This window comes from Coptis chinensis, chromosome 5 (assembly GCF_015680905.1).
Source record: "Coptis chinensis isolate HL-2020 chromosome 5, ASM1568090v1, whole genome shotgun sequence".
Classification (NCBI taxonomy): domain Eukaryota; kingdom Viridiplantae; phylum Streptophyta; class Magnoliopsida; order Ranunculales; family Ranunculaceae; genus Coptis; species Coptis chinensis.
The window spans coordinates 87,096,201-87,166,421 of NC_141460.1; the positions used below are offsets into that span (position 1 = coordinate 87,096,201).

Below are 70,221 nucleotides of genomic sequence, written 5' to 3' on the forward strand. Positions count from 1 at the left end.
GCTGGTTACGCACTTAGGCCTAGTTACTATTCTTACCCAGCCAGGACTGGATGACACAGGCCCAATTACAATTTTGCAACCCTCCAAGCCAATGTTCTAAAAGACGCTAGGTGATAGTTGGGCGGTGGGTGAGCTCCTAGTGCCTAGGTGTAGCGCCCTGAAACTGATCTCTTACCCAAGATCGGTATTTCACCCCTACGTTAATCAACGTCATTATTTCTAACAAATAGATGCATTCTAATGTGGATTTATTAATTATTAAAGACAATAAAAAGTAATAAATTCTTACAAAACAACTTAAAATGAATCAATTTAAGATTAAAATAAATAGCTAAGAGATCCGTTGCATCAATCTCACCCCTACGTTAATCAACGTCATTATTTCTAACAAATAGATGCATTCTAATGTGGATTTATTAATTATTAAAGACAATAAAGAAGTAATAAATTCTTACAAAACAACTTAAAATGAATCAATTTAAGATTAAAATAAATAGCTAAGAGATCCGATTAAAATCAATCAGATCATTCGCATCAATGAAAGTGCGTCATTATTTCTAATGCATTCGTTAAATTTTTCTTAAATTGCACATATGTCTTATGGGAGCACTTGTGCATCGCTGTGAACATACTCCAACGCTCAACGTTAGATACGTGGTCAATATAATAATCAACTTGAAATGAAATTGAATACAAAAGACAAGGTTGACACGTACCTTTAGCTGTTTAATAAAACTTACCGTTTGCTTATTAAATCCTCGTAAGTGCATCAATTAACATAATCTCAAGAAAAGCGTTAGCATTCCATATAAATCAATATTTCCATGCATAACACGTACAATTATATATTTTTGTTTCCAATATTTAAACAGTGATAAAAGAATATTATTAAAACATTTGGTTCCCTTCCACAAAGGGGTAGGGTTTTTCCTATGGAAATGCCTGAGCCGGATGGCTGCCTACGTACCCATTTAGAGATCAAGCCAATCGTAGTTCTCCTGTTGGGGTGTACGGATCTATGGGAATGGATTAAGCCATTCTGATAAGAATGGCGACATAGTTTCTCTACCCTTTGTTCTATTCATGTTTCTTTGTTAACAACTATTCACGGTTCCACCATAATTAATCACTAATTGAACCCGTTATAACTATTTATAGTTCCACCGTCATTATGTATTAACGAACATGGCAATAACATTTTCTTATAAAATCTTTACAAGTGTACCACTTAATCGGGTTTACTACTAACTCATAATCAACACGATACGTTATTAATATATAATTAATTAACACTATCATAACTAACCACGGTACATATAATGAATAACGTTTAACTAAGGGGTTATTTGTTTTTTCTTTTTTTAGCATTCAGAGGCGTTGAAACATTAGTTTTCAGCGTTCAACGACTTCGAGAGTTGTTTGTTTTTAGCAGTCTTCAGCATTTAGCGGAAAACTTGTCTTTAGTGTTCCGTGGTCACAGCCCTCCTTAACGCTGAATCAGTGTCATTGTTAACGGATGTGACGAATGTGTCTTTCATCGGCCCAAAATTGAACTACTCATTTGCAAAACATAACAAAGAGAGAGGGAGATAGAGAGAGCAATAAAAAGAGAGAAATCAAACAGAGGGATGTGTTATCTGATGGGGAAGACGCATTGATAGAGATTGGGATGAAGAAGATAAGAGGAGAGAGAGATTGGGTTGGGCTGGTGAAGAAGACGATGGGAGGAGAGAAAAAGAGATTAGCTTTTATTTTGTTTTTTTAGTTAAATACTGAAGTGTAGACAATCCCATACATTTGCTAGGATATTTTTTCCAATTACGTCCAAAGTCCCATTTATTTTCTTGTAGAGACAATAATTACCATTCAAATAAAGAATCATAATAATACTAAAATTGAATATTCAAACCTGAAAAATATGCCGAAAATTAAATAGATTATGTATTTATTTTTATTTTTTTTGGTAAAGAATAGATTATGCACTTAATTTGTAAATATCATAGTGGGTTGACTTCTATCCACATAAACTTTACATTTTCTATTACAAACAAATGCAAATTTTCCAATTTTTTTTGTTTTTTTATACAATTAAATTTATGTTCAACATAGATAACAATGTAATAAGGGTGAAATTGTCCAAATTATTTTTATTCAGCATTCAGAGCCAAGCATAGTTCGGGATTTCGGAATTCTTTCCGACAAATCCAAAAACCGAAATTCATTAAATTTTGACCCTTATTACATTCGAAATTTTGGATATTTCGACTCTATATTTTAGAATTCCGATTTTTTTAAAAAAATATTGGACAGAATTTCGAAGTTTCGTTCGGAATCACGAACACTAGAGCCAAGTCATTCTGACAGAAAACAAACATGTTTTTTCAGAGTTTAACAATCAGCATTTAGCATTCAGAGGATGGGCCATTTAGCATTCAACATTCAACATTCAGAGGCTCAAAAAAACAAACGAACCCTCAATTTAATTGTACATAATGAATCACATTAAATCAAGATAAAATTTGTAATTAAAGGTATACATGCAATTTAATGTATACAATATACAATATTAAAGATTTATTAAGAACTTCCAATTTTATATTCCTAGCTAGCTTCCTAGCTTACTATATTTGTTGTATTAAAGGATCCACACCTTATCTTTTTATGTGTTCATTAACTGCCAACCATACACAGGATCCAGACAGAAAGGTGGTAATTCCCTCCAAAATTCGAGTTACTCCATACTGCCAAAAGAATATATTTCTCCCAAATAGGTGGCGTTCCCTTCTCACCTCCTCTCCCCTATTTTTTCCTCCCCCTAGTAGATCGAATATCCCATGTCTAGCACATGTTTTTCCCCAAGTTGCTGCCCCTGTCCCAAACTTAAGCCTAAGATATAGTTCCTTTGGAATCCTGCAATTTTTCTTCAATCTCATTAAAAGATTTTTTATAGTTTCCACAAAAAGAATTCTTCTGACAAGCATCCGCAATCTCTATTTGCATAGAACCCATGAAAATTATCCAGTTCCCTCAGTTCCGAATCCAAAATTCCATATAAGAAGTCAAACTCCAAGCCCTTATCAGCAGATTCCTCTAAGATGACATTGTTCTCAGTGGCCAATAACGATACATACTTATTTTCTCTAGAAAACACTTGCATCAAAAGATTCTCCAAGTTCAACACGCTACATCAAGCTCTACACGAGTCAAGATTTCTCCAGCATTTCCTGGCTCTCCATTAGACGAGAGGGAAACTATTTCATTTAAGCATATATTATCTCACAAAGCATCTGGTTCACCAATTTCAATATCATCATTTGCAGCTAACAACATTTCCATAGCCATGATCCACTTGCCTTGTATGTAAAACTACAGGAAAGAAATCACTTGTAACATTATTTGGTAAAAAAATCACAAGACCCGAGTTGAAATTTCGCAATAAAATCTCTTTAACAACTTCATAATCATCCAAAACTCCAAAAATTATGATTACCCATTTCATATAAAATATTAAAAACGCAAGAACTTGTACTAGTGCAATCATTACATAAAGTAAATTTTACTGTTTTTCTCAGTAATTGGTACCTATGAGAGAGAGACACAAAGAGATGAACATACATGAGAGAAGGAGAGAGACCGTTGGAGCAGGCGACTCTATTGCTGTTCTTCACAAATGGAGAGAGTGAGATTTTCTCGGACTTTTCTTTTTTCTTTTTTTGATTTGCGGCAACTGCATGGCAAATTTGTGTGTTAATTTGTTGTGGCAAAATTTACGTACCTCTCCCAAGAGTAAAATTTGCCATCAAAATCATGGCAAATCCCAACTTATGGCAAATCTAACAAATATTTGTTATGGATAAAAAAACATATCAAATACTGGCAAACAAATGGATAGTATAATTTATTTGCATTTGCCATGGCAAATAGTACTATCAAACACAGCCTATGAGTGTTGCTAATTGAGACACTCATGGTACACATGCATTTCAAGTTTGAGCAATTAAATGGCAGAACAATTACTAGCCAAGGTGGTCCCTAGGCCCATGCTATGTTTAGCACTCTAGCCAACACCGCAAAGCATCCAAAAGCCCAGATCAAAATTACCAATTATAACCCATATGCAAATAATTGTTAAAGCCCATAGCATGTCCAAACAATATTAGAACAAGCCCAAACTACAATAGGCGCAATAAAATAAAACAGCCCAATTAATTAATATAATAGAACAGCCTAATTACGTAAACAAATGGCCCAATAATATTTATAATAAAACCCAAAACAATATAGCATGCAATATAATCCATTAGGCCCAATATAAAATAATCATCAATGCCAAAGCCCATATTAACTAATCATATTATCTAATCATCGGCCAATAATAACTCCGTATCAATAATTTTGTAGAAATCTTTAGCGGATCATTCATATCAAATTCAATTACACTTAGTGTTTTACTCACATCAAATCAAATGATAGTCAACACTTAGTGTTTTGATCATATTTGGTCGAAACAACATTTACATTCGAAATGAAAATGGTCCCAACATTTACATTCGAAATGAAAATGGTAAAATTTTGGCGGCAAGTCACAGGAAGACCATCAAGCATTCTATATATTTAATAGAATTGCAGGTAGTGGAGCATGGAATGAATATGGCAATGAGGCATGGAATCAAGAGGATCAAGGCACAAACAAACTCCATGAGTGTAATCACTTTCTTAACAAAGAGGAGTCACCATCCTTGGCATGCAAAGAAGATGATCAGAAGCATTGAATGCACGAAGGATTATTTTGAACAATTTAGTATAATTCATGTTTTCAGATAATCTAACAAACTAGCTAATGCTTTAGCTAGCAATATTCCTATAGCTATCCATGTAGGTTTAGTACCAAGCTCTTTTTCAGAAGATGTAAAGAAAATCATATAAGATGATGTAAGGGCAAGGGCAGACCCAGGAGAGGCCTGCACTAGGCTTCAGCCTGGGGTCCGTTTCATTAAAAAAAAAAATAGTATGCTGATTGCTCTAAACTTAAAAGCCCATTAGCCCCAAAAAAAAAAAAAAAAAAAGCGACTCTACAACTACAACTACTTAACTACTTAACTCCATTTCTTTCTCTCATCGAAAGCACCGACTCTACGACTACAAAGTACGAACCCCCGCTCTCTCTCTTTTTCTTTAGTCTCTTGAATCGTGATTCTTCTATTATGCTATTCAGATATATGATTCTCAGATATTGATTATAAGGCTCACTGGACATTGGCTCAAGCTTTTACACATTGACTCGTTCAAACTTCGCAGGTATGTTTCACTTATTATTATTATTATTACAATATATATGGTTGGAATTTTGAATGTTGTTGTTACTCTTACAGTTATCTTTCTGGTCGAAAGATTATTGGAGCAACGAGTAACTAACCTTTCTGAGTCTGCTCTTGGAATATTCGTGGTGATTTTGCTGTCGAGATTGGCTCATTGGCCGATAATTAGATTTGTTGTTCATTTGTTACATTGGTTTAGCCATGAAAGGGCGTCTTGTACGACTTGTACTTACTCTTCCCATATCTACAACAACTACAGAAAAGGCATTCTCAGCTATGAAACTTATCAAAATACAGCTTCGAAACAAGATGAGTTTCTTGCAGATTCAATGGTCATCTACATTGAAATAGATTTTGCTAATGATATTGATCTGGATTTGGTAATAGATGATTTTGACGCCCACAAGACCCGCAAAATACCGTTTAAGTAGTTTTGTTTTTTAAATAGATTTCCAGTCGAGCTTGATTAGATATTTTGATGAATTAATATATATATTTGGCTACTTGTGAATTCTGGTGTTTAATTTGTTTATTTGGAATGTGTCTATTATATTTTTTTTGTTTAAGACTTTGGGTTATCGTTATTTAGCCCGAAGAGAGTTGAAATGCTGGGTTCGCCCTTGTGCAAGGGGTAAACAATATGTGAGAGAGTAAGGATGTAACAAATTTTATTTTAATTCTAATAATAAGGGGTAGGGGATCTCTTTAAAAACCTCACTCACCGACAAAAAAAAAACACATGACATTTACAAAATTTCCTATAGTATGATGAACCGACACATAAAATGACTAGTTTACCCTTCGTAAAATTCCGGGTCATTACACTAGGCCTTCTAGGCAGCGCTTAGACACCTAGGCACTAGGCATTATATATATATATATATATATATATGTTCGTGCACACACCATACTACAATAAATAAATAAATCAAACATTTACCATAATTTAAAAATAAACACAAACGAAAGTATTTATTACAAAAGGGCGTAACAGTTGAAGAATGTCACAAGTGATTTGCTCGTGTTAAATAGAGAGACTAAAGAACGACTTCATATAAAAACACATTATCTATTTTATATATAGTGGCATAGAATTTACATTGGTATCTAATTTTTTAAAGTAATTTAAATCCTAAGTCTTCATGGGTTTTTTATATTTGACATTTAATTGTTTTTTGAAAAATATAATATATATATATTTTTTTTGAGCCGATTAGACCCGCCTAAAAGTTGATTAGTATGCCTAGCCCCCTATTATTTTTTTGAACCGACTTAGGCGAGTCGGTTGGACACTGCCTGACACCAAGAGACTGTCTAGATTGATATTTAGAACATTGTTCCAAACACACTAATTAAAGTCTAAAACCTTTCACTTATCTGTTGTGGCCTCTATAAAAATTGAGAACGCACTCGGCACTCCTCCAATTTATCCTCCATGAAAACAGGAAAAATATATTTATTTGATGGAGATAATTGCAGAAAATTGAGTAACAACCTTTAGTATATAAAGCAATACACTCCATATATTTCCATATATCACAAATTAGTAACTACATCCAATCTCCAAAAACAACTATAACAATAGTAAACATGATTCAAGACGATGATAAATATTTAACCTTAAAAAGAGTATGTATCCTAACTCTCAGTTGCACACTTGCACCTTAACCAGTCTAGTTCATGTGTTTTAAATTTGCTTTGAACTCAATTGGACCACAAAAAAGTTTCAGCTCCATTGGACACTGAAACCGACCACTGACAAGACTCTCTTAACATAAAATCCTCACCATCCATTCCCCATCTTACCAATCCCAATAAACAATCAACGGCTCAAATCTTCTCATAACACTCAAAACTCAACTCAACAGTCTCTTCCTATAAATACCATTTCTCACTTTTCTCACACAAACAAAAAAAATTTCCAAACCCTCATTTTTTTTCCTCTCAAAACTCTCAGATCACGATCGCCGGAATCTCATTACAATCGTAACGGAATACCTATTCCGGCTAGGTAATAAAAGGCTCAAACTTGAAACCTGTTTATTTGGATTTTCTAGGGTTTACTGTTTTTGGTTTAAAGATGAAACCTTGTGATGAACTTGAAGATGATATTCCATTGAGAAGTTTTGTTAATAAGAATAAAGGTAGTAGAAAAAGGAAGGTTCTTGATAATAAGTTGAAAGGTAGTAGTAAGAATGTTATGTTTAGTTGGATTAAAGAAGATGAGGAAGTGGAGAAAGAGAGGAAGAAGAAGAGAAGTAGGTTGGATGTTTTTGAGTATAATGAGGATGATTTAGTTGATTATAAAAAGTATAAGAAGGATGTTGGGAATAGTGTCGAGGTTTATGAGAGGAAACGTAGTAAAACTGGGAAGAAGAGTAATGGAGCTGATAGTTGTAAGAAAGAAGGTGATATGAAGGAGAAGTCTAAAGTGAAAGGTGAAAATGGGGATACGTTGATTATGGTTGATAAGGAAAAGAAGGTGGATGTGTCTGAGAAAAGTTATGATCATGGTGAAGCTGATGGGAATGGAAGTTTAACAGCTGCTGGGAGTTCTATTGGGAAAAGGAAACTTCGTTCTGCTGATAAATTCAAAAACGGATGTTAAAAGTCCAGGCTCCATTAAAATGACTGAGAAGACTGCCACGCCGAAAAGTTTGTCATCTAAAAAGGAGAAAATTGTGGACACTCGTAATTCTGGGAAGAAGAATAAAAAGAAGAAAGGAAAGGCAACTTCTACGTCTGAATCTTGCTTGCCACCTAAAAGTCCGAAAAAGAAACCTAACCAGGAAAAGGAATTAATACGGGATCAAATCAGAAAAATGGTTGAGGATGCAGGCTGGAAAATTGAGTATAGGCCTAGATTGTACAAAGATTATAGTGATGCTGTGTACATTGATTTTGCAGGAACTGTGTACTGGTCCATTATTAGAGCTTATAATGGGATTAAATCTCAATGGAACAATGGGGATACTGATCAGAAGCATTTTAGGGATGGTTTTTCATTCAAACCAATTCCAGTAGAGATCCTTGAAAAATTAACTAGACTGACTCGCAAGAGGAAGGAGAGAGATAATAAGATGGGGCACAAAGCTGAAAAGAGAACCAAGAAAGCAAAAGGGAACAGTGGAAATGTTTCAGCTGAGAATAAGCATGACAAGAAGAGTAAGGGTAGCAGTAAGGATAGAGATAAACTAAATCATCTCATCAGGCATGAGGGAAAGTCACAAAGGGTGAGACTGGAAAAGAAGGGTCTCAATCTGAAACGAAAAGTCAGCGTTAGAAGACAAACATCCACTTGTAAAGTAGACAAAGTTGGGAACGACATGCCAAAGTCCCCGGTGGTTTCCCATACTCATTTGCTACAAGGAGGAAAAAGCAAAACTCAAAGAGGGTTTACTTTATTGGTCCGGACCTCTGACCAAGACATGAACTCGGAAGGTGATCCTTTCTTTTTGTACCCTGGAAAACGAACTGTCCTTTCTTGGCTAATAGATACAGAAACTGTGCCACTCAGCGGAAAAGTAAAGTACATGAACAAGAGAAGAACACGAGCAATGTTGGACGGGAAGATTACAAGGGATGGAATCAGTTGTGGTTGCTGTAGCAAAATTGTTACGATCTCAGAGTTTGAGACTCATGCAGGAAGCAAACTTCACCAGCCCTGTCAAAACATCTTTCTTGAGAATGGAATTCCCCTTTTTCAGTGCCTAATAGATGCATGGAATAAACAAGAAGAGTCTGAACGCAGTGGATTTTATAGCATTGACATCAGTTCTGACGATCCCAATGATGATACTTGTGGCATTTGTGGAGATGGGGGAGACTTGATCTGTTGTGATGGCTGTCCTTCAACGTTTCATCAAACCTGCTTAGGTATTCAGGTATAGATGAATATGCAAACATTAAAACCTGTTTTCCCTTTTTGCTTCCCCCTTTCTGTTGTAGTGTTGGAGTTTGTGAAACATCAAAGTTAGAAATGTAGGGAATCTTGTAGAGAGAAATTGTAATGCTTATAGGGTGCATGCACGTCAATAGTATAGATTATTAAATTGACCTGCAAATTGTACATGTCACATGAGTAAACATTGTGGTCAAGACAAGCTTATCGACATACCTGAGATGCGAAGCAAGGTGAGCCAGGGTTGCCTTATTAAGACAGCTTAAGCAAGTTGCTTTTACAGCTTTACAAACTCTTGGAACATTTGTGATTGTTCCTTGACCCGTGGACAAGTTGCACTCACTATGGCATTTGGTGTTTTGTGCAGTGGACATACGATTACTACTTCCTCACTTTCATGTTGATATATATTAGTTTTCACCAATATGACGTCGTGATGTTAATTTTGAGAACCTTACACCTTACTCATGAGTTCTTTCGCGCAAGTTGCAACTCCCCTGCCCAGTGCGACAATCTCATAGCACTTCCAAACATAAGATGACCCATAGAAAACTGCTAATTAAAACTAATTAACTAATTATTATTACATTATTCATCCCATTATCTAATTAATACTAGAAGCATGCTAATAGCTAATAGACATGATTGCTACCTGCTCACTTTCGGGTTTATATATTCTAATTTTGTAATATATTGTAGTAAGTAGTTATGATAAAAAAAAAAAAAAGAATTGAATTGTACAGCATAGAATTATTGGTGCTTTTAAAATGTGTTTTCCCCATTTACTTGTTTAGCATGCAGTTTTTTCTCCCTTAAATTTCCGGCATGCCTGTTGTTTCAGGTGCTTCCTAGAGGTGATTGGCACTGTTTGAAATGCTGTTGCAAATTCTGTAAAGGAATTGGTTGCAGTAGTAGTCAAAGGGTTGAGACAGCCATCTTGAGATTACTCACGTGCAGTCTGTGCGAGGAAAAATGTAATTACACCCTCTCTCTCACACGCACACACATTATCCTACATTGTCTACTGTTGCTTTGCTAATATCTTTTGGTCAGAATGAGAAGATCTTGCCTTGAAGACTCTGTCCTCTGTCTCTGCAGATCATGGTTCATGTCTAAAGGAAAGCAGCACTATAAATGTTAAAACTGATCGTTCATTCACTTCTTTTTGTGGGAAGAAGTGCAGGGAGGTATTTATTCTTAATCTCAGTAACACACTTATCACATTGAGTCCGGGTAATCATCAATTGTTCTCAAAGCGCTAGTGTGTTGCGTGTCAGTTTCGGTAGTTATGATTAGTCTGTACTTTTTGGAACTTAACCATTAGTTATAAATGTATAGTCTTCATATGCCCTAACTTCAGAAGTGCATGGAGGTATTGCACCTTATTCTGAATATCTCATGGATTGATGATCATATGCCCCATTAACTAGCATATTTGTATCATTTACTGTGTAGTCTATTACTCTCTTTTCAAAATCAGAAAATTGGCTAGAATGGCAAACGAAGCCTGTGTGTATGTTTAAGGGCAGGCAGCTTTAGTGAATGTTTATGGGATGTTAGTTTTTTATGGAAGCCATGTGGAACACAAAATCTGATTCAAGCCTTATTACTTTGCCATTTTCCAGCTCTTTGCTCAAATACAGAAACTTCTCGGGAAAAAACATGTACTAGAAGGAGGTTTTTCATGGACTTTGCTTCACCGTTCTGATTTAAAATCAGATACATCCGTTTCTGGACTTTCTCAAAAGGCGGAATGCAATTCCAAGCTAGCTCTTGCGCTGTCTGTTATGGATGAATGTTTTTTGCCAATCACTGACCAAAGGAGCGGGGTCAATTTGCTTCACAATGTTGTTTATAACCGTGGGTAAGTGCTCATTGAATATGGTCCTGAGACAATATCAAATAATTGAATGCATCATATAACAATCTTCATGAATACAACTGGGTACCGGGAGTCCCAATCACCAGTTTGTAACAGTGGTTTTCTGGGACTGCATTTATTCATATGCTACTAGGAAGATTCTGTCTATCCGAAATGAGGTTTAGTCAGAGCTGTACATGCTTTCTCAGTTACTTTCTCTTATTGGAGGTGGTTGTTTTTGTTAACAACTGAAGACTCTTATTTTGTGTGAAAATTTTACACTACCTGTGCAGCTGGAAAATATTAGATCTAAATTATGGACAAATACTCCTATAGGTGTTCGAATGCCTTCAGATTTTGATGGAATTATAAAATGTCAATTGGCTGAAACTTGCCAGTCATTTTTGTATATATATTGGCATTTGTGATGAAAGCTGTCCTTGTTTACCCAGCAATTTTGCAAGACTTCTCAGGGTAGATTTTGATCTAGAAGAGGAGGTGAGTCAAGGGCTTGGTAGGTGGTTCTGCCACCAAAATCCTATTAAAGGAGAAATGACAAAACTTTACCCATTTCGAAGCTGCAAAGTTTTATTTCTATTTGCATTTTTCGGTAGAATTATGGTGATGGAATTACCTCCCATGTCTTTGGTCACCACTTGTTTTAGCACAAAATCTAAACCGTGAAAGTCATACATTTGCAGGTTAAACCGTTAAAAAATAAGCCAAAATTATCACATATCAGTCAAATGTTTTGAACTAGTGTTACCACCTTTATATTTGTAACTCGGACGAATTTTTTAATTTTTTCTTACTTTTTTCTTCATTTTGTAGATCAAACTTTAATCGGCTAAATTATAGTGGCTTCTACACTGTCACTTTGGAGAAGGGTGATGAAATAATCTCAGTTGCGTCTATCAGGTAACTACACATTAATAACATCTTTTAATGCTTCTATGCGTCTAAATCAATACAATAATGAAAAAAACTGTCGCTAAACTGAAGCCTGTGAAGAAGTAATCAGAAACTGTTGGTGTTACAAAATATAAGAAAAGTAGTAAAGTTGAGTTGGTGTTTATCTTTTACTGGCTGTTTCTCTGAAAATATTGTATGATAAGACAGAACTTCTTCTAACGATACTGACAAGTCAGTTATTCATCAATGCATCAAGGACGTGTGATATTCAGTAACGTGTATTTTGGTACTTCTTAGATGCATACTAGCATATGAATCTTGTATTGACTTGCTTTAGCGTCACATCCACTGGTATCCTAATTCTTTACATTGTTTATCTGGTTAAAATAGGATCCATGGGACCAAGTTCGCAGAGATGCCATTTGTTGGGACCCGCCATACTTACAGACGTCAGGGGATGTGGCGTCGACTTCTAAATGCAATTGAATCAGTATGTTTTGAACGTTCTTTTCTACTTCTTGCGCTTACATGTGACTATATCCAACCCATTCTTTGATTTCATACTAAGGAATTCCTAAATGAGTTAGTAAAATCAAGCCCAAAGTGTATGTGTTAGAACATTTGCCCTTGGTTTTTTACTGCATCTGTCGGTATTTCAGTTATGAAACTTTTTATTTGTAAATATGCTGTGCACAAATGCATATATATGTATATCTCGATTGACTCTGCGGAGTTCTTATTTTGAGTAAAACGTTCCCAACTTTTTGACGGTCTGTAGATTATTATATATCTTATGCATCTCTTATACATCTTTTTGTATACCTCGCTTGTAGAATATAACCACGCAGGTACAATATTTGTGGAATTAAGGTACAAAATTTATTGTTCAGATGATGCAAGAAAAAAGTGGACTGACTGTAGTTAATCAGTTGTTGAAACCCTCTTTTGACCAATTTGGAAGTTTATGAATGACCTGATTTTTCATTTGTATACTTCTGTAAATCAAATTCCTAGACTACAAAAAAAAAAAGATTAATAAAAAAGGAAGTTTATGAATGACCTGATATTTCTTTTTGACGGTAGACAAATGACTTGATCTTAGCAGCATGTCTTGGGATTATTTTTTTTTTAAATTTGATTCCATCTCTCCCTCAAGGGCAAGATCGAAGAATATGGTACTGAACTAAAATGTGCGATGAACTGAATTTCAGTGTCTCAGCTCTCTGAAAGTCGAGAAGCTGATCATACCTGCGATTTCCGAACTCATGGATACCTGGACCCTAGTTTTTGGTTTTGAGCCTCTTGAGGAGTTGTACAAGCATGAAGTGAGGTCCTTGAATATGATAGTATTTCCTGGGGTAGATTTGTTGCAGAAAGTACTGCTGAAGCGCAGTTTTGTTGGAGGAACATCAACTGATGGTTCAGGTATTATTTGAAAAGATTGTGTACTCTTTCTCCTATTAGTACTTTTGGTTTGAACCTTTTTCTTGTCGATATTTGGTTGAGTTTTATGCTGTTTTTGTAGCTCTGAAGGCCATTGAAGTCGAGAGCGATAACCACATTACAGCTGAAGTGATAGGTAACTCTGATACGGGGCCTGACAATGTCGCCACTGATGTGGCTGTTTCTCATGCAAATGGGATAATTGATGAAGTTGCTGATGCTAATACTGAATCGCAAGTACATGGTTGTTTGGTTAGTGATACTTCTGGTGCAAGTATTGCTTCCGATGGTCTGAGTGAAGCTATGTCGTTCTTCCCAGAAGAGAAAACTGCCTGTTGTAACTTACAGTTAGGCGATGAGTCCTCTGTACCCAAAACCCTTGCACCTGAGGCAGATGAAACCCCTACTATGAACTCTACAGTCAAAGCAAATATCCAAGCTTCTTTACAAGGTACTGCTGGTGATACTCTGGAACAAAATATTGAAATGGGTGATGTTAAATCTGATCTCCATTCATTAGCTGAAGTGTGTGCGCGATGTTCAAAGGATGTCCTTAATATAGACCTGGATTTGCATGCCCAGGAAGAGGGAACTGAATGTTGCGACTCTCAGGCACATGGTGGGTCAAGTGAAACAAAGACCGTCCTACCTGATGGGAAAAACGAACCTCCTAAAAACAGTTGTGTGGAATCTAGTATCCGTGATTCTATAGAAGGTGCTCTTGATGGTGATCGAAATGTAAATTTGAAAAATGAATGCTGTGGTTCTCAATCTAGGGAGGAGTCCTCCATATCTGTAATTGAAACAAAGGCACTCCCACCTGATGTGGAAAGTGAACCTCCCAACAAAAGTTTCGATTATTGTACCCATAACTCTGTGGAAGGTTCTCCCGATGATCCCCAAGATGTAATTATGACAATTGACTGTTGTGACTCTCCATCACAGGGCGACCCCATATCTACAACTGAAACAAAGATCGTCCTACTTGAGGTGGAAAATAAACCTCTTAAAAACCCCTGCGTCGAGTCTGGTAGCCCTGATGCTGAAGAAGGTGGTCAAGATGTAAATATGATAGCTGAATGTCGTGACTCTCATTCACAGGACGACTCCATATCTACAACTGAAACAAAGATTGTCCTACTTGATGTGGAAAGTGAACCTCTTAAAAAGCCCTGTCTCAAGTCTGGGTGCCCTGCTGCTGTAGAATGTGGTCTTGATGATGCTCTAGATATAAATATGGAAACTGATGCTGCTGGATCTAATCTCAATTCTCTAGCCAAAACTTCTGCTCAGCATACAACAGATGTGCTCAATGAATCCCTGGATATTAATTCTCCCAAAGGGGAAACTGGATGTTACAGCTCTCAAACACGGGATGCGTCTTCTATATGTACCAGTGAGACAGAACTCCTAACTGTTTTAGAAAACAAACCTACCGTGAACTCTTCTGTTGAACCTAGCCTCCAAGCTCCAATGGAAGGTTCTGTTGGTGATACTGAAGCATATATGAAAGTTAATGGTGTCAAACCCGATCTCCAGTCTTTAGCTGAAATTTCTATCCGGCGTACAGCAGGTGTTCCTGATGCAAGCATGAATTCTGACTATGCTTCTTCTTATGTTGGGAGTAAATCCAAATTTAACTCCGACTCTAGTCATCAAAATGATCTGCTCGAGGTTTCTCATGCTGAGATTGATAAAACAATTTTGAGGAAATTATACATGTTTCATCTGGTGATTCTATAAAAAATAATGACGTGAAAACTGCAGATGCTGAGAATGAATTCATTTTACCTCAGTCAACTGATATTTCTACCAAACCCCAAGTGGAAACTCTTATATTGAATGCGCAGAGTCCCGGTGTAAATGTTCTGTGCGGTGATTCTGAGGATAGTAACCAACTGCTGAACACTTTGTGGAATTCCAAAGAAAGCTTAGAGAATCATGATGTCCAGTTGCTGCAGAAAACTGAAAGCGCTTGTGATGCATCTGATAAAGTGAATGATTGTGAAGTCAAGATTGAAGTTGTTATTACTGAGGATGAGCCCAAATCTTTGGATGATGAGTCAGTGGACTGTATCTCAGAGGTGGTCAATGAATCTGTATGTGCTGTTATTCAGTATAATTGTAAAACATCTGTTGGGTGTAGAGGCGATGATATCCAGCCCAATTCTTGTAATTCTTCTTCCAAGGTAGTTGCTCTTCGAGCTTCTGTTCATCAAAGTACACATGACGTCGGAGAGTGTATTGTGACTCGTTCTGTTGAATTAAAGCCTCGGGCATCTGGTGAGGGTGATGGTCTTGATAGTTGATCTTAATGATCCTAATGCCTCTGGTTCTAATGGTGGTTCTTTACACGAAAGTTCCGAACTTAGCCAAGATATGACTGACTGCCTCGCTCATACTTAATACTGTTCCAAAGGGTTATGCTTCCTAGTACCCATGCTTCTGTTCAGGATCAGTGATGATCAACGTGGTGGGAGTGTTACAACTTTGTCTGAGTGCGCCACTTTTTTCTGAGCATGTATAGTTGTGGTGATTTTGACTTCCACCACGTGTTCATTTTGAAATTCCAAAAGTTAATGTAAAGGTTTTTCTCTCGGCTCTTGTAAGCTGAATTATAGGCAGGTTTCATAATTAGTACTCTGACTTGTGACCATTCGATCTCATTCGTAATAGTGGATGTAGTGAATATTTTTTTATCATAATCGAGTTTTATCTTTCAAATTTTCTGTGAGTGAAGATGGAATTTATCTGTCATTTGATTGTCTGATCTGCCATACCATCTGCTAGATGGTTTTAATTGACATGTTTTCTGGAAGCTCCTGTCACGGATCTATTCATGTATCCAACTTTTCAATTTTTTTTGTAAAACGTAGTTGAAATTGTCCTGTGGTTATGTGAAAAATCCATTTTTTTTTCCGTCAGTATTTCTTATGGCTTTGGGGATTCTCTTTGGTCCCTATTCGCTGTGTCCTTGACAACGGCTGTTCACAGTTTTCCATTTCTGGCTGTGCTGCTACTTCAGTTTTCACAATTTTTTTTTTCTTTGGTAGAGGGTAAATCATATTGTTTAACGCTATTCCGTTTGTAATTAACTTGTGAAATTAAGCTTCTTGTGTTCAAATTCTAGTAGGTACTCACTATCTGTAAATAAAATTGCAAGGCAGGGGGGAAAAGTTTCACTCAGAGTTCTCCGTGCTCTGTTACTTGGGTTGTGACCATTGTGTCTTGGAAGCTTGTCCGGAGGCAAGAGAGAAAGTGGAAGATGATTGATTAACTGTTTGATACTTGTTACAATGGAATCAAAGCTACTGAACCAAAGTTTAGCAGCACCTTGTTTGAAATTGGCATCTAGCAGCGCCTCCCCCTTCTTGCTTTCTTTGAAGTTGTGTTATTGATCAGACAAATGAATTGCACCTATTGGCAGTACAATAGACTGATAGAATCAGGATTAGTTTCAAATACTTTATTATAACTAATATCAAAATTCAGATCCATGATTTTTATCAACATGACGGCCAAATTGAGCTAAAACTTATATTTGTAACATGCAAGTAAAGCGAAATTCAGTTATTTGAATATTTTAATTTGAGCCTCATTTGGATAAACAGTACGAAGCATACTAAGGCACAAGTTTATAATATCGGCACCCGCACCTAAAAGAAATATGCTGCTGATGATTTTATTTTTTATTTTTTGCTAAGTTATGATGCATCTGCCTTAATTATCGACTGTAGAAGTTAAGCTACAGGGATTTTTTTCCTTGGTACCAAGGAAAAAAAATAGTCCCACATTGCCTAGTAACTTATTTGTGGAAAGAGTTATATACTATTGAACCAGCTAACAAGATTGTCCCTTCGGGGACATCCGTTAAAATTGGAACGATACAGAGAAGATTAGCATGGCCCCTGCGCAAGGATGACACGCACAAATCGAGAAATGGTCCAAATTTTTTTTTCAACTCTAGAGCCAACAACCTATCTGTAAAATCAGAAAGCCAGCAAGGCAAAAACCATTGAAAGTCTTGACTTCCTATATTACTCCTATAAAATACAATATGAAAAAGAGAGAACATAACCCAGCACCACCTTGTTCTTTCATCGAGAGGAAAATTAACCGTGTTCTAGCCATAGCTCATAGTTTTGAGCAACACTCCAAATTTTTATTTAGTTAGAAATACAAGTAGTCTTTCATTACCACTGACTTCAAAGCCGGAATCACGTACTCAGCTGAGAAGATAAGAAGAAATTCCATTTTGTTTTGATAAAATGTAAAGAACAAATTTGGAAGTTGGAATTAAAGTCAGTTCCCCTTGGATGCCTTGGAGCAATATCACTGGGAGCAAAAAAATCACTTGTTTCATCCTTTACTAGGAAATTCCAAAGACCACTCTAATTTTGGTGGGGCGGCATGCCTAAGAACCTAGCCATCCCGAGTAGCCACAGCCCACCTAAAAGTGAAATTACACAAGTAAGAGCTCATTTTTTGTGGAGACGTTCTCCCGTGATGGAGATCATATCCACCAAAATTTAGTGCATTTGGAATGTGTAATCTTGCCAAAAAAGTGTTAAAAAACTGAAAATTGTGGATCATTATATAAATCTTTAAACTTGAACACCTCTTTTGACATGGTTCAGATGGCATGGAGTGATGGAGAGAGAGCTTCCATGGCTTCAAATTTTCAATCCTTCCTGAAGCCACATTGCTAGCTTCAAGGACAGCTCTAATTTTCTTATGCTTATTTGTTGTCAAATTTACGAGGGGCTAAAGATAGTTTACTTGATTTTGTGGGAGGAAACAAGAGGCACCACACTTAGTGTGGCAGCCCAAACTTTCGAGCCATTATGCGTTCCCCAGCCAACACTTGTTTTTACATGCTAACTGGCAGTTCGGTGGAATTGGAATTGTTGCTTCATTGGGTTGAGCTATAGTAGCAAAGAGACCAATGCCTTTAAGAAACACCAGACTAGCTCCAATGGGAAAGAGAATGACTCAATGAATTAATTATGTCCTTGAAGTCGTACGTTTGTATGCGCACTTTGTGCAACTGTCTCTCCTTTGGAAGGACAATTTGGTTGGTAACAAATTGTTGTAACTTAAAAGTAATCTCATTGTTGGTCTACATATGATGCCAACTTTCTAGGCGGGCACAGTTTTTTCAAATCTATAGGAGTATAGGACCAAAAATTATCGGCGTAAACGTATTGTTTCACCCCAAAATAGACAATTTTGGGCACACTTAACATTGAAGACTTACACTTCAGCCCCTTTGAACGCTGAAACTCGAAAAAACAAACCACCACCTTAGCACCAATATTACTCTGAAATAAAATTTATACATTTCTCTGGATGTAAATTTAATGTAACACTTCATTTCACTACATAGTACAAATCATAGCGAGTTACAACAATGTTGGTGGTTCTATAAGACGAGTAAAATATTGTTGATCAAGCATTCTTTTTAATTTTCAAAGGAATCGTGTCAAAATCATTGGATGGATTAATTTTTCGTGGTAAAGAGAAGCCAAGATTGGATGGTGATGGTGCAACTGCAACCTCTGTGAAATGGTTAGTCATTTCCTGGGATCCCAAATTACCATCCGTCTTCATATTCAAATACTGATTTTCTCTTCTTAACTGCACACAAGAAAATGTCAATTTCGATTTGTTCAATCCATATGGTTTAAAACTTTACATGCATAACAAACCTATAGCAAATCACAACTAAACATATAGGCGTAAATGGTCTCAACTTTCTAAAGTAATTCCTAGAGTTTTATTGTTTCTACTACGACATTTTTTTGTATGTACTAAATTGACAAGGCATTTGTTGGGATGTCGCGGTGAAAGAGATTTATTTTTCTTTTAGTTTTCAATATAAGATTTTTTCTCGAAAATTAAATATTACTTACATAATTGCTTGGTATCAGACACCATGGGAAGCAAGAAGTTACGCAAGCAGTTCTTCTAAAGAAATTTTGTTGGTCCCTTTCACACCGGTTACAACAATTTGTACGGCAAAAATTTTGTTTGTGCAATTCACCGTGGGCTTGATTAGAAATAGTCGCAAACAGAACAATGCATAGAACAAACAGCACACTAGATCTGTTGGCCATCTTATTATTTTTCTTTCTCAATGAAATCAAAACCTTTCCTAAAACACATATTTATATAGTATCTTTTAAAACTGGCTATCCTCTAGAATAACACTATTTTAGTTGCCACCTCATTTTAATCAGAATAAGTTTGTGGACAGGTAACTGTTTGCTGTCCATAAGACTTTAGCTTCTGATTGGTGGAGTGGCTGCCCAAATTCGGACTCCATTTTAATTCGTTTTTCTTGTTTATTAGTTTTCTCTTAAAAATAGACAACTCCATGATTTCCAATTTACCGATATTTAGTACATTTACCGATATTTCAACAATTAGTTTCTCTAATCAATTTCATTATGAAAAACTGATTTTGAGACACAGACTCAAAAATGGAGCTCACCATTCCATTATCATCATCAACGTCAACATCTGGTCTACTAAAAAAAACACATTTTTCAGCTCAATCCTCAAAACCCAAGTTAAATAGGGTAACCCTTTTTCCCAATCAACAAAAATTGAAAAAAATGGACCCAAAAATCTCATGTTCTACAGAAAACGGGTCTCCTTCTTCATTTACAAGTAAGTTAAAAAGAAAAAAAAAATTATCTTTATCACTTTTTAATATGTTTTACTTACTGGGTAATTTTTATTTGGTATTTGTAGATGAAAGAATTGGAGAAATGAAGAGAGTGACAAAGGAGACTAATGTGGAAGTAAAGATTAATTTGGATGGGTCTGGAATATCAAATTGTACTACTTGTATACCTTTTCTTGATCATATGCTTGATGTAAGTATTTATATTTATTTAAGTGTTTGGTATTGAGTTTATGGTGTTTGGTGAATGTGTAATGTAAGTTTGGGTGTGTTTAAATTAGCAACTTGCATCGCATGGACTATTTGATGTGCATGTAAAGGCTACTGGGGATATTCATATTGATGACCATCATACTAATGAAGATGTTGCGCTTGCTATTGGAACGGTAAAGATTTATTGGTTATAGATTTGTTTTTTCGTGTTTTTGTGATTTGGCCTTAGGGAGTGTTGGGTTACTTCTTGTTGTTGTAGGCATTGTTACAGGCACTTGGAGATAGGAAAGGGATAAATAGATTTGGAGACTTTTCAGCTCCTCTTGATGAAGCTCTTGTACATGTTGTACTGGTAAATTCCTAAAACCAACTTCAGTAATGATATTCTTCTGTCTATGATGTATATATATATTTTTATATTATCTGATAGAATGATACACTTTTGTGTTTTGTGTATATTTGTTTATCATTTGAAGGTTTTAATGTTTGAAATTATTCATGGGTCAGGATTTATCTGGTCGACCTCATTTAGGTTATGATTTGTGCATCCCCACGGAAAGAGTTGGGACATATGACACCCAGGTAGGTTCTTCACATTGTGCTGTTTTCCTCTTTGCAATTTTAAATTCCTCTCTGATAACAAAAATATTTTTTGCCTTTGTAAAAGGATAATTATGTAAAGGTCTAAATAGGCAGCCCATGGGGGTATAGAATGATCTTCTCCTTCTCCATCCCCTTTGTTTCCTTTTTTTTTTTTTTTTATTTTTGAGATAGGTGAGTGGATATTGAAATTGAGGCCTATGCTAACAAATGCCTAGACTTAACCACACATACCAGCTGGAAAGTATTTTGTTGTTCGTTTATTCTTGAACTGTAGCTATGCCCTGTAAAGCCTCAGATTACTCACTTCTTGAATAGGACCTTCGGACCTGCAGTCTTTATGACTTTAGTTCTCTTACCTTTCATTGTTGATGAACCTTTGTTACTGAAAATTTTGATCCAATGGTTACATCAAACTGTTATCTTTAGCTGGTGGAGCACTTTTTTCAGTCATTGGTGAACACTTCTGGGATGACACTTCACATCCGACAGGTGAATACTTCAGATTCTTGAATTCTTTGATCAATTCTATAGTGTAGAGGTATAATAATTTCTATCTATGATGTGAAAACTCCATGCTATCTTCATATATATTTAACAGATGCTACATTTGAATGAAGTTTCCATCAAAGATATGCTTAGTATATGTTGTCCGAGTGGAAGTAAACATCCTCTAGTATCACAAGTTTACTAACAACGGAGATTTGTAACGTTAGGTTAAACGGATATCAATATAGGAAGGATTTTTTGTGTTCATTAGATTTTTCCAGAATAAGTGAATGTTTTCATACTATTCTTGCATCTGCTAATCCATTATTTTATTTTATTCTTTGGTGGAAGCAGCTTGCTGGGAAGAACTCACACCATATTATTGAAGCAACATTTAAGGCTTTTGCCAGAGCTCTTCGACAAGCAACCGAGTATGACTTGCGCCGTCGAGGGACTGTACCAAGGTCTGTGTACATTATCTTTGATACCTTGTAACCTCCTGCATATTATTTCTATAAGAATCTGTATGTTAAAATTCTGTAGATTGAAGATTGATTAATAAGTAATAAGAAGTTTAGAAGGCTTGGGATGTGCTAGCTTCTTCAAAATTATATAAGCTCCTCAATCTCGACGACCAAACTCATTTTTCACATGTTTGAACTTTTGGTTTTGGCTCTATAAGTGGGTTACGGGTTGATGGCTTTTGGCTAGATTCGATCTGAGGTCATTAGTGTGAAACCAAACTACTTTAGCACCTTAGCAGAGGGGCATCTTCTTTTGGTAAAATAAGCTTAACCAAGTTTTTTTATGACAGGATTGTTTTCTACAGTTTCCAGTGGTATCTAGCTGTAAGGAGGGACATGAGTAGATAATTAGAAATTGAACTCCACGATTATCACTGTTTTTTTTTTCTGTGCTTGCATTTCAATTTCATGTGTGACTGATTGGAAACCTTCTAACCATTGGTGTATGGTGCAAACAGTTCTAAAGGAGTTCTGTCTCGTACCTGATTTTTGTGTGCAACACTAGATAATTAGAAATTGAACTCCACGATTATCACTGTTTTTTTTATCTGTGCTTGCATTTCAATTTCATGTATGACTGATTGGAAACCTTCTAACCATTGGTGTATGGTGCAAACAGTTCTAAAGGAGTTCTATCTCGTACCTGATTTTTGTGTGCAACACCTGAAACCGTTGTTGTGAAATCATTGAGGTAAACACCAATGTTCGACTTTGTTACTCTTGTGTTCTCCTAAGGGAGACGGCTTTAGCTTTTTGTAATGCTCATGGTTTGCAGCATCTTTTGGCCAGGTTGATTATGTCCAATGAGCTAATCTGCACGTTGATAAATAAAAAATACTCACAAACGCCTTTCAACATATGAAGAACTTTCAGTAGTGAGATTGTAATATATGTAATGATCCGTGATTAGTTAAATCTTTAATTTAGTGCTCCTGATTTCTTATTCCAAACTTTGACTGTATTTTATATGCATACATCATGAAGAGATTATTGCAGCAATATAATCGTGGATAGGTATCATCTCTTTGAAGTAGTATTTGCCATGGATTGACACATGTAATTAGTAATGCAGATTACTTCTCGTCTGTATGTTCTACTCATATTATTACAGCCATATTACCAGCTGTCAAAGTAATACTTTGGTTATTTTTTATCCAAAGGAGATTATTTTCTGGTTAAGAAGAGTGAGACGCATTTCTATTTGTGAATTTCAATCATGATTACCAAACCATGTTAAGTGGAATTTTTCCATGATTTCATATTTCACTACATCAAACAGTCAGTTCTTGGATAAATTATTCTGTCAATCAACATTGTTATGAATTCCGATGCTTCAACTTTGTCAATGTGGACTGCCTCCCAAGGTGAGGATCTCAGACTGGGCTGGTTTAAAAATCTGTCCATACTGGTACTGTCCGTGCTGGGATGTGCAGTTAAATCGCTACTCAGTCGCTACTCGTTTGAAGAGCGAGTAGGTGTAATCGGTTGGGGATTAATCAGGATTAAGAGGATTTTTCATAACACTATATTTTTTTACAAATAATTATTAAATATATTTAACTTTGAAATACCAATATAATGAAGCCAATTAAGAACCTAATCAATCAATAAACAATTAAAACACTCAATCAACTAAAATAAATATGATTAAAGTGTAGAACTTTACAGAATCGAGGGTTGGTCAAATCGGCGAAATGTCGAGTTCAATGTATAACATTGAAATAGTTGAAATATTGAACACAATTATTCGGCTAATCAGCCGAGTACTCGGAGAGTTTTTATCCCGATTGTGATTGGGGATTAAATTGTTAGTTGGGTCGGCTAAGCAACGAGTACTCAACGATTTAATAGCCCAGGCCGGACCATAATTTGTGATAAGTTAAAGCAATTCAAACAATTCAAAGGGACTTCACATAATCAGCGTAGATTACCATCCAATTCAAATTTTTTTCATACAAAAGAGAATCAGCGTAGTTCAATATTTTCTATCATACAATATTGATTAGCCTTTGAAATACTAATTAACCCTTTCATTTTTAAGAAAAAGTATCCACGGTACACTGCCAACCCAACTACTCATCACTCTTTCAAAGTTGAGGCAACATAAATAAGCAGTTATTCCTTATGAGCAGAACTTGAGGGATCCTGCGATGCTTGCGCTTTACGTTTGTAGACCATTGTAGTCTTTTGTTGTCTGAAATGCGTTCTGCCGTTGGGTCTATTAGTCCAAATGGTTGGCGACTTAGATGGCTGGCCCATATGATGAATGGGTTGTTGGCTTGTGTTTAACGGGTATACATCACTGATCCTTGGCAGCATATGACTCTGTGGTTGGAAACCATCTCTGCTTGGCATGTTGGACATCCCGGTCTGTAAATTGTGAGAATATTCTTGGTGTGGTACTCTCTTCTGTATTCTGTTTCCATCTTGGAAACTATCTCTGATTGTCAGGTTAGACATCCCGGTCTGTAAATTGTGAGAATATTCTTGGTGTGGTACTCTCTTCTGTATTCTGTTTCCATCTTGGAAACTATCTCTGATTGGCACCGTATTCTGCACGCCAGAATCCTGTCTACCGGTTTGCCTTTCGTTTAAAAATGGGGATTCTGAAGCGCTACAAGTAATACTTCTGGGGTGGTTGTGATGCCCGTGGTGAAAACTCGTGTCCTCCATGAATCCTCTCTCATATCCTGGAGGTCCTGCAGGTCTGGTCTTGTTGCTCACGACATGGCTGTAAGGTGGGTGATTTAACAATCCCGAGGTGTTGCAGTTAACCGAGATCATGTTCTTGAGCAATCTATGAGCAGATTCTGCCAAAAGAGTGCCAGATATTGCGCCTTGTACTTGAGGCCTGAAAAACAAACAGAGGAAAACAAAACCTAGTTAATTTCATAAAATTGGCTCTCGGCAATACAATAATCAAAAGTTATTATAGATATTGAATTTTCTAAGACATTTGATATTTTGATCCAGTCAGAGTATCTGTCCCTATGTGTTATAGTATGTATATAGAACTCGCACTGCCCTCATACATGCATTTTGGCTGAGAACATGAATCACATGTCAAAGGTATAGAATTCAACTGCACCTGTAGTCTAGATTGGTGTTCAACTCCTAGCATATATACACGTATGTAGTACTATGTGAGTGCAAGTTGAAACAATTTCCTTGAATAATGGCCATAAGTTTGGCTTGATGTAGGAATTGCCAACAAACAGGTATTCCTCAAATTCCTTTTATAATCACTCCCTCCACTCATAAGGCTCATACCATGAATCCTGTTTCTCATTGTCATAATCAACTCAAAAGGATTTGATGCTCTAAATGGTATTAAGAATGTGGCTTCCCCAGTTACGTGCAAGAAGCAAGTTACCGGTTGGGGGGCTACTATATTTTTGTCAAATGCAACTACCTGGCAGCCCAAGAAACATATCCAACCCCATTTCAACATATGGATGCTGAGAAGTCTATATGGTTCATAGTATGATGCTTTCTTACCTCCCTCTAGCTTGTTGTCGTCGGCTGCTGTTGTCTTCATGCCACAACATAGGGAAGGGTTTAATGTCAATACGACGTAAAACCTGTTATTGAACATGAAGGAAATAAATTAAATTTAAAACCAAAATCGATAGGAAATCATTGTTGTATTTTGCTTTTCGAACAAAGATAGTCATGAGCTATGCAGCATGCAGTCCAGGCTTATAAGTTGTGGTTTGAGACATAATGCACGGAAGAAGCTCATGTCTCAACACTGCAAGCACATGCATACACACCTCTCTCAAATATTCTATGCCAAAGAAAATCCTGATGAGGAAGACTCCAATCTCCCTCTCTCTTTTTTTTTTTGTTTTTTTCAAAGAAGCTAGGGGTTAAGGGGACCCAAACCTTTATTAAAAATCAGATAACTCTCTGATACAAAGTTCCTTCTTTATCCTCCCTAACAATGGAATCTAGTTTTGAATCTAGTCACCACATCCTCAGCAGGATAGTCATAAACCTTTGACAAGTAATCAGCTGCCCTATTTCCTTCCATAAAGGTATGAACTACCCGGAATGATACAAACAAAATAGTAAGAGCTTTTAACTCTGCTACTAAACAAACAGAACAATTTTGTTTCTCTTTTGACAAAATATTTTTTTTGAAAAATTGCAGATATTCAAGTATGATTTGAAGTTAATTTCTTCTAAAGACTGACCTCGTCACCATAAGGATGATCCTCCAAAAAAAAAGTCTATTGTTGGGGGATTTATATGCATCTCTCACCGATGTGGGTAAGGAGAGTCAAATTGTTCTTTCTTATGAAGCCAGAGTTAATGATTCCAACAAACCTTTTCAGGCATAGTTACTCCTTTGGGAGGTTCTGGGATGTGTGGATGGGAATGAGGATTTAGGTAAGAAGCATTTCTGCAGAGAGAAAAGCACAAAGCTTAAACTAAGATAAATAGAGAAGACATTATTAAAAAGGAAAAAGTAGAAAAGTTTTTAGGATGTGGTCTAACTTACAAGACATGGTTATTCTCAATATCTCTCAACCCTTTAATTGGAGAAGGAAATGCCTGTATGTATCCATTTCTCTCACTTAACCAGAGATAGCCGTTCATTCCATCACTGCAACAACAAAAGCCATTGTACTATATATTGATAATACATATCAAGATTAGTCAACACCAAGTCACAAACCAACCTAGAATTTGTGTCAATATCCAAAGGAAGTCTTTCCACTACAGGTAATTGGTAGTAAGATGTGTACAACAAGGAGATCTGCCCGGCCAGAGGATGATTTTTATGGACATACAACATATCAAACATCACACTATTTCGAGCTCGTTCTTCTTCCTGTACATTTCAAAAAGGACTAGGTCATGGTTTAGCATTTAAAGCCACCAGAAAGAAGTGTCTTTGTGTTATATAATCAGAAATGCCAATGTTGCATAATGATCTGGACACATTGAGTAAGAACAAATAAAAAGTTATGGCCAGATCTCTGGAAGCAGTTATGATTGGGAACAGATGTCACAGCCGATAGAGTATGTGAATTTAAACTTAAATACCTCTTCCTAGGGTTCAGGGTCCCTAGTATATGACGATGTTTTCAAATTATCATGTTGACATAAGCATAGCTAGCAATCATGGTTTCCAAAGAGAATAAAGGCATATTACTCGTGTATGTTTTTCAGAGAACTGTTATTCATGGAAATTGAAAAACAATTCACCAAAGGCAAAATACTTTTGGCGACGACAAACCAAACACCATTTGGTTTCATGATCTTGAGGCACTTTTAAAGCACATAGATCAAGTGTTCATAGAATTACCAAATCTTCTGGCAAGTAGGTCCAATAAGGTACTTCTTACAAATTATACCTTCAGATCATAAAATATAAACTCTACGTGACATTTTAGACCAGTTGATCCCAGTGCAACAAGTTGGTTATTTGCAATTCAACATATACTGTATCCTTGTTCATGACAGATCAGGATACTTCAGAAAATTTGAATATGAAAAAATTAAAAAAAAACACGTATAGCAAAGTCAAAGTATACACTTGGGAAGGTGTGAAAGACGAAAATTAGGATGAGGGGGTAGAACAACAAGTTTTCATTTTATTTAGTGGTTTTACAAATCCCAAAATGCACTGATATTTTCAGATATTTCCACAGGACTTCATAATACATTACATGTTAGTATGTTCCATGATACCTGTGAGAAGTGAGTTTAACTGTTTTAAAACTTTATTGATTGTACTCAGATACAGTGCAGACCAGACCAAAGATGAAGGAAAGGAATCATACAGTTAAAGTGCCCTCAAGCTTCTTTGTTTCAGCCAAGAGTAACCCCTCATTGATGAATGGCAATTTAGCAACACCCTGATCCCATACAAGATATGTTAAAATTTTCTCAAACATTAGTTTGCATACACAACATGGAAAATATCTCGGTGATAGAAGGTATGAATTTACCTGCCATGCAAAGCGCTTACCATTCATGTCAATCTCAAAATCTGTCCACAAAAAGAAACTAAGCTAGTCTTGAAGATGGTAAAAATGTTGTGGAAATGTACCAATTTTTAACAGTGAACTATTTACCTGCAGGGTAGAAAGAGCTCAACGGAGATGACGGATCTACCATCAATGACCTGTAGTGCTCAGGTAAAGCATTTGAACTACGAAGTAACAGAAATTCAATTATTGTACTACTTTTGTAGAAAGAAAAATACTACACTACCCAAACACATGCTTCAATATGAGTAAAAAATGTCCACCTGGAAGCTGGTAAGGTTCCCATCAACTGATCGAAGGGTTTAAATGGCTCTCCCAGGAAAAATGTAATTTCAAGATCAGTCAAACCCTTAAGATCAGAAGCAAAAGGAGCATAATGATACGGGTAAAACCTAATTCAAACAGAAAAAATTAGTTCAGATAATATAGGCAAGGGTGAAAAAGAAAATAAAAGAACTCCAACTTACGGGCCACATATTAGCAGTACAATTGGGTAGCAAGTTGTAAGCCAGTAAAGGTTTGTCTCACTTCGGAAATACAATAAAACACAAATAGCTTTTTAGCTAGTATGTTTGGCATTGCATGACAGGACATTTTCATCCAAATATCCACTGAAGTGTTAATAGTCCCACAGCGCCTGGGTCCCTTTGCGATGTGTTCTGTATGCACACTTGAAAAATCTCTCTAGTTTTAAAGGGTGATTTCTATCCATGGTTTTATCATGCTATTAGAGCGGGTGTACCACAGGGATGGGTCGGATTTGTACGTCTAGCCTTACAGGCCCTTGATACCAAAGGGGAGTGTTAATAATCCCACATCACCTGGGCACCTTTGGTATGTGTTTTGTATACACACTTGGGCACCCTTTCCTTGTAAGCCAGTTTTAAGGATGAGTTCGACCCGGTTTTAATGAAAAAAAAATGACTGGGAAGGATTATTCATGTGATCAATGTTTGGGTCACAACACAATGCAACTTGAACCCTCTGATTGTAACCCAAAATCCGACCACTGTTATTGACTGTTTATAACATCTGCATAACAAAGTTAAAACCAGAATAAAACAAAAACAAGCAGAAGTAGTTAGAAATAAACTTTCTATTACTGGCATAATGAACTGACCATTGCCAAGAGCAAACACCTTGATAATAATAACGCATGACCCAGCATAGACCCTCCACATACTTTGATACCTACACAAGTGATGTAGGATAATAAGGCTATAGTTTTGGAATTGGAATTGGAATTGTTATTTAGGAATTTGAATTATTAGTATTTTCTATTGTGGGTTTAGTTAGAATTAGAAGTCTGAGTCTCTTGGTCATCAAGGTCATCAAGTATGGCTTATCTATATAAAGAGGTCAGTGTAGTTTGTTTATGTATTCAATTATTCAATATCAAATCAATTATCAATAATCTCAAAACCTTATTTTCCTTGTCCTATAATTCTTCATCTTCATCTTCTTTGTTCTTAATTTCTTGTTAGTCTAATTCTTAATCTTCTTTCGTGTATTCTTCTCTAATTGAGATCTTCAAATCTCTTTTCTTCTCAATCTACACCTTGTTCCCCATCAAGTTGCCACTTGATTCATGATTTCATATGACAATATACTATAATCTTACATAAAGACATGTTTAAATTTGAAGAAAAAAGTCGTTATATATATAAAAAAATGAGACGATCAATAAAGATATTAAGTCACGATGGCACAACATCTTGTATTTTTTTCATCTTCATGTGTTGGGTACATGCAAAAGCACCTTGTGTATCAGGTCTGTGGGCGTCTTTCAGCCACTTTACATAGTATCCCTTCCACTAGTTTCGTGACACACTTTATCTGTGGTGGTCTGGGGTCACTCTGTATATTTCATCACACCTCCTTTAGTCATACACTCATACCCTTTATAAGATATGAGTACAAAAGGTCAATAGAGACAATATTGGGATTAAAACATCGATAAGCCCAAGGGACAATTAACTTTTTTACAGATCCAAAAAAACAAGATGGAAGAAAACTCACAACATCTTTCTTGACATCATCAATCTCCTCAAGGTTTGATACGCCAAATTTCTCCACATAGTACCTTTCTTTGTATCCAGGTTCCCCTAGCTTAACCTGAGGAAGAGCAAAATAAAACATTTCTAGTCAAGCAACTATAAAACAAATATTCCTTGATGAGCTAGCATGTATGTAACAACAATTTTGGTAGGACACTGACAACTATACACAAGTAATTAAAAAGTACAAGGTAACTAGAAGTACCAGCTTTTAAGAATGAAAAAGTGTATATACTAGAAATTTTAGTAATCAAAGTACAGATATCATGTGAATATTCTTAGAACTGCCCAGAATCAATTTACACCTCCAACTAGAACAACATCATATCCATATATATTTTAAAAGAAAAAATTGAATGGTAAAGTGAAAGATAATACTAATAATAATAAAATAGAGAAAACCATATTATTTCTATAAAACCACCACAAAACGATGTTTGATAAGGGAAAGTCTGATTATCTATAAGAAATGATTGTTACACAAATACAAATGGATTGCTCTCTGTATAGGATTATGTTACATGTGTATATTATATAACTCAAGTATATAATGTTTATTTTGTATGCCAATGAGATTAACTGCATCACATCCAGCGTAACCTATTCAATCTGCTAAATACGTTGAAAATCTTGCGGTTATAATTGAAACAAATGAACCTTGTCTTGAAGTTGTATTTGAGGCTCTTCAGAGTTCTCATTTATCAATTTCATAGCTACATTGTCATTGCTAGCTTGTGCCTGAAAATATAGACAGTGTAAGCGCATCAATTTCATAGCTGCATTGTCATTGCTAGCTTGTGCCTGAAAATATAGACAGTGTAAACGCAAACAGATTTTATGAGTAGTGCCACACAAAAAAAATCAAAGAAGAGAAGGAAAAATAAAAAATAAGAATAATGTGCATATAACATTCCCTATATCCTATGTTTGAAAACTCTAAACTCTTCCCATTAATTCATTTACACCTAATGGTAGAAGCATGTGAAGAAACATTTTCTTTTATTTCTAAATTTTTAGCAATTAGACATGATAATTACATCATTATATACACAAACATTATGTGTGTGCTTTCATGACATGTATATGAAGCATAACAGCATGTCTCAGGAATACTTTATTTAACAAAGACTGTTATTCTCAATATATCACTTCAAACGTAAAAAGGGGAGCTCAGATCCTGGATGCTAATACCTATCCAGTATCCCAGTGCATTGGTCATCCCAACTTTAGCTTGACACCACTTAGCAAGCATTGATCCCTATCTTCTCCATACCTCCACAACCACTTGGGTATAAGAGCTTCATTCAGGGCTTTCAAATATTTGCATCCAAGTCCTCATTCCTCCTTTGTGAGATATAAACTATCGCGTCACCAAATGTATCTTCCTCTTCTACTCACAACTCCCCCAGATAAACTTAGCATTGAAAAATAAAAAATAGAAAGCCGCCAGGGCGAATGACGCTGTCACATGGCTCACTATAGGGCCGTCGTTATAAATGAAAAACTATGTCATGTCCTATGCATTTGTTGATCTCTGTCGAAGGGAACTTTGCAAAAATTTAGGGGGGGGGGGATCCTTTAAAAAGACCAAAAGGAACATGTATTGGGACAATGGGTAAGAAAGAAATGAAAATGCAATTTTGAAGAAAGATTTGGCTGCAGCTAGAATTTGAATGCTCGATGACCATAACAATGACTACCAACAAGAGTGGTGATAAAAAAATAAACATAATAGATCAAGATATGTCATACAGACAACCAGAAGCCATGGGCCAATAAACTAATCACATATTATGAGGAGGGGGGGGGGGGGAGTCAATCACCTGTTCTATGCGACTACGTTTCTGGAAAATTTGATCTTCAAATACCGCAGCTGCTTGTACAAAATGTTCTACCCTTCCAAGTAAGACCTGAACATATGAAATACCTGACACTAAGACACGCTTGCACTTAAGTGCATAGATTTCAGTTTGACAAACTTAAAGAAGAAGAAACCACCTTTAGAACAAGGAAAGAATAGTAGAATACATATCTGACTCTGGTCTGTGTATAATAAAACATTTACAAAGTTACAAAGCTCAATAATCCACCGTGCTAATAACTAATAGTATTCTCTGTGTTTTGGGATTTGTTATACACTAAAAAGTAAAAACTGTTTGATTACAAAAAGTGAAAAAGATGTAGAAACCTTTTCTAACCATATTACTGACTTGTAACCAATGTTTGTGGTTTCACACAGAATCTCAGAATTCCATCAAGTATTTCGATTTTTGCAAAAAATGAAACGGTATCGAAATAATAATATAGGGACGAAACTTACAATTCTGAAATATGATCGGAATAAGAATTCAAATTCTGGTTTTTAGGGCGTCGGAATTCCGGCAATTTTGAAATCCCAAACTATGATTGTAACTAACGGCTTTCTTTCTAAAATAAAAACAAAAGGTATTCATCTCACTACTAAGTAAAGACTATAGGGGAGCAACAGTGTCATACGTGCAGTTCTCCAACTGAATACAAAGCATCCGTATTTCTCCCTTTTTTATTCCCTTCTTTTAGTGTCATATACTAATATATGTATATTGGGGCCCACTACTAATCAAATAAGTTATTACCTAAACAAATGAACACTCAATTTATTGTTGCGACCTTTTTTACATCCAGTTTTTCTGTTTTTTTTCTCGGTTCTAAAGTGTAACAAAAGTTATTGAGTGTAAGGCTTATGTAAAAGATGTTTCTGAAACCAGTTATATTTAACACGGACAAAATCGTAGAGAACATATCACACTGATTTGAAAACCTGATAATAGTGTCACCTATAATATTTATTATTTAAAAAACAATGTTATCAATTACATTAACTGTCATTTGAAGTTTATTATTATTGGGGAAAAAAAACTTAGTAATTTGATGACGGTGGGCGTTAAGCACGTGAGACAAACAGTGCACCACCTCTAGTTGATATACCTCGGAAATTACATCAAGAAGATTACATATGAATGATCAGCAAGTAGCTAATTATCCATACACCCCAGCCCTCCCAAGTAGAAACTGCTGTAAATTATTAACTTCACTGCTATTGTGTGAGCAATACAACACCCATTCATACTAAATGTAGTACACCCGCCCCACCTCACAAAAGAAGCAAAGGGTATATGTCTTCATAATTGAACTTTCAACTTCTTAGGTAGGCATAATATATAAATTGGGCAGAGGTCGAAGCAGATTGACATCCAAAAAAGTTGGACGGTAGTGAGTAGGAGGTTAAAAGGATTAGGGAAACGAGTAAACAACCATTAAAAGATAAAAATAACTAGATAAATAAACCAAAAAATAAGAAAGTGCTGATAAATGAGAACCCTTTCAGGTGTAAGGTATCACATTAAATAAATTACCTCACCAGCATCTGTGAGATATCCTCCCATAGCAGCAAACTCACATTTATATACATGCATCAGCAAAGTTATAGCACCCTGAAGTGGCAAGTTCGAGAGCAATCAATACAAGAGAAAAATGTTCAGGCAGGAAATGGAAGCAGATCTGTCATGCATTTATACTATCATTTAGCACACTCGAGTTCGTCATGCTTCACAATGAATCTATTTATTTCTTGTTCCCAAAGTTCCCCTATATGGCATTCAGTTGAAGTGCCATGTTAACATGCTTCATAATGAATCTGATTTTATTTTTTGTTCCCAAAGTTTTCCTATATGTTATTCAGTTGAAGTGCCATGTTAGCATCAAATGAAGGACAAGAATTCTGTAGAAGACAGTTTCTGAAGTATCTTGAAGAATCAAGATTGCTAGACAAAAAAATATCTAGAGTTGCAAACATCTATATACGTTCCATACTTTCATGCATGTTATCTTTCTAAAACAAGTTTTATTCTAGACTGCTTCCATTGTCCTCTTAAAAGTACTTTGCTTTTCTTCTTTATTTTACAAAATGCATTCACTAGCGACCCATGAATTTATTTGAAAGCTCTTGGTATACAGTGTTCATACTTAATCATTATCCAAAGAAGAAAACAAACTAAACATTGTTTAAGAATACCGGGAGAAAGTAGACATTTAACATCTAAACATGCTATGCATAAAAGTTGTTTGTTGTTTTGCCTACTTATTTATATTTCTTCTCTCCAAATAAATCAAATTACCAAACCCATACATGCATAGAATTTTACGGTTAGTGTGACTTTTTATTAAATACAGATACCAATATACTAGTGCTAGAATATCCATATTTTTTTCAATTCTAGTTATAATTAGGGATGGGGTTATGTTTTAAAGAACACAGGAAAGCACACTGATGTAAAAATTCAAAGTAGAAACTAAACCTGCTAATGTACCTCTCGAATTTCCAAAGTTGGCATATGTGGAAGGAAATCATTGCCGACAAAAAAACATAAGAAGACGAAGTCATCTACTAGCCTTTCAAAGTTTATCTCAAAAGGAGGGTTTGAAATCTCCAAGTCGTAATATAAATATTCTCGCAGCACAAAGATGTTGATGAACTGCTCAATGGACATTTAGAAATATCAAAAAATGGCATATAACATAATGGTACAGAATGAAGGGGACAAAAGATAAAATAAATAAAAAAGAATGAAATACAACAGGAAAACGTTTTTTCCAGTTCAAGAACCTGATAATTCTTTTTGTGAATTGGAGTGTCATCTATTTCGTTCTCATCAGTATCAGAGGATTCATCATCTGTCTTTTTGTGGCACTCAGCTGCCAGATGACCAACTAGACCACATGTAAAGCATTTACCTAGTTGCCAAGGCAAAGGAATCACCTGCAAGTCAATTGAGAAGCTCACGAGGCCAATAATAACTAGTAAAGAAGTCATAAATAGTGAGATATCCCCAGTTGATATAGAGAACATACCTCTCTTAATATGGAGAAATGAACCTCGTGGGTAGCTAAAGCCAGCATAATTAAATCAGCGTCCTGAGATAAATAAATCCAATTTGAGAGCCAAAGTAAGATTAAAGAAATATATACGAAGGACTAAAAAGGTATTAGACAGTCAGCGGGTGAAACTCACCAAACCATATAAACAGTGTCGTGTGTTTGGATTGAAACCAGGAAGATCATGCTGCAACCGCATATACGACATAATTTTGTGTTCACCCTCACCAGGAACATTTGAATCAGAAAGAATAACCTTCAAATAATCACCGAATGGAATCCCATGTATTAAATTAACAGATAGTGAGAAATATCCTGAAATCCAAAGTGTTCAGATACAATTACTACAAGGACAAGAAACAACTCTAATCCTAAAGTAGAGACAACAGCCACTAACCTTAATTCCCTTCCAACCGGGAATCCTGTTCAACCTAGAATGTACATAATATTGAAGCGCAACAGACAACACAGCCATGAATTGTGTCCCAGGCGTAATAACATTTGAATCAGACGTTTCAGGCTTCTCCTTTTGTGTCAAACTTTTCCCTTCCACCTCAAACTTTTCCCTCAACCTTTCTTCTTCTATTTCCTAAAACAAATACATAAATTAATCTTTTATACATAAACTATGTTTATTAAAAAACAACTTACAGCTTCAGCAGCATCTTTTGCTGCTCTGAAACGTCGAATGCGTTGCTGATTCATTTTAGCTCTAGGTGCAACTCCATCTACATTTTTAATGACCCAATTATTAGTATCCAGTTTAAATAAGTTGAAACATGAACACCAGATAGAGCTTTACCAATTGCCATGAAAAGCAGCTTTCTAGGACGAACCAATGAAAACAAATGATCAATGTAATCAAATATCGACTTAAACACGTCATCATAAGTAGCTGGAGCAGGCTGCACGTGCAAAATTCAATAAATAATAAATATATTTTCATTTGAATTATTATTATTATTATTATTATTGTTACCTTTCCTTCTGGGTGGAAACAAGGATGGATAATTCCATTCATGTCTAGATAGAAATGATCGAATTCGACGTTGTTAGGGTTAGGATTAGATACATCGATAACTGATAATACACCGTCTAATATTTCTTCTTCTTCTTCGATTACGTCAGTTATTGACCGCGGGTAACGCTCAGCTAACCATCTATAAAATGCTGGGACTCCCATTTTCTTCGTTTCTTTTCAGACAAACTTTAAATCACAACTTGTGCTACTGGTCACTCTTCATTATTAACGTTGTCACCCTTTTATATACAGAGTAATTTGGGCCATTTTGGGCCCGCGGTAAACAATGCTTTTCCTTGTCAATTAAATTGCATAGTCTTGGGCATTGTGGGAGAAAAAATGGGATGAAGAAAAACACATAATGGAAATGGGCTTTTAATAGTATGAAAACACATTTCTCCTTTCACTAAAAGCAAGTGTGGAACATAGTAGCTCATGCAAATCATTGACCTTATTAAATTTTAAGGTTCCTCTACACCTTCATATAAAATGAAAACTATGTATGAAAATCCGTTGCTCGAGAGTCCACCATCTCCACTACATTAAGAAGATTGAATAATTTAGATAGCATTACCCTAATGCTCTGTTTTCCATTTTTCACACGAAATCGTCACTTTTTTTTTTATATACTTTTTGTTTAAATTAAACTCGATTCTAGTAAAATTGGCTAATAATAAAGAGCATAATAAAAGCAAAAATCAGTCGATGTTGATGGTATCATTTGCTTATTTAGTTAGCGGGCCTGAGTCTAAAACGCTCGAAGCCCATTCAAGCCCCAGTCTATTTTTCTAGGGTTTCAAGCCTTCCCCTCCTTTAAAACCAATCGCTACACACCCTTCTCCCGCCTCTCTTCGTCTCCATCTGACAAACCTCAAACCGGCAGAGAAGAAACTCCTAACCATGGTAAACTAAACTTCCATCATTTCATTCCCAATCGATCTATATTTCTAGCACGTGTCTAACTTTTTAAATTTTAAATTTTAAATTTTTGTTGCAGTCACTTATTGCGAATGAAGATTTCCAGCACATTCTTCGTGTTCTGAACACGAATGTTGATGGTAAAAAGAAAATCATGTTTGCTTTGACTTCTATTAAGGGTATTGGTCGTCGTCTTGCTAACATCGCTTGTAAGAAAGCTGATGTTGACATGAACAAGAGGTGATATATATTTCCCTTTGTTGTTTGTTTTTATATAATTTTTATATTTGATTTTAAGAAATGTGGTTTGTTGCAGGGCTGGTGAACTGTCAGCTGCTGAGCTTGAGAACATTATGACGATTGTTGCCAATCCTCGTCAGTTCAAGATCCCTGACTGGTTTTTGAACAGGAAAAAGGATTACAAGGATGGCAGGTATTCCCAAGTTGTTTCAAATGCATTGGACATGAAACTCAGAGATGATTTGGAGCGCTTGAAGAAGATCAGGTTTGTTTGAGTATTCTTCACCTGGATAGTGTGTAGGTTTGCTCTGTTTTATTCCATGGGGCTGAAGTTTGACTCTCTGGCTTTTAAATTTGTGCCTTAGAGATGAATGCAGTTCCCTATACTAAACCGTCATTCAATAACTGGCTTGAAACGTTCTTGATCTGGCTGAAATGTGGAAGACGGAACATATGAACTGTGCATCTGCATTATGAGCATACGGAGATATTTTTGGATAAATTGGTTAAAAACTTAATATGAATTGTTTTTACACGTTAACCATATAAATGTTTGAATTGACTACAGAAGCGACAATGTGTTTCTCCTGTATTAATTGTTCTGGTAGAATAAGCTTTAGTGTAGCGTGATATTTTTGGAAGGTTGGAGAAATTTAGTTCATGGGACTGGAGTTTGACTCTTTGGCTTTAAAATCGTGCTTTTGAGATGAATGCAGTTCCCTATATCAATACTTCTTCAAATAACTCTGGCTAGAATCATCTTTATTCTAGCTTCGATAAATGAAGAATTGACATTCATCTAGAATGACGTAAAACTTCAATTTTGCAGTGGGCGAAAAAAATAAATACCAACTGCTTAGTTATCACCATTTCTTGAAAGCCAAAGGGTAACATTGGGAAGCAATCTAGAATGACATGCAAAATCTCCTTTTCACTCATACAGAGAAGATAGTTAACATAACCGCTCTGGCCATGGATGATTGATCTAACTTTTTCATCAGACTTTGGAACAAATCATTTACTGCAAAGGAGAGCTAGAAGCATCTGTAATGCTTAATGCTTGGTAGTTGGTCCTTGTTTTCAAATTGGAGTAGAAGCTTCTTTTTACACTAAACCTAGCTTTTTATCTTTCTTGTGCCAAAGTTATGTTTATATGATTTCATATATATGAGAGTATCCATCTGTTGTGATGTTTGCCCCCATTAGTTTCAAGTTGTAGTTTAATTTTTACTCTTAATTTCATGGCATTCGTATGCTTAATGAGCGACTGTTGTTTTTCAATGTGACAGGAACCACCGTGGTCTTCGACACTACTGGGGTCTTCGCGTACGTGGCCAGCATACAAAGACTACTGGACGCAGGGGAAAGACAGTTGGTGTGTCCAAGAAGAGATAAATTGTGTCCTAGATATGTTCTTGTTTGGTATTTGGTTTTGATATGGCTGTTGTCCTTTTCTGGGAGTTCTGTTTTGAGCTGAGGATTTTATATAGTTCGAACTAGAAGACTCAAAGAATCATTCATTGTGGGTTCATTGGAAACCGTCTAATTTAAATTCCTAAACTAGTACCAGTACTTTTACTTCTCAGTTACATTGTTTTGATAGCATTTCACACATTAGTTATTATGTAGCTGTTGCATGTGTATGGTCTTGAGTTCTTCTAGTCTGCATTATACCCCCAGCGGGCCCAATGAAGGTGTTAGTTAATTGGTTTGCTACAGCAATGCAATTGTGGATCAATATGGATACTTGCGTTGATTAGTTCAAGTTTCAACCTACTGTTCTTCAACATTATTACTGATGTGCAAGATTTCAGACTGGTGTGTTTAACTCCGTACATAGTCATATAAGATTACGGGAAGACAATTGCTACACTCTCAAAACTATCCTAATTATAAGCTTTCATTCAGTAGCATCAATCAAAAATATTTGTGCCTTCGGAGCAAGTCCAATGGAGGAGCTGCTAAAGGAGTGCCACATAGGATTTTTTGATGTGCTCTTAGGGTATGTGCTAAATAATGTGAAAAGAGACGACTGTCTGAAAAAAACAGTCCCCAGCGCCGATATGCTCTCTCTTGGGATTGTGGCACATATCATTACAAGGATTTTGCCTACTGTAAACCAATTATTGTCAATTCTATTTCGATAGTTCCAAGCAATTTGGTCCTCCTTCATAGAGATTGGATAATTGCATTCCAGATCTTTCTTCTTTTATAGGCGGGAAAGGCCGGGAAGTATGATTAGGCTACTTGGTTGTGCATTTAGTTTACAGTTATATCATCCAATTGTCGAGGCAAACATAGGTACATGCTTTTAAAACAGATCCTGTCCAAGTATAGTTCGTGCCCATCATTTCCACAGAAGCGTTTAAATACTTCCCACAAGGGTTTCTCTTATATATATGGGGCTAAAAACTAACGTTTCAACTCTTACTAAAGCTACCGGACTAAATTACAAGCTACTGAACAGCAAGTATTGCTGCTTCGAGACTCAGATTTGTTGGTACACACTCCTTTCCAAACATGTGTTTAAAAAAGGGTTGAAGGCTTGTCAGACAACCGCACGACCACCCCAGAAGCCCGAACATGTGTTTAAAAAAGGGTTGAAGGCTTGTCAGACAACCGCACGACCACCCCAGAAGCCCGAAGGCTGCTGAGAACGATCCTCTATAGCAAAGTGAGCCCATCAGGATCACCAGCCATTAATCACGCTCTGGTCGCCCGGTCCTGTTTCATCTACCAAGCTTTGGTTACCGTCTCTTGATTACTCAAGGAAACAGAGGTACTTCCCTATAGAACAGATCCTGTTCAAGTAAGGTCGTGACTATCACTTCCACAGAAGGGTTTAAATACTTCGTACACGGGCGTCTCTGACTGGTGTGGGACTAAAGACTTAACGTTTCTGCTCTTACTAAAGCTACTTTGTACAATCACTTCCACGTAAGAGGTTAAGTAAACGCGATCGATGAAGGATGGAGTACTATAACACATCTAATCAGTTGGCTTTATCACCATTACTTCTTTTTTGTGTAACAGATGTATCTTGAAGAATACTTCAAAAGTTTAATTGTTGTACTTTTATTCACTGACCTTCACAGAAGATTGTTCGAATAGAAATTTGATTATGATGATTGCTCATGGTCAGCACTACTGTGCCTGATAACATTACAATCGTTGTAACCAACATGATAGTAACCCTTAATCACTTGCCTGATAACACACATACTTTTATTTGTTTTTTGCTAAGTAGGATTGAAATTCATTAATGAGAAAAACAAAAAAGAAAAGAACTGTACAGTGTTGGAGAGTAAGGAGTGCTAGCCTCCTACATCACCAGTGCACACTCAAGCAAACCTATAGTAGATTTCGTCTGGTACCTCCCACCATGGCCCAAAATATCGCCGAGATATTCGATAAATATCTTGGTAAATACACCGATCGATATTTCGATATATATCCACCGAATATTGATATATCGAATTTCCGATATGAAAGTTTATACACCATATAATCGATATTTCGAGATAATCGATATATATCAGTTGACTTTTTGACCAATTGTTAATAACTTAATATTGAAATTTCCGAAATATCTGAAATATCCAAGATATATCGGTGAGATATCGAGATATATCGGTGAGATATCCGATATTTTAGAAACTTTGATTTGGTCACCAAAAAAATATCCGATATATCCGATATATATCGGTTTTGGGTACACCGATATATTAACCGATATTGAAATTTTGGTCCTTGCCTCCCACCACACATCAGAATCAAGCATTCGGTCCCTAATTCTACTCCAAAATTTGCGGCTTTATCGGTGATAAAATTCACCTCTCTCCGGTACTAGTGATAGTACAAAGGGTCAATTTGGTATGCAATTCTCTCCATCTTTGTTTCAACCGCCATGGAATTTTGCGAATTGAATCGCGGTTACATTTGCCCTTGAGTCGGATTCTCAACCCCAAATGGATGCTCCACCTTTAATGACCGCAACCTCCATGCCTTCAAGTATAGCGTTACACTTTCGGCCATATAGTTTGTTGCAATGCCAATGTTTCTATCGTAGACAAAGACAAACTCACCATTTGAGTTTCTACCAACAGCACCAACACCAGTTTCTATAGGATTGTTCTTTGCAGCTCCATCTGTATTGACCTTAGTCACATTTGTGTTAGGCAAATTCCATCTACATGGCATAATGCGTGGAGCATTTCTTGTTTTACCATCTACACACACAGAATACTGACTCTTTGAGTCTGTCGCACAATTACACAACCACCTCAATAACCTGAACTAAATAGTCTCCTCTCATTAGTACGTGCTGTTATTTTGTGTAAAACCTATAGTGTATTTCAGCAACATTGAAACTCAGCTAAAACACATCGTATCCTACCTACATTAATATCACTTATTCCAAGATGCTTACAATGAGTCACGTAAAGGCATCTCCAATTGAGAGTGTATATATAACACCTCCACATAAGTGTCACATAGGTGCCACTAAGATTTTATGACCCCTCTTACACATTAATAGTTTCCACATCTAAAATGGTATCCAATACAACAAAGTTTAAGAGTTTGTAAAATTAAAAAATTGAGAAAAATTGTCGGTCAAAGTCCGTCGCAAGGGTTTAACAAAAAAAAAACACGTCACTTTTGAGTAATGTCCGTAGTTTATGCAAACTGGGCCAACCAATAAATGACGGTCTTTACCCGTCACAAACGTTACAATTCTAAAAAAAATAAGACGTGAGTTTAAGTGACGTCCGATTTTTTTTTTAATTGGGACGTTACTTCAAGTGACGCCAGAGATGTTTATTAGCCGGATGGGGAATTCTCTACCCCCTCTATTAACTATTAGCTTATCACATGAGATTTACACTCCCCATTGGAAACATGTTTTTGACATTTAGAATGTAAATTTTACACTTTAAACAATTTGCACCCTCCATTGGAGATGCCCTAAGCAAAGTTTTTAAAATAGTCCCTATTTGAAAAGTAATTACTTACCTTCTTACCAAAATAACCCTTAATTTGGTGTCCTCTCTAATTTAATATAAGTCAAAATTGTCTTTTCATGTGTGTTCGGGAAAAAAAAATAGATCAATTGTAAGAGTTTTTAATCCTTTGGTTATTCTGGCACTATACTGCCTTCGAGTTTCGAAGATAATTGGGTGATCGGTTGCGTATGATTATGGTAAAGCTAGACAATGAAGGACAATTGGATAGATTATTGAAAGCTCATGAAAATGAGGAGGCTGCAGCTTCTGGTCAATCAGAGGAGGGTGATGAAGGACCTCAGACATATCCATTTTATATTGAAGGGTCAAAGGAGCTTTTAGAGGCTCGGATTGACATTGCTAAGTATTCGATTATGGTGGCAGCTTTGAGGCTTAAGCGTGCCAAGCGAAGAAGGGATGACCCAGAAGAAGATTTAGACACAGAGACTAATAAAGTTCTGAAGTAGGCAGGAGGTCTGGTCCTCGATTCCAGTGAAATCGGGGATGATCATCCGCTTACTGGTTGTTCATTTTCACATGATGGGAGCCAGCTCACCACTTGGTATTTCCCCATTTACTTCTTTTTGTTTTACCCCAATTGATTAATTAATGATCATCAATTGTATTCCACATTTCTGTATACTTAGCATCATCTACTTTACTCTATCCAGAGTAGAGTAGGGGAGACCAGAAGTTACGAAACATTTTTGCATCATCCACATTTCAGAAATACATAATAGGATCATCAAGGACAAGAATCCCATTCTACATGTATTATGTCTCTAAGTTGAAGTCATCAAAATGTGGCATTCAGCCCTATGTAACATAGATTAGTGCAAAATAATTACTAACTATACATCTTAGTTAATGTAGAGAATGCATATATCCTCGAATTCCACAATTAGCGATTATTGGCTACTCAGAGAGTATAGCAAATCTATTTACATTTGAGATGAAGTGTAGATGGCTGGCACATCTTCTCAAGGGGTCTTTTAAATTGTCTGGAATAACAAAAATGGAAAAAGATGTGCTGAAGTGGGAAAAATTCATGAAGCAGTACCAGGGTGAGTACTATAATCTTACTACATGTTTGTATTCATTTAAAGCTATTTTTCTCATTAATTTTGGAGTAAATAAGAAATCAACTGATGGTGCTAGGCTTGCACTCACAACTATTATTGGAGTTGTCTTTGAATTTATTGTTGGTATTTCATTCCCATCTCTTTTAGTTATACCAAGGTAATCTAATGTGAATTTCTTTATATCCTTACTCTTTTTTCTCAAGGATATATGGAAGGTGATGTTATATTAGTTTGCTTGATGGGGATTTGTATGCGTCGAAAGTGTCGGATATGGTGAGGTAAGGGCAGATTGCGTTTTATGCTGACCCAAAAGGAAGATTCAAGCAAAGTTGTACCAAGTATGTCAGTGGTTAACATAATAATTTTAATTGGAATAATGTAGGTAGACTTCTACATTGCTCTAATCGTTGTACATTACTATCAACATTATTCAAAAGAAGAAAGATGAAGAAATGGAACCAGAAAATCAACAACAATTGAAAAAGACGATTCTGACAATTTCGATAACAAAATTATAGGAACTTCTACAATTCTAATAATTGAAGAAGACGATTCAATATTGATAGAAGAAGAAAAGGTTTTAACACCAAGCCCATTACCCCAAATTCCAATATCCTCACCCCCATTACAACCACAGACTACATTGAAAGTCGAGAGGTCAAAGAAGAGATCTTTAGCTATTGTTGATTATGGGCATGATGAAACTGCAATGTCCCCTGAACCTGAAGCTGAGGTATGCACTCATAACTTAATAATTTATTTGTATATGTTGTTGTGGTATGTTTACGGAGTGTTGTTTATTGTTTAATTTTATTCCAAGAAGGAGAGATTATGAGTAGTGGGCAATGTGCATGTGATGGTTGGGGATGATATTGAAGCTGTAAATGGTATGTCAGTTGGTGTACACTTTTGTTATTTTGATATGCAAATGATACACATTCAAGTTTATTATCTAGCATAGGTAACGTGTAATATAAACAATCGGTTTATATGACATTGAGCTACCAGGGTTATAAATTCTTATCAAAGAAATTGTTTCTTTTTAATTGTTTCATTTTTTTTAGCTTCATGTATAACTGTTCTTTTAAGTGGCATGAGACTTCAACTTAAGTGTGGTTGTTTAAGTGGCGTCAAAAATGATTTAACAAAATGGCTATACAGTTATATCTCTCAATGGGTATCTTTATATCTATTTTAGTACTGAAGCATCAAGTCAAAAAAACTTGAATCACTTTTTTCTATTAGTGTTATTTGTTGAAGTTGCACACTCTTTGCTTTCAATTTGTTTTTCTTTATGTGTACTCACATGTTCCCAAGTTTCTCATTGTTTATGTGTCGCAATTGTCTTCCCAAATCAATTATCTTACCTTTTGATAATGATATTGTTAAATGGTAGTCTAAAGTTCTCTTGAGATATAAACAAAAACAAAGTATTTAAACTTTGTAGTGGGCAATATATTGAGAATAATGAGCTTGCCTTACTTCCCTTTGTGAGTGTCTTTTATATATATATATATACATATATATATATATATATATATATATATATATATATACACGGTTACTAGGATGACATTCATACTTAGAGCCCAGTTCACGTCCTTCAAGCCCAGCCCACGAACCAACAAAACACAAAACATAATTTTTGTTTACATACCTTCGTCAAACAGTTCAAACTCCAAACTCCAAATTCCAAATTCAAACTAAACTCCAAAAACTCCACACTCTAAATTCCAAATTGATCACCCCACTCCGGCATCCCACTCCGACATCTCCCGCCATCGCAAGCTTGCTTTTTTCAGGTTAGTTACTTCCCTTGTTTTGGTACTTTTCGAGTTTTGATATCAATGTTCTTCTCTCTGTTTTGTTCTACTAATAAAGCTATTATTCTTCTTTCTTTTTGTGGGACTTGTGTCGGCCTTCTCACTTGTTGAATTTTTTGGTTTGGTAGATAAGAAAAACTTTGTTTAGTGAATGGACTTCAACGGTTTTGAGGCAAACCAACTTCTCTTTCATTCCATGCGTTGGCATTTTTTATTATTAGATATGGTCAATCACTCAATCCTCATATAGGCTTCACTGAAATGCGTGAAAGTGAAGTTTCCATTTGCGCAAGGAAGATAAAGACTGATTCATTTATTCACTGGATCGGCATGCTCATTTTGAGGTTGTTGTTGGTGTGTATGCTTTTAGTGGTTATTTGTATTATCAAATACCTAATTAAGGTGATATGGTGCTTTTGATGGTTTTGAAGAGGATGGTATAACTGCTCGGTTATCTGTTAAGAATATGTTATGAATCTGTTGAATCTGTTACCTGTTGAATTTTTTCGGTTATCTGTTAAGAATATGTTATGAATCTGTTGAATCTGTTATCTGTTGAATTTTTTCGGTTATCTGTTAAGAATATGTTATGAATCTGTTGAATCTGTTATCTGTTGAAATTTTTCGGTTATCTGTTATGAATCTGTTGAATTTTTTCGGTTATCTGTTATGAATCTGTTGAGTGTGTGTTGAATGTGTGTTATGAAACTCGACGTGGATTTGAAGTGTCTTAGAGAGAAAGTTTCTAGTAGGCTCGAGAATCTCACATCATCGTCGTCGTCAACGTTTTCATCCGAGGTTGGCTTTGAAAAGTGTTGTTGATCTTGTTCTTTGAAGAGAGTAGTACAATCAAAATTTGGAATTATCATCAAAAGGAGCGGTGTGATTGTCATGTTTTGGTTCTTGTTGTTTTATTTCCATTTTGTTGTACTTGGTAATGGTTCCGTTGATGATTCCGGGGTTAAGCTTCCGTCTTCTACTAATCCGGTAAATAATGAGTTCATTGATAAGTTTCGTGTTTCGAGGTTCGGCCGATCTTGAAACTACTATGAAAGGTCTAGTTTCCAAGAGTCGGGTAGATGGAGTTCCGGAAGTTAGGGTTGGTAAAGAGTTGAATAAGAAAGATCGAGTGAAGGAGAATTTTCAGTTTATGAAAGCGTTGAAAGCGATAGAGAATAAGAGTGATCCGTGTGGAGGAAGGTATATTTATGTACATGACCTTCCTCCCAAATTCAATGAGGATATGCTCAAGGAATGTAAGAGTATTAGTCTTTCGACCAATATGTGTACATTTACAAGTAATGTTGGTCTTGGTCCTCCACTTGAGAATGTTGAAAGGGTATTCTCAAATCTTTGGATGGTATGCAACGAATCAATTTCTTTGTCGATGTGATCTTCAACAACCGAATGAAACAATGATATGAATGTCGACAAAAGATTCTTCTATTAAGGGCTGCTGTCTTTGTTCCTTTTATGTTGGCTTGGAGATTTCACGGTATCTTTGGGGATACAACATTTCAGTTCGAGATGCTGCTTCGCTTGAATTGGTGGACTGGCTTGCTAAGAGGCCTGAATGGAGTGTTATTCTGATGATTTGTCGGTCATGGAAAACTTGATGCTCCTTTTGTATTTTTAGCTCTCAACTTTACTTGTTTTATGTTTTTTCTTCACCCTAAAATCTCACCCTCTCAAGGCAACATAATGTATCTCATTGTGGAAAGCAGTGAATTAGTGTAGTAATTGATTTTGGTATAGTGATAAAACCTTGATGATTACTAAGACTTTCAAAGGACTTCGTGTCTTCGCCCCTAGGTTTTCCAAAAAAGGACGAGGCTTTTAGGGAATGAATTTTCTCTCAAAGGCTTGAGGCACATTCTGCCCAAGTCATAAACCTTCAGTGGTCTGTGTTACATTTCGTTTTTTTATTACTTATATTTTTCATCTTGGTATAAAAAAGTTTCGTTAATAGGAAGAAGAAGTGCGCCGAGATATTTGATAGCCTACAATACAAAGACAACAGACTACAAATAAAAGAGCCTAAGCTCAAACTGAAAAACCTTAAAAACTAAATTAAATGATACACTTAATATTTACACGTACACGTACCCACATGAAAAGAAAGGACGCCAAGAAGATTGCCTAACAGCATAAAGTTGTAAATTACATTGAAATTCTTCTAACCTAAAAAGTACATAAAGGCGTTGAAGTTTGGATCAAATACAACACATGACTTGTTTTGCATTCCTCAATCAATCATAAGCAAAGAAGTTGTCTTTAAAGGCACAAAACCCATACATAAAAAGGCGGTCACTTACAATCTTAAACGGATTTCCATTAGTTTTATCAAGCTACATTTACATTAGTTGTACATATATATATTCATCTAAACGATATAATCTCAATTATAATCATTTTAAGAGCCTACATTCCTTCACAACAAAATTATCAACCAAATGCTTTGGTTAATCCACAATACATATTAGATGTAAATTTTCAAACATAGATTTGAAACCGCATAGTCTAAATATCATTTTTAGATTTTTAATCCTTTTCGGCTACCATAATAATAAAACCACCATAACTCGAAAGTGATTGGCAATAGCCATGGAATGGAATGAAAAGGGTTAAGTCCATATATCAAAAAATTCAACAAGTGAGAAGACCGACACAAGTCAAAAAGAAGAAGAAAACAGCTTTATTTGGGATATTCTGATCAATTTGGAGTTTAGAGTGTGGAGTTTTTGGAGTTTGGTTTGAATTTGGAATTTGGAGTTTGGAGTTTGAAACTGTTTTATAACACTTACTAATATGTCACCTAAAGAAATTAGGAAATAAGATCTTGCTCTTAAAGATGATCCTTTCACTAGTCCAAAGGGCCCATAAACTCTCGTTGGATGGAAGGGTTATTTTCCATTTCACTTGGAAAAGTTAATGGTAAAAACTTTCCAAAAAAAAAACATAGGATAGTTAGAAAATATTTTTGTCATATAGACAATTTTATTCTAACCATATAATCTAGTAAAATCATTATCAAAGTATTTCCCTGCCAATTCATCAATCTTCTCTCAAATTATCTTAAGATACTAAAATGTGGTTTCTTTCCAATTAGAATATTGTTGTAGTTGCATTAGTGCCAAAGGCATGTAGAATTTAAGGGCAAATGGTCTCCTGTGCGTTGGATGGAAGGGTTATTGGGCATTGGCATTGCCAACATGTGGAAAAGTTTTTTTTTTCAAAAGCATCGATGTATCGGCCAATGATAAATGTAATTTTAGTTAATTAGTGTATGATAGTTAGAAAATGTTTTTGTTAGATATAAGAGCTTACAATCTTATTATCACATTAGTTGTACATATATATATTCATCTAGATATAATTTATAATCATTTTAAGAGCCTACTTCCTTATATGCTTTTTAATAATTATTAGATGTAAAATTTTCGACTTTAATTACCTGGCATAGCCCGGGTTAAATTCTATATAGCGGTCGAGGGAAAAATAGTTTTGGGATATTTATTAAGATTGAGAATCCTTTCATAGGGCCCATCTCTCTTTTTCCTTCCGTATGGTAAAACTTTCCAAAAGAAAACAAACATACTATTAACCACCAATCTAAAATCATTATCTCCCTCAATTCATCAATCTTCTCAAATTATCCACCATTTGAAAAAATGGCCATGAGATCTATCGCTCTTTTACATATTTTTATTGGATATATATTTTTTAATTATTGTCGAATTCCTCGAGTATTATTATTGCTATATATATATTTATTTTAATTTTAAAACTACCATGAATTACTCATTATTGTTATATATATATTTACTTAATTTAAAACTACCATGAATTACTCATTATTGTTATATTTGATAACTTTAAAACTGCTGAAATAAAGCTGATTGAACCAGAAACTGTGAAGGAACAACTTAAAATTGAGGTAATTAATGCTAAGAAAGCTATGCCCAAATAATACACTTGAATAGTGAGCCACATTAGCAAAATTGCAATTAATTTATGTCTTGAATATGTAGCACAATGGTTCAAACCTTTCACACGAATCATAAACATGTTGGTGGGAAAGGCCATATATAGAATAACTCCCACGAGTCAGTAGACTGATTAACACTGTTCCCAAATCCCAAAGGGTAGTAAAAAACTAAAAAACATATTTGCTTCAACTAGACATCCAAAAGAACCTGAACAAATCCATAAAGTAGTTTACGAAGAGACAAGGAATAATTGTTTGGGTTAGTTAGTGTTACAAAACCCATCGAGAAATATATCCGATCCGTGAAATTCTAATACTTACTTCTTATTCAAGAATGTATGTGATTGGATTGTTGGATTAAAAGCTTTGATGTTAGTTCACATGCTTTTAAGTGAAGGAGATCCTGTGTTTCAACAAGAGATTTTGTATGCTACGAGGAAAGGCACGAGGTTACTTAATTTGTTTAATTTTAGAGATGAGGCTCATTCTAATTCTTGGGACCATTCTGCTTTTATATGGACTTATGCACTGTATCTTGATAAGAAGTTGGAGTGTTTAGTTTATGAGAAGAAACAACAAGGTAATTGTGGTGATGATAGGTTTGGTGGAAGGCGAGACGAGCCTTATAGATCGGGTAGTGGAAGTGGCCATGATGATAGGTTTGGTGGAAGGCGAGTAGAGCCTTATAGATCGCCACCTGGAGGGTATGGTGGAGGGTTTAGAGATGATTTTGGTGAGTATGGAATAAGGCCACCTCCGAGATTGGGATCTTATGGGGATGTGACTGAAGCCGGCCGTGGTGGTGGTGGTGGTGATGATGAGAGGAAGAAAGGGCTGGTGACGCCAAGAGAGATGAAGATGGAGAGTGTTTTAGGGAGGATAAGTCAATTTCAGCGGTTACTAAATGATTGATTGTCGCCTTTCCATCATAGTACTGATTACTGAGTATCGACATTGATCCCCAAGCTTGAAATCAGCTGCGTTTCACCTTCAATCAACTGCTGTTCAGGTACATAATGTTTAACAACTGTATTTTGGGTTTTAATCATCAATGTTTGATCATCATTTGGTTTTAATTTTTTATATTTGTTTATATTTTTAATTATCAAGTCTTTAGTAGTATGAGACTCTGAGGCAAAGGGATACACTTCTGCTCCTCCAATCCTTGGCTACAAAGTCTTAATAGAGGCCTCACAAATGTGTAATGTGGGTACACATTATCAGTAAGAAGTGCTTGAATGTACACGTGTTTTACTTCAATCTGCTTTTGTATTCTAAGAGAATTCAATAATAATAATGAATGGAGCGTCTAGAGATTTCTAGGGTACACATGAAGCTTCTTGAGGTTTGTTGAGAGATGAGTATATTAGTCTTATTTATCTTCATTACAAAATAGCTCATTCTTTCTTCATTGATGCATACCATTATCAATTTGTTGTCGACGCATTCACGCATTTATATGAGTACAATGAATCATCGATATGTTGTACATACTATGCTTTATATTTTTACTATAAAGTTCAGCTTGATAGATTGCACACATAGTTCAACTATGTCTTCTTTCTGCGTCTTTGTCTGATATTGGATTCTAGCCCTTCATTGATTTTTCATTTGTGTTTTTATTAGAAAAATGCAATTCACATGGTAGTTCTTTTAGTTATCGGGTTTCATTTAGTTTGTCTATAATCTTTATTTCCTTTGATTCTATGCAATTGTTTTATTATGTGTTTCATGGTTCATGGTTCTAAAGTAGTTGGTGATTACTTTTTCGTTCCATACTTATTAACTTTCCCACACCTAAAGAGAAAGTTAACTTTGTGGTGTGTCACATTGATGGAAATATAGGCCTAATTTCCGCTACTGTAACTTCTATTTCTCATCAAAATAGTATTATATTATCTGACTTCAATTTACTATGTAAGATGTTTGCAAGTCAGTAACGGGCAGTTGAATGCTTAACATTTTCTGGAGCTCTTAGACGTTATGGCAGCTTTTGGTTGTCCCTCCTAATAATTAATAATATAGATTTTTGCTTTCTATGGAAGTTTGATTTTTTTTTCCTATTCTTTAGTCGTATTAATGGCTATTTTCTTTATGTGATCATATGGTTTTAATTGTGAGTTTGACTGTTTGAGGAATTGTCTCATAGAATGGTTCCATTAGTTTTGATCATACACTTTGTTACCTATGTTAGGGATGTCGGTCAGTATATATAACAGTGACAAATGTGATAATATGTTTACTCTTGCATTTAAAATTTCTAATATTGTTTTCATCAATAATTTCAGCAGCTATAGAAGCTTAAAAAATTGAAGAACCAAAAGCACTCGCTTGGAGGCTCTAGAAAAGTTGTACGGTGATTTGAAACAAGACCATTACGAGCCAACAACAAACAAAGTGAGTCCAACGTATCCTGCTTAACAAATATTATGGTTGTGATCTATATGATATATGCAGTTAGAACTACCACTAAATATATTTATTTGTATTTGACAATATATTAGATATTCCATTCAAGGTTTAGGCTAGACATATTGGTAACAACATAATTTGGCACAGATACAAAACCGACATGTACACAATATGCATGTTTGTTATATATATAAGCACATAGCTTAGATTTTTTGTATAGACTTTTGAATTGGTGTGGTATATTGACCTTCTTTTGGCATTGCAGGACGAGTGGTAGAACAAACTCTAGGGATGCAAAGATCAGTGGTTAATCACATGGCCACTTTCAAGGACACAACATATATGTTCATGGTGCATAACGAATTGCAACTATTTATGGTCGTACAAGTACCAAACAATGAAGGATCACCGCAGAAAACAATTATATTATGTGGTATACCATAGAGAGTGATTAGACTATGTAGATAGTTTTTTGTATGAAAAAGCAAAAAAAAAAAAAAAAATACACTTGAACGAGTTTTTGGAGTATGTGAGAGTTTAAGACTACTAATGAGATCATTTAGTTATGTAAATGTATTGCTCTATATGTGAAATGTGAAAGAGAAATATAAAGTTGAACGTGCGGAATTTTGTCGTATTTTTGTGTCTATTGATACTTATCTACTTATATGTTCAATAGCAATGATAGTTCATTTTTGTGTTTCCAATGATCATCTTCTCTTTACTTTTTCAAACTTTTTAGTCTTATTTTAACTTTATGTTTTTTCCAAGGCAAGTTAGAAGTTTGCAACTACTCACTTTATGTAATTTCCGTTCACTGAGAAACTTTGAATACAATGGTTTGCTAACATTGTTAAATAACATGTGAGAACTTTCTTACTATTAAAATTGTTCTTCAATAACATTCATTTTTCTCCATTGTTATGTTAACAAGTTTGGGATTAATTTGAAAGGAATCGAACTTATAATCTTAAGTTAATTATATTTATAACTTCATAATGTTACTGTTTCGGCAAAAGCTAACACTAGGAACTATATATATACTAGCATTTCACCCGGCCATGCCGGGATTGTTTCATTGTATGCTTTAAACGTTTGAGTTTACCTGTATTTTGGGTTTAATTTTTATAAAATGCTTAGTCCATTTTGGCGACATGGGGATGTAAAAAACGGGGAGAAAAACAGTGAGATGGAATGATAGATCATTAAGGAACCTTTATAGCTTAAAAAGGGAAGAAAAAGATAAATCTAAAATTTTCTGAAAAAAATATAAAAAAAATAAATCAGTCGAACCTCACATTTCAACAATCTAAAGGAATAATAACTACATAATATCCGTTATGCTTTAAACGTTTGGGTTTACTTGTATTTTGGGATTAATTTTTATAAAATGCTTAGTCCATTTTGGCAACATGGGGATATAAAAAACGGGGAGAAAAACAGTGAGATGGAATGATAGATCATTAGGGAACCTTTATAGCTTAAAAAGGGAAGAAAAAGAGAAATCTGAAATTTTATGAAAAAAATATAAAAAAAAAAAAAAAATCAATCGAACCTCACATTTCAACAATCTAAAGGAATAATAACTACATAATATCCGTTAAAAACCACTGACGAATCTTACTTAATATACTACTCAAATTATGGAGAATAGTACAAGACCTTGGTGGATTTGAACCACCATCTCTTGGGATGTATTTCACATTCAAGTGCTCTTCCATTGAGCTAAAGATCCACTTTAAAATGCCAATTTGCAACATAACCAAAGTTTAAAAGGAAATAGACAATAAATATTTAAAAATAAAATTAAATAGTACCTTCACTCTTGGAGAAAAGACATGTTACCAAAATTAAAGGGGTTTTTCCTTTTGTGGAAAAGAACAAAAGAAATATCATATTCATTCATTGGTGATTAAGAGACAACATGGAAACATGGAGACACACAAGCATACACACTGAAAGAACAAAAATGCACACCGGCCACATGTCATGTTGCTAGATATATACAGACATAAAAATCAGTTTAGATGCTGGAATGAAATTGGTCATACTTGCATCATTTGTTGTTTTTGTTAGCTACCACATACCTGTATATTATGTTTTTATGGGAATATATAAGTGAACTTAGCTGTGAGTTAAACATATTACGGTATGAATTAGAATTAGAACTCAATCACTTTTCTGAGAATGACACTTATACCTTTTTTTTTAAGTGTGGTATAAATATATTTTACCAATATCTATACAACCGTGACAATAGGTGGTGTGGTATATAATAATAGCAAAACCGTGGTATATATGTTTAACGGATACCACGGTTTTTCAAAGAACCGTGGTTTTAATGCCCATTATATACCACGGTTGTCAAATAATAACCGTGGCATATAAGCTATTGAAACCGTGGTATATAGTTATACTAAACACTACGGTTTATGCCAAACCGTGGTATATATATATATATATATATATATATATATATATATATATATATATATATATATATATATATATATATAATGGTAAGTAACAGTCTTCCACTTAAAAACCGAACCTCGCGATAACAAAATTTTACGCACCGCCTACATACAACATTTCCATCTTCCCAACAAATTCCAAAATGTACAATAAACTATCAAACATGCAAAAAAAAGATAATAATAATAAAAAACTTCCATTAATTTTTTGAGTGCACTAAGAAAACAAACTTCAAATTCCTTTTCATAAATTAAAAGGTAAGACTCATAAATTAAACTGGAGGGGTTCGAACATAGCTAAAACTCATCCTCATTCGCTTCCGACTGAAGCACCCCATTTTCCTGGATGAACTGAATAATATCGAGTCGAACACCGTCAAGTTCATCTTCGCGTGTATGTCTCCTTGGGTTCTAAATTTGTTATCTGGATGAGTCAAAGCACAACATGTGGAGTTACTATATAAGAATAAAAGCGAAGTCATTGAGCCAAATAAAGTGTTTGTCAAAACTTTTCGAATAATACCTTATTTTCAAATGATCCAGTTGAACAAGCTTCTACTATTTCCCTCATAAACTTCATTGTATAATACCCACACTCTGTGCCACCTAGTTGATAATGGGCCCTAACACATAGACTCACAACATATGTAAACATATACTTTTCAAGAAAAAAAAGACAATAATGTGTAGGATTTGTTTACCTTAATTGATCTTGTCCCACTTCAAATGAACTCATTTCCCATCAACCCTTTGCAATGTGAAGACCAAGACTTCACAATTAGATAAATGCAAAACATTTAATTCACAAGGTTTAGAGACAACCAATAGAAACTAAGTTACGTTCTATAAAGCGAAACATGATTCACTCCCACATAGTTTGTACATATCTGTGTTTTCACCTCACACATGGTCGCCAAGAGGTTTGAGAATAGATGCATTGAAAGAGAATCAAGAAACTAGAAAGATTAAAGCAAAACACCACGAGGTAATAGGGGGTAAACAAGTAGGTCCCCATCGACGAAGTTACTCCATCCATAAATTAACATTTTTTATGGTAAGGGTGATCAATGATAATCATCAACTTGACACATTATGAAACAAAAGGAATAAGGTGGTTCGCAAGATCTTCAAAACCAAATTAATATGAATGGAAAACCGGAAAAAAAAAATATCAATCATTTACTTCCTAAGTTGCACTACAATAAAAAAAAGTAATATCGATAGGGTGTCCTTACCGGAGAGTTGATGTAACTTGCCCCTTGCCCCTTGCCCAAAAGATCCCTGATGAGTGAGCTGTGAAATTCAATTACCTGTATTTACAACAACTCTTTAAATCCCAAAAGACCATTGAAAAGTAATAATACCTGGGAACTTTGACTCGATTGAACTCCAGCAGCCTCTTTTCTACCATGACCACCCTTCACAGATCCTTTGCTATCACCATTCGTCGAAATTGTAATTCCTCGGATAAATTAAATATCGTGGTAGAAAATTAAGCTACAATTGACAAGTCACGAGAATGGATCAAGCTATTTTGTAGTGTCCTCTCCATTTTCAAGTAGAGAGAACGAGAGAGATAGAGGGAGGGGGGGGAGGGAAACGACTCTTATAGGCAAAGCAAACTATCCAAACTATAGCAAAATATCACGGAAAGACAAGGACTTGTGCTTTACTGCACGTAAAGCTTTGGCCCTTAGTATATAGGAGAGTTTTCCCTTAAACTTGCCTCAAAAAAATAAATAAACAAACAAATAATATAATATAAGCAATTGTTTGATCTCAAAAATAAGAGAGTGTCAGATCGTATCATATTTACCGTAAGCAAAAAGAATTTTATCAAATCCTCTTGAAAATGAATTATCTTGCCCCAATGCTAAAGAAATCTTTTTGGCAGAATTCCTTGTAATCAATGAAGAAACGCTTCCAATGTCGGGATAAGTGCTTTTGACTTCAGCCTAGCAAGGTAGTAAATAAACTTCTCTTGGGATTTTGGGTCATCTTTGTACCATAGGCAAAGATAAAACCTACACGCAAGTCAGAAGCATCAGTAAAGACGGACACAAAACCTTATCAAAAAGATGTTCCAGTACTTTTATGGACCAACGAACAAAAAGATGTGCATCATCAGTAGATGTAGCATCCTGCAAGTAATTTAGAAACATTTGTTGAATGACTTCGACTTTAGCAACAGATTCTAAAGCTTCGGAATTGCTATCTGATACGGTGTGATTCTTTCCTCCACAACTTTTGTCGCGCAACTTGCGATATGATTGCAGAACAATCACCGCTTCTTTACAGAGGCAAACCGGCAAAATGAGCCACGTGTAGGAACATCATGCTCGCGAACTTCCATACAATCTGTATGGAAAGCTCTCGACAACCATGGCAAATATATAAAATTTTGCCACCCCTTGCATCAAACTTCTTCCACGGGTTCACCTCTCATGTAACTAGCCGGAATTGATGCACAAAATACGGTAGCTTAAGCGTGTTCGCCTCTATCTACTAATTATTTTATTCCTTCCTTTCCTTTCTCACTTGCGGATCTTCATTTATGAACAAAATCACGAGAGAGTTTTCCACTATTAGTCTTTGGCGTCTTTGAACCCAAGGCCTCATGATGATGATTACATTCTCTTAAGTCTCCTTCATTATTATAAATGATAAATCATATTATTTGTTATGACACCAATTTATTTGACTCCCATCTTGCTTTGGCTCCCATCCCCATACAGATTAGGCTCCCATCCCGGATCCGTAGTTAGTATCTCTTATTATATTCCTTAGCGTACATATGTACCTTTCGTAGTCCAGATAACTAATACGATTCCTTATATCGCAGTAGTACTATATACGAGCTACAGAGAAGTATATATCACTAATACTATTCCCTAACTACCATATGTACTAAAACTGCTGGACATAAAAGAGCTGTTCTTTTCTGTACTAGCGAGAACTCTCTATTGGGATATGGAGATATTTCTTCGTCGTGTCGGCCCAAGACTTTTTTATAAAGTTTAGCCAGCCATACTTGTTGGCTTTTGCCTCGAAAAGGCAGTGAAATCAATCACTTTCCAACCTGAACTGCACGCCCAACTACAGGAGAAAAAACACAACGAAATGAGTCAAAGCCCTGGCTGATGTTTCATACTTTGGAGCTTTTGAGTGCAAACGTATGAATGCCCTAGCCTATTATCAATCATCTTTGGCACTATAGCCCTAGCCTATTATCAATCATCACAAAACAGATTTTATTTTATATTTTTAACGAATTTGTCGGTTGCATCTCCATATAATACTCATTTTAACTAACTGGACCCAATGCACCGCATAACAACTAATTGCTAAGCTAAAAAAAAATTGATCAACATTCAAGCTGTTAACTACCAGTCTACTCTGCATACTTGCAATTTCTATCAAATATTGCTTATTAAACCCAGGGCCCAAGAGCCCAATCTGATCCAAAATCCAACAATTAATCCAACTGACGACATTGGCATCAAATGTAGCATTGTGATTAAAAAATTGATACAAAATAAGATAAAATGGTGGAATATGGAATATTAAAGTGGATATCAGTAGCATCATAATTTTGTCCACACTCCTTTCCTAATCTCTTGTCATCACACAAATTAGTTAACTCCAATGAAAATTTCAACCGAAGGAGTTTCCAGTAATTTCAAATTAGGTAAAAACACTTGATCACCAATTGTCATCACACAAACACTTGATCACCACTTGATCAAACACATATAAAATATATATATATATATATATATATATATATATATATATATATATATATATATATATATATATATATATATATATATATATATATATATATATATAAACAAGTAGTTGTAGCTATAACAGTGATGAATGAAGATTGTTCTTACTTGTAGATGGAATAACCGCCTTTACCAGTTCCAGTTGGATCACCAGTTTGTGCAATGAAATTATTTTGAACAGTGAAATAAACAGCCATTGTAACACTTGATCCTGCATTCCAACAAACAGAATAAATACAGGTGTCAGTTAAAAAGAAAAGTTATGAAAGTTTAGGTGGAAGGAAGAGTAAAGAATGCAATCAAGTAAAAAGCCCACAGTTTTATTATGGACGGACCTTCTTTTATAGACACACCATCGGGCTTTGCGTTCTTCTTGCAAGTATAGCTACTGAAATAGCGGGCATCAGTCCCTTAAAAAGTCAAAAGTGGGTTAATGTCTTAGTGATAAATATTGATGTCCAACCAAAAAAATAATAATAATGATGTCACATACATCAATAGCACCACCACCAGCAACAACAGTGGAGTTCTTAAGAGCCCTTCTGACTATCATAATCACATCATGCAAACTTCGCTCAGCCTCCTCAATAAACTGAAATGAAAACAGAGGATGTTCATCAATGAGTAATCGTTAACAACGAGATTTATTTAGATCACACAATTGGTGAACTTGAGGACGCTGACAGATCTATATCACCACCACGGGGGCCAGGCACAGGTTTCTGCCCTTCTTTCAAAGCTTTCCTTATTTCTGCTGCTTTCCAAACAACATACTTCTGCTTCTGCTCTAGCTGTCAAAGAAGAGGGTACCATTAATGTGAAACACTATACATCAATGTCATCAAATGCAAATCCCAAAACACTTTAAGAAATCAGTAGACGAACATCAGTGCCATACTTCATTCTTGTCTAAAATCGAAGTGTCTATAAACTTAAAAAGGAGAACAAGTGAATGTGAGCATAAATTTAGAAAGAAATATAACTTGGAACTCACATCAGGCTGGAGTTCACCAAACTGGTTAAGTATCTCAAAGACAATGCTTGCAGCGTAAAAAGCTTTTGCAGTATTTCTGCAACAAGTCCAGAAAGTTATTATAAAAATGGCATATCAATGTCATGCTCATGTGAAGCAATCAATGTGTAGTGTTCTGCCAATAAGATAATTTGATATAGAAAGTGAAGGATTTGACATACAGATCTGCACGCCCAGCCCGGTCTTGCTTATCGGCCTTTGCAAAGACATTTGAAGCAAAACCCTCCACATACAAGTTATCTTCAGGCCCCAACTTCAAAGACTTCTTATCCTGTAAAAATTGATGAAAATATTTATAGCAATGATGAGATGTATCTATAAACAATAGATGTTCTAAAATGAGTACCTTTTCAGCTCCACCACGAAGAACAATTGTTGATGTCCTACCTGATAACAAAAAACTACACATACCGCTTGAAGAAGATTTAGAAGTTGAGCTTCGACATTCTGCCTTCGTGAAATGGGCCTCTCTCCTGGCCAATTGGAAGAATACGAGGTAATCAATATTTCTAATAGAGATGGTAGTGGCAGAGAAGTCCTCTCTATTCAATTTTTTCTCTGTTAAAAATTGAACAAATCAAAAAAATTGAATAACAGCTAGAACTCAAGGATATACCATTTTAATCCACCGAAAATTAGTTTTGAGGAGTGCGAAAATTAGTTGGATCGAGATGATGATTTTAGGGTCTTGAGATGCGGCGGTGAGAGAGAGAGAGAGAGGAGAGAAAGAAAGTTATGTTTTATATTTCGATTTTTTTTGGTTTTCCTATTTCACGAAATTTTCAAGTTTTTAATTTGTAACACTTCTCCAACGCCTTTTAAGCGTTAGCAATTAATTCTGGAAATTCACCCAAATAAACCAACGCTTTACAACATTGCAAATGCTTATTTAACGTTGGAAACTTACTAACGGTAAATAACCGTTGCAAATCAAAAAAGGTGCGTGTTGCAAATATCCTATTATGGTGTAGTGTAGTTCAATTTCATCGAAATTTGGGGAAGATGAATGAAAATGAGGTGGAATTCGAATAGATCAAGAAACATGGAGAAAACATCATGCGGAGTTAAGAGGGAAGGGTTTCTCTTTGTTGTGTTCTTGAGTTGAGGTCGAAGAAATCCAATTTTTTGACCTTTGTTATGGTGTAGTGACGATGGGTTTTCTCAACATTGCGGGAATCCTAATAGTCGTAGAACTGTAGAAGTTGTGGGGAGAGACCAGAGAATAGCGGAATCCAATTTGAATGAGTTTCAGATTGTGTTTTTTTTTTTCGATATTTGACTATTTGGCATAAAGTCATAAACCACGGTAGAAAGTGGAAAATTTATATACCATCGTTTATGTTTAAGGTAGTGGGGATGTGGAGTACTCTCATGCTGAAAAAAAAACTAACCATGGTATATGGCCCAACTTATCCCACGGTTTTCATGTAACTGTGGCATATACTAGTAAACCAATGACCAAAGAAATTTCCGCCGTGGTATATAAGTATTTCCCACGGTTTTTGGAAGAACCGTGGTATAAACGTTCTTATTGACCGTGGTATATGTGTCATTTTGTAGTAGTGAATCTCAGGAAGAACTACTTACATATCACCTTTTCGGGGGTTTATCCGAATCACTAACATTGCTAGTGTAGGCAGGAGTATAGATGCTATATATATCGATGTTTCCAAGCTCAAGAGTAATTACATCAGAAATCTTACTACAATTCTTTTTAGGTTGGTAACGAAGAAGCATGGCTACGAAAATGTTTGGAAGCTTGTAGGTTTGATCGAAATCAAACCCGGTGGACCACAATGAGAGTTGAGTTTAAGCGGCGTAATGTTACACACGCCTAGATCCAGTTAGCCCCGCGAGGTTTGGCTATGCTCCATAACCGGCTTCGAGGGAGAAAGAATGTAGCCGGCTTTGAAGCCGCGGACCGCATTCATGGCCCGATAAGATCGGTCCTAGCATGGTTTGCTAAGCATGGTGTTAGCATGGCGTTCCAAGACCAAACCTGATGCTTTCTCTTCATATTGTTAAAAAAAAAAAAGATTGATTAGTTATGTGTTGGCATGCTAGTTTGCCAATCCATCCAAGAACCGAAGTTACATTCTCTAAAGGTCTTTGGAAAATGACTTGAATTCCCTGCATCTTCTCATAAATACGATTCAACCAATACCAAATGCTCCAAGAGGATCTATCTTGACGCACCAGAATGTCAACTAAGACTTTTTAATCACTCTCAATCAAGATGTGATTTAGATTCAAAGAGATGCAAAGCGGGAAGGGAAGGCATCCGTGCTGGTGATGGCAATCGGGAGAATCAAAGGTTTCATAGTTAAAGGTAAGACGGCCGCAGAGAGTGAGATAGCAATAATTTAAGCACCCAACAATCCTAGCATACAAAAATTTGTTTACAACCTAATAAAATGACCCATAAAACATCCCCCAACTAAAGTTACAGTAGCAGAGATGTGTTACACCGCTACATAGAGATGATATTTGATACATCGACCCCCAGATTACCCAAAATTTAAATGTTACTTATCATGTCCCTTGAGGATGTTTAAAGTTTAAAACACAGCTGCAAAGTTAAGCAAATAACAGGGTATTACATCAAGGACTTTCAAACATACTCATTTTAATTTTTTTATAAGTGATCTTGAATTGGATTTATTTTTCAAAAAAAAAATGAAAAATGAAAAATGCACAAATCACAAAATCTAGTTCTTTTACTCTTAAATTGCAGCAGGAAATATTTGATTAATAGGCCTAAGTTACATTTAACTTGTTAATTCCTGAAATTATCCACAATCATAATATGAGAAAGTCAAACTTAAATATCATTGTGCTATCTAGGATTCATAATTTTATTTGAATATACTTTCCTCAAAAATTTCAGATGGTCTTTTTAGTTTGCAGCGAAAAAGGTAGTGCACTTTTCGTGGCTTCTCGATGATTGATACCATTAATTGGTATTTCTTTTCGTAAACCGCAAGTCATGGGGAGGTTCACTTACAGTTTTTCAGGAAAGAAAACAATAAGCAATGTGGAAATACATGCCTTATGTCTTGGTTATTACCTGTTGACCTTTCACTTTCGAGAGAATGTTTCCGGACAATCGAACTTGCATTAAGTGACAAATAAATGCTCTCACATCCATGTTATATGCACAAAACACGATCATCTACCTTGTTGATCTTTGCATTAATCTTCAAATAGCTTAACATGCGGGTTTCAAAGTCGTTTGCATAAACTATACATCTCTTTTTGTCTTTTTGGAATAACAAAAGGGCCAATACCGGAAAACATGTCACGATGATATCTCCATCCGGAATAGAGAAATCAGTCGTATGTGCTCGTGTTCCAATCTTGAGTTCCAATAGACCAAGCCATAGTCAAGCTTGAATGTCGCTCCATACTACTTGACTTCGTGAACCATATCATCAATTCTGCTAGAACTTCAAATTTGGGTACTTTCGAAACTCGTTTGAAATTGATCCAACTTTGTTAACAACAGCTTTTAATTCTTGGTTGGTTTTCTGAAAAATAAATAAAAATATAAAGTAAAAAATCATGAAACCCTGCAACTCAGAGTCAAAAGGTTTTCAGAATTAATAGAAATCAATGACAAATAAAATCCAATCAGTAGTTTCCTTTTGATTAGTCTAGAAGCATAAGTAAAAATCCCCACCCTCATTCCATACAGGATAAACGAGGAAAAATATGATCCGATAACCACGCCGAGCCAAAACTCATGAAGAAATATGGCGTAATACAATACATCCCAATAATATCTTTGCGAAGCATACAATTCATAACACCAAAACATACATAAGGCCTGAGGCCAACACTGGCTTATAGTCAAGCTAGTCGTGGTTGTCAACTCGATCCTGTATCCTGTTGTGTATAGTCGTATAGTTTCTCAACTTTAATGCCTTGAGTATTGTAGTTTGTAATATATAATATAAGTTTGCATGTATGTGCTGTCACGCATCTAACGCATAAAAGTAAAACTAAATATAATATGTTAAAATAAAATTGGTGTATGGGGTTGGCATTTTGTTTAAAAAATATGAATTGACAGATAACGTCCTTAATGTAGGATTAGTGGATGCTAAATCAAAGACTCCTCAGCAGAACATCAATGGGTAAATTAATCCAGGAATTGAGGAAAAACTGAGAAAGTACCTGTTGACCTTCTTCCTCGCAATATCCCATCAAAGCAACCAGGTTCCGGTGATGCACTCTTGATAGTAACTCAATTTTTGTGAGAAATTATTTTTCACCCTGTAATGAACCTTCAAGTGCACGTTTGATGGCCACAATACTTCCATCAGCTAAAATAACTTTATACACCTTCCCATAACCTCCTTGGCCAATCTGAGTAGAGTTATTGAAATTGTTTGTGGCCGGTGCCATTTGCACAAAAGTGAAGTCCTGGACACCATCAACTTTGATTTTGATCCTTGACACTGCAACGGTTTACATATATATAACTAATACTATTTTCAGACAATATATAGAAAAATATGAACTACAAAACTATTATCAATCTATCTCCAAGAGCATATCTATTTTTTGCTCTATTACAAATTTGTACATTTAATAAAAAGAATCAACAACATTCACATGGATGACTTCAAAACTCTCACAAGAGGTAATACTTACATCGGCGTTTTCTTGAAATTGTGCGTTGTTTTCAGCTTTTCTTCTCATGATAAGGATGAAAACAATTGCAGTTAATATAATCGCATTCACTGCCACGGACCCCACTACTATGCAAGAAATGGCACCTTTGCTTATCCTTGATTTAGGAAAACCGAACACCACTGCAGCAGAAATAAGAATCATTAACCAGAGGCCAGTTCGTGTCTCGCTTAGTGGTGAATATCAGATTAGCGAAAAACTCGTGGGTTTTGGCTTTGGGTTTTTTTTTTTTAAGTTAATAGTAGTGGAAGGTATTTTGGGTTTTAAGGATTCCTAGTTGAAGTCGAAGGGTTTTTTTTTTTTTTTTTTTTTTTTAGATTCAAATTTTGTGTTTGAATGATTCGTAGTTACGGCGTATTGGTTTAAAGATTGGGTGTGTAATTGTTTTGTTCTTATTATATGTATCTTGAGAATATCCAGAGAATCTCAATCAAATCTAACGTCAGATGTAATTTGTAGTAGGGACTGACTCACAATCAATCAAAATATTATCCTGATTTTTAATTAACTTTGTGTATCCACTTAAAAATACTGCTGACGTGGCCTCCTAAAATCGCAGATGAGCATTTTCGCCCACTGTGCAATAATAGATTTAGATTATACAAATGGGCTCAAGTACATCAACCAAAATTAAAAGCTTGAAAATTAACAGGCCTACACATAATGGGTTTAAGAATAGCAGGCCTGACTACAGGTCGGGCTGCATGGCTAGTTTTAGTGAGTTTACAATTAGAACATTGATTATTATCATTCATGGTCATTAAAGTACATATAATCACAGTTATAAGATAAGCGCATACTATTTAGAGGATTTCATCCCGTTTTGAAGCTTGTCAGACAACCATCTAACCCCCCAATGGTTGGAAGGTGTTGAGAATGATCCTCTATAGCAAAGTGAGCCCATCAGGATCACCAGCCATTAATCACGATATGATCGCCCCGTCCTATTTCATCTACCAAGCTTTGGTTACCGTCTCTTGGTTACTCAAGGAAACAAAAGTACTTCCCTATAGAACATATCCTGTTCGAGTAAGGTCGTGATTATCATTTCCACAGAAGAGTTTAAATACTTCATACATGGGTCTCTCTTACAGATGTGGGACTAAAGACTAACGTTTCAGCTTTCCTTACCTACAAGTATGCAAACCTCTTCCCTGAGTGACATTAGGAAGTGTTTTTTTAAATTCTTAATAAAAGAGGGGTTTGTTCTAAATTCAAGGAGGGAAATGGAGAATAATTAAATAATTTAAGTGACATTAAGGGGTTTTTCTAAATTATTAATCAAGTGAGCGGATCGAACGATCTAGGCAGAGGGAGGGTTATGCGGACAAAAACTAAGTTGGTTGGTTTCTGTCTGTCCTCACCTATCCCTCCCTCCTTCTCTTTGCCTCCTCGATAGTGGAGAACAACTCTTGTGTGATAAACACAATACTAACCAATATGGCTTCCAATTTTCTATGTCAACTTTTAGTAAATATAATAGATATATATATATTAATAATATTATATATAAAACACATAAACTATTATAAATTTTGGGCCGGGCCATTATCGGATCGTACATAGGTATGTCCAGACCTGGCCCAATAATCTTATGTGACTAATTTTAAAGTCTAAATCCTTATCTTATCGGTTCGGATTCAATCGAGCTTTGGGCTTGTCCCGCCCATTGACAGCACTACTGAAAACCGGCTATCATAAAGTGTCGAGATATCGAAATTATTATTATTATTAACGTCGAAATATCAGCATTTGATTCCCAATATATATCGGCAATATATCAGCGGTACATATCAAAGCAAAACAACCTCTCCTTCATCTTCTTGAGAAAAAAATTATCATTCCAATTAATGGCAGGAGGAGGAGGAGGAGACCCAAAAGGAAACAATAACCCCTCCAGCTCACACCGTAAATCCCGATGGGAATCTGGCACGAAAAACACCTCATCATCATCCACTAACAACACAAATCCCGATAATAATAATAATATTAATACCAAACAACAACCAATCATATCAAAACCGTCAAACCCAAATAATAATAGCAACAAAAAACTAGACTACCACCAGCACCACCAGCACCACCCATCTAGACCATCCCCACAAAATCAACAACAACCATTATTACTACCTGGACCAGCAGCAGCAGCTGGGCCAACATATGGTTTACATATGTTAGATAGAAGAACTATTGCTCTAGCTGATGGTAGTGTTAGGTCTTATGTTGCACTCCCTCTTGATTATCAAGATTTATTACCTCCCCCTCCTCCTCCTACTCGTTTAACTCGCCCTGGGGAAAATGAGTATTGGTCTACTTTTGAAGGGAGACATGATGCTTCCTTGAAAAGGAAGTTTTCTGATGGGGATGAAAGACATGACTTTGCTAGACAGAGACAACAGTTATTGCAGTATGGGAATCAGAATGGGTTAGCTGCTGGAACCAGTAGTCCCTTTAGTAGGGATATCGATGATATCAGGGGTGGGAAACATATGAGGATTGGAGGAGGAGATTATAGTTTATCATCTGGACATGGAATGGTCACTAGTGCTGCTGCCGAGTCCTCCTCCACTTTTAAGCACCATGATGTGGATCCACAGGCTTTGAAGAAAGCTTTTCTTCGCTTTGTCAAGTTACTTAATGAGAATGTCGCGCTCAGGGCTAATTATTTCGAGAATGGGAAGCAAGGACCACTGCAATGTCTCGCGTGTACCAGGTTTGATAGTATAGGGTTGTATGTCATTTATTTCTTTTCATTGTTTTTAACTGTTTATCTGATAATAATTTCATTAGTTATGTTTGACTGTTTAGATGCTACTGTAATAGATGTATTTAGTGATGAAGCGCCGTAGATGGGGTGGTTAAAAGTTCATTTTTAAGCTCTTAGGATTGCTCTATGAAGAGTAATAGATGGTATAAAATGGGTGAGGTATAGGGGCTTATTGAGATGTCATTCATAGTTTTCAGCTTAGTTTTCCTGGATTGAATTCATAGGAGTTTAGATTACTGACAAGAATGCCTTGTGTTTAGTTTAGATTTTGTGTTTTATTCGGAAATATCAGTTCTTTTTTAGATTATCTCAATTGATTGAGATTATATATTTTTCATCAACGACAATGCCTATTGATTTTTCTAGGGATCCGTCACTGATGATGCAAATGTCACTCTATTTAAAATTGCATCAGTGATTATTCCAAGTACTCTGAAGTAACGCAAAGGCGGTATTGTCTTGTGAGACTTTGAGCTAGTTGTAGCAAGTAGCTAGGATTTGTAGTTGCAGACTTGCATTTGGTAATCAAAAGTTTTACCTGAGAATTCATCCCTCTCTCTCTTGGTATGCTGCCCTGAGGACATCTTGATGATAAACCATCTCTAGAAGAGAAAGCAGATCACTGTAATTTTTTCCCTTACTGCATGGTTGATGTTGCATAGTTAGATTACACTCTTATTAGTTGCTCCCGTTGTTGGCAAGTATAGTGTTTTTTCCTGTTATACTCAGACTTAGCGTGGGTTTTCCTTTTTCAGATGACTATACTAGTTTATTTTTAGGCCTTAGAGTTTCTAACCTCATGGTACTTGAGACTGTATCGATGGAAGAATAAATTTTTGTGGTGTATTGGTCTGAGAGGAATAGAATGCTTCTTAGAGTGGCCAGTGTTGGGCTTTGAGTGGGTTCATTATTTCGATTAAAATCTTTTTTGTTTCTTTGGGTGAAGATATTGGAGGATCTATCCAATACCCCGATCATTTTGTCTCTAGATGGGAATCTGTAATGTTTGAGAGGGTTCCTCTAGGAAGCTCGTTATCTGTTTATTTTTTTCAGGTGGTCTTATGCATAAAATTTGTCTTTTACTGATAGACAATCGCTGTCGCAGTTGTTTGCTATCTTGCTTTAATAAAAAATGGCTATAGCTACAAGTGACATAATATTAGAAGTAGGATTCATATAGCCGGATCTTAGCTGTTGGTATAAGTTGTTGTTGTTGATGATGACCATCTTACACTTTGCTTGGGTAAAGGATTTATTGGTAGAATCATTCATAATGCTTGATCAGAGTTTAATGTAGGATCTATACGGATACGGAAGCCTTCTTTCTTATGTTTGTTTCTTATTCTTCTGAGGTAAGTTCTTTGGAAAAGGGAATTTCTTGGATATGGGAGAGAGGTTTCTTCCAAATCTCCTTTGATAATAATGATTTATAATCTAAAGATAGGTCCTTGGTAAGGTCTTGTTACAAATTATAATTTCCGGCTTCTTTATATAACTCTTTCTGTCACTGTAAATAGAAAGAAGGAGTTTTCATGGAATATATCTATGTTATATGAGCTTACAGGGCATCCTTCTATTCTCGAGCTTGTCAAAAGAGATATTCACCTTTCGAATTGTTATATTTCCTCTTGTTAGTTGATGTGATGAACAAGCCTTGGTAGGTTGGGCCTAAGGTATTGCTTCCAATTCCCACATTCCTTACATGGGAATGCATGTTTTTGGTAACTTAGTATTATAGGATATTAGGGTGATGGGGAATTAAAGAAGAATAGTCAGGCTAGGGTTTTACTGGTGTGATTGTAAATGATATATATATGGTGGTGCAAAGCTATCTATATTCTCATATATAGTGAATGTCTGATTAACGTTATAGTTTTATTTTTCACTGAAGTCTGAATTTTATTCTTTTGTACCTAAACACCGATGTGGATGGGCAGCTTTTGCTCTCGTTTTCTTCTTTATGTATGTACCATAGTAAATTACTGAATTTCAGTCCAAATCAGTCGCTGCAGACTAAAAAGACCCCCTTTTCCCTCAGGTTTTTTCCCTTGATAGGATTATTACAGACTTACGGTGTAAAGGGAAAAAGATCTGTTAACTTATGATCATCTATTTATGCAAGACGAGTTTATATACCATGTATTGATTCATGGTATCTTCTCTATTTGTTTCATATGACGTTATCCCTTGTCTAAGAAGGGTCTGTTTCCTTGGATACATATAGGGTCTCTCTTCATGGTCATGGTCTTTTTTGTTTCACTTTTTTGGGTTTTTGCTTATGTTGATCAATGAGACTCAGTTGCTGAGCTTAGCTTGTTTGGTGTCTTGTACTCCTATGTAAGTGAGCTTAGAATATGCAAGATATGGAGATTGTTTGGTCTCCTAGTTCGGTTGAAAACCATAAAATTTGCTTGTAGAAGTTGGTGTTAGGCCAAGCTTTTGGTTCTTTGGCTTTCACATTAAGATAGTCCATTTTTTTTTACTTTTCCAGGTATTCATATATTAATTTTCCCATGCAGTTAGTGGAATCAATTTTCAGTTGTTTGCATCTTTGCAAATGTAGATAGATTTTTGTGATAGTTAGTCTGCGAACAATAATAGTTTGATGGTACCTTGATGTGTAATTGAAACCATAATCTCGTTTAATGTTGTTCTATGCTCGTGGACTGATGTCCAGATGGTGAAGGAATATCACAAATACAAAAATAACCATTTCTCTCTTTTTGCGCACTTTGTAAGAAATTGTGTGTGATGTTAAAATTCCAATGTCATCCTGTTTATGACTACGAAAATAGTGAACTTAATGCTCTGGCTCAGAGAAACTTTCAATAAGTATAATTTTAGTACCGTTGGTGGGATGTCTGAGCTTTGACATTGCTTGATGCCAATTGCAAAATGAGATTGCAACGGCAATTGCTAGTTACCTCGCAGATTGCTGGCATTGCTTGACTTACTGTTTTGTTTAACTACTCTTCGGTGAATTTGTCATGTTGGTGTTCCCTATATGGAGTTTTGAGTCTGATAGATGCTGCGACTTAACTTAAAGCAGGTTATTTATATGTTTTTCAATGTTTTACTGCGTTCTATGACTTTGGAAACTCAATGATTCTGAGATTATGATATCAATTTTGATTAGTGATGTATTTGATTGTAAATCAGTTGATGATTCTGCTTGTATAACCTCTCCCCCCCCCCCCCCAATCTTTTTGGAAGTATTTTTTAGCCAAACATTACAGGGAGAAAAGTTCGATTTTGTTATTTTTCCTGTAGTTCTATCATGTCATGAACTCATGATCGACCTGCTGTAAGTCTGTAACTCTGTAAGCACACTGTTCCTTTCATTGTCATTCATCTGAGTGAAGTGATTTCTTAAATTTAGGCTTGTTTCTCTAGACAACTTGCAAATAGAGGTGAGTTATTGGCAAAGATGCAAATAGGGAATAGGAAAGAGTACCCTATGGAGACAAAACGATTACTGGTTTTGTCTAGGAATTTCTGATTTTATTTTAAATCAGCTCCCGGTTCTGACCAGGTAGGCCGTTGTTTCAAGTGGACTCCCAACATATTTTGAAGATTCTTAAGGACCCCATGCTTTATTTTTGGGGATAATTGGATATCCACGACCGCATTTAGGTACCTTTTCAGAGGTTGCACTAAATATCTTTTTCAGTTGTGGAGTTTAATAGTGGTGGGTCTGTGTGGTACCCTTATGAAGGCTGGTGCGTTCATAAGAAGTCTATTAATGGTACAGAAATATGTTAGAATTAAGGCTTGTTCTTCTTAGAAGCCCTCACCGCATTTTTCTTTTGATTGAGCTTTGAAGTTCTTTTCTGAATTAGGTGTTGGATCTAGGGGTGAGATTAGCATAAGAGTGGGTGGTTTTCCGTAGTCAGACCAAGGTAAAGGTTGGCGAGAAGAAGTAACACAAATCTGTGGCATCACACCATCTGAAGAATTTCTCTCTTCTTGTATCTGGTGATCCATGCCTTTCGAATCTTTATTAATTCCTCATCATCCTTTTTATTTTGTTATTGGTGCAATATTTACCAAGTTCT

The 70,221-nt window shown here is 35.7% G+C and overlaps 7 protein-coding genes, 3 non-coding genes and 1 pseudogene across 17 annotated transcripts in view; 7 read left to right on the plus strand and 4 right to left on the minus strand.

Annotated features, from left to right (window-relative positions):
* The first annotated feature begins 7,398 nt into the window (after positions 1-7,398).
* On the plus strand, positions 7,399-8,041 carry LOC147499709 (uncharacterized). The gene has a single exon (XM_086561499.1). It carries the CDS (start codon positions 7,399-7,401, stop codon positions 7,924-7,926), a length of 528 nt encoding a protein of 175 aa, XP_086417625.1. The 3' UTR covers positions 7,927-8,041.
* On the plus strand, positions 7,946-16,159 carry LOC147499710 (Acyl-CoA N-acyltransferase with RING/FYVE/PHD-type zinc finger protein). Its single transcript, XM_086561498.1, has 8 exons — positions 7,946-9,202; positions 10,061-10,193; positions 10,318-10,406; positions 10,845-11,083; positions 11,912-11,998; positions 12,383-12,482; positions 13,204-13,417; positions 13,518-16,159. The coding sequence occupies exons 1-8, from the start codon at positions 7,946-7,948 to the stop codon at positions 15,176-15,178; spliced, it is 3,780 nt and encodes a 1,259-aa protein (XP_086417624.1). The 3' UTR covers positions 15,179-16,159.
* A 1,127-nt stretch (positions 16,160-17,286) lies between these two features.
* On the plus strand, positions 17,287-17,389 carry LOC147499711 (U6 spliceosomal RNA). Its single transcript, XR_015197237.1, has one exon. It is a non-coding gene; the product is annotated as a U6 spliceosomal RNA (small nuclear RNA).
* A 2,465-nt stretch (positions 17,390-19,854) lies between these two features.
* On the plus strand, positions 19,855-22,979 carry IGPD (imidazoleglycerol-phosphate dehydratase). 3 transcript variants are annotated; one of them, XM_086561500.1, is made up of 9 exons: positions 19,859-20,107; positions 20,192-20,316; positions 20,405-20,509; positions 20,596-20,688; positions 20,844-20,918; positions 21,366-21,428; positions 21,780-21,889; positions 22,569-22,640; positions 22,739-22,979. In XM_086561500.1, exons 1-8 carry the CDS (start codon positions 19,918-19,920, stop codon positions 22,594-22,596), a joined length of 789 nt encoding a protein of 262 aa, XP_086417626.1. In that variant the 5' UTR covers positions 19,859-19,917; the 3' UTR covers positions 22,597-22,640; positions 22,739-22,979. The 3 variants fall into 3 exon arrangements, with proteins under 3 accessions (XP_086417627.1, XP_086417626.1, XP_086417628.1); XM_086561502.1 differs by having other exon boundaries at positions 19,872-20,107; positions 22,725-22,979; XM_086561501.1 differs by lacking the exons at positions 22,569-22,640; positions 22,739-22,979 and adding an exon at positions 22,408-22,450 and having other exon boundaries at positions 19,855-20,107.
* An 878-nt stretch (positions 22,980-23,857) lies between these two features.
* LOC147499713 (5'-3' exoribonuclease 4-like) lies at positions 23,858-36,163 on the minus strand. 2 transcript variants are annotated; one of them, XM_086561504.1, is made up of 22 exons: positions 35,899-36,163; positions 35,722-35,824; positions 35,571-35,647; positions 35,317-35,508; positions 35,056-35,175; positions 34,896-34,958; positions 34,651-34,803; positions 34,355-34,519; positions 33,401-33,478; positions 31,829-31,915; positions 30,663-30,743; positions 29,968-30,063; positions 29,069-29,139; positions 28,212-28,340; positions 28,036-28,112; positions 27,910-27,950; positions 27,742-27,816; positions 26,635-26,786; positions 26,454-26,558; positions 26,279-26,354; positions 25,448-25,530; positions 23,858-24,800 (listed from the first exon to the last, which is right to left on the minus strand). In XM_086561504.1, the coding sequence occupies exons 1-22, from the start codon at positions 36,100-36,102 to the stop codon at positions 24,065-24,067; spliced, it is 2,964 nt and encodes a 987-aa protein (XP_086417630.1). In that variant the 5' UTR covers positions 36,103-36,163; the 3' UTR covers positions 23,858-24,064. The 2 variants fall into 2 exon arrangements, with proteins under 2 accessions (XP_086417630.1, XP_086417629.1); XM_086561503.1 differs by having other exon boundaries at positions 30,663-30,806.
* Positions 36,164-36,375: 212 nt separating this feature from the next.
* LOC147499714 (small ribosomal subunit protein uS13z/uS13y/uS13x) lies at positions 36,376-38,683 on the plus strand. The gene is made up of 4 exons (XM_086561506.1): positions 36,376-36,843; positions 36,938-37,098; positions 37,175-37,363; positions 38,388-38,683. The coding sequence occupies exons 1-4, from the start codon at positions 36,841-36,843 to the stop codon at positions 38,491-38,493; spliced, it is 459 nt and encodes a 152-aa protein (XP_086417632.1). The 5' UTR covers positions 36,376-36,840; the 3' UTR covers positions 38,494-38,683.
* A 1,020-nt stretch (positions 38,684-39,703) lies between these two features.
* On the minus strand, positions 39,704-39,917 carry LOC147499715 (small nucleolar RNA U3). The gene has a single exon (XR_015197280.1). It is a non-coding gene; the product is annotated as a small nucleolar RNA U3 (small nucleolar RNA).
* Positions 39,918-49,310: 9,393 nt separating this feature from the next.
* LOC147499716 (putative clathrin assembly protein At2g25430 pseudogene) lies at positions 49,311-51,720 on the plus strand (annotated as a pseudogene). The gene is made up of 2 exons (XR_015194514.1): positions 49,311-50,003; positions 51,283-51,720. The product of XR_015194514.1 is annotated as a putative clathrin assembly protein At2g25430 pseudogene (transcript).
* A 4,008-nt stretch (positions 51,721-55,728) lies between these two features.
* Positions 55,729-59,465, minus strand: LOC147499717 (protein HOMOLOG OF MAMMALIAN LYST-INTERACTING PROTEIN 5-like). 3 transcript variants are annotated; one of them, XM_086559185.1, is made up of 9 exons: positions 59,321-59,465; positions 59,051-59,177; positions 58,866-58,975; positions 58,666-58,741; positions 58,372-58,462; positions 58,165-58,263; positions 58,007-58,081; positions 57,780-57,882; positions 55,729-55,904 (listed from the first exon to the last, which is right to left on the minus strand). In XM_086559185.1, exons 2-6 carry the CDS (start codon positions 59,111-59,113, stop codon positions 58,256-58,258), a joined length of 348 nt encoding a protein of 115 aa, XP_086415311.1. In that variant the 5' UTR covers positions 59,114-59,177; positions 59,321-59,465; the 3' UTR covers positions 55,729-55,904; positions 57,780-57,882; positions 58,007-58,081; positions 58,165-58,255. The 3 variants fall into 3 exon arrangements, with proteins under 3 accessions (XP_086415311.1, XP_086415310.1, XP_086415309.1); XM_086559184.1 differs by having other exon boundaries at positions 58,369-58,462; XM_086559183.1 differs by having other exon boundaries at positions 58,356-58,462.
* Positions 59,466-64,226: 4,761 nt separating this feature from the next.
* Positions 64,227-64,438, minus strand: LOC147499718 (small nucleolar RNA U3). The gene has a single exon (XR_015197281.1). It is a non-coding gene; the product is annotated as a small nucleolar RNA U3 (small nucleolar RNA).
* A 728-nt stretch (positions 64,439-65,166) lies between these two features.
* LOC147499719 (RNA recognition motif XS domain protein) overlaps positions 65,167-70,221 on the plus strand; it is a 14,161-nt gene continuing 9,106 nt past the window's right edge. The window contains exon 1 of one of the 2 annotated variants that reach the window (XM_086561508.1): positions 65,167-66,112. In XM_086561508.1, the coding sequence (XP_086417634.1) occupies positions 65,250-66,112 (863 nt within the window). In that variant the 5' untranslated portion in view covers positions 65,167-65,249. The remainder of the gene's footprint in view (positions 66,113-70,221) is intronic. The other variant, XM_086561507.1, reaches the window with a different exon arrangement.

Coding starts and splice junctions, on each gene's coding strand:
- LOC147499709 (XM_086561499.1), top strand. CDS start 7,399: ATGAAACCTTGTGATGAACTTGAAGATGATATTCCATTGAGAAGTTTT.
- IGPD (XM_086561501.1), top strand. CDS start 19,918: ATGGAGCTCACCATTCCATTATCATCATCAACGTCAACATCTGGTCTA. Junction 20,108..20,191: donor GTCTCCTTCTTCATTTACAA/GTAAGTTAAAAA, acceptor TGGTATTTGTAG/ATGAAAGAATTGGAGAAATG. Junction 20,919..21,365: donor TTGGGACATATGACACCCAG/GTAGGTTCTTCA, acceptor TGTTATCTTTAG/CTGGTGGAGCACTTTTTTCA.
- LOC147499710 (XM_086561498.1), top strand. CDS start 7,946: ATGACTGAGAAGACTGCCACGCCGAAAAGTTTGTCATCTAAAAAGGAG. Junction 11,084..11,911: donor AATGTTGTTTATAACCGTGG/GTAAGTGCTCAT, acceptor TTCATTTTGTAG/ATCAAACTTTAATCGGCTAA. Junction 11,999..12,382: donor ATCTCAGTTGCGTCTATCAG/GTAACTACACAT, acceptor TGGTTAAAATAG/GATCCATGGGACCAAGTTCG.
- LOC147499714 (XM_086561506.1), top strand. Junction 37,099..37,174: donor GATGTTGACATGAACAAGAG/GTGATATATATT, acceptor GGTTTGTTGCAG/GGCTGGTGAACTGTCAGCTG. Junction 37,364..38,387: donor GAGCGCTTGAAGAAGATCAG/GTTTGTTTGAGT, acceptor TCAATGTGACAG/GAACCACCGTGGTCTTCGAC.
- LOC147499713 (XM_086561503.1), bottom strand. CDS start 36,102: ATGGGAGTCCCAGCATTTTATAGATGGTTAGCTGAGCGTTACCCGCGG. Junction 33,479..34,354: donor CAACTTTGGAAATTCGAGAG/GTACATTAGCAG, acceptor TTGCCACTTCAG/GGTGCTATAACTTTGCTGAT. Junction 30,064..30,662: donor AAATACAACTTCAAGACAAG/GTTCATTTGTTT, acceptor GCTCTTCCTCAG/GTTAAGCTAGGGGAACCTGG.
- LOC147499717 (XM_086559183.1), bottom strand. CDS start 59,113: ATGTGTAGTTTTTTGTTATCAGGTAGGACATCAACAATTGTTCTTCGT. Junction 58,742..58,865: donor CGGGCTGGGCGTGCAGATCT/GTATGTCAAATC, acceptor GACTTGTTGCAG/AAATACTGCAAAAGCTTTTT. Junction 58,463..58,665: donor TTGGTGAACTCCAGCCTGAT/GTGAGTTCCAAG, acceptor CTTCTTTGACAG/CTAGAGCAGAAGCAGAAGTA.